Source organism: Schistocerca cancellata, chromosome 9 (genome assembly GCF_023864275.1).
Source record: "Schistocerca cancellata isolate TAMUIC-IGC-003103 chromosome 9, iqSchCanc2.1, whole genome shotgun sequence".
Taxonomy (NCBI): Eukaryota; Metazoa; Arthropoda; class Insecta; order Orthoptera; family Acrididae; genus Schistocerca; species Schistocerca cancellata.
Window position 1 is genome coordinate 467,757,987 of NC_064634.1, and position 72,089 is coordinate 467,830,075.

The following is a 72,089-nucleotide window of genomic DNA, read 5'->3' on the forward strand; positions in this document are numbered from 1 at the left end:
ACTCAGGAAAGGCACGTATACAGACTGTTTGAAGCATTACTCCCCCTGGACGTAAGTCGGCATTGTGCCTACTATATTCAATCCCGATGCAATTTCTGTGTTTCATCGTCAATATGAAGCTCCAAGGGTTACAGTAAACACCCAGTGTTGCGTCGCAATCTAATACTGGAATCTCAGGAAAGGCACGTATACAACTGTATGAAGCATTGCTCCCACTGGTCGTAAGTCGGCATTGTGCCTACTATATTCAATCCCGATGCAATTTCTGTGTTTCATCGTCAATATGAAGCCCCAAGGGTTACAGTAAACTCCCAGTGGTGCGTCGCAGTCTAATTCTGGCCTCTCATGAAAGGCACGTATACAGATTGTTTGAAGCATTGCTCCCCCTGGACGTAAGTCGGCATTGTGCCTTCTATATTCAATCCCGATGCAATTTCTGTGTTTCATCGTCAATATGAAGCTCCAAGGGATACAGTAAACACCCAGTGGTGCGTCGCAATCTAATACTGGCCTCTCAGAAACGGCACATATACAGACTGTTTGAAGCATTCCTCCCCCTGGACGTAAGTCGGCCTTCTGCCTACTATATTCAATCCCGATGCAATTTCTGTGCTTCATAGTGAATATAAAGCTCCAAGGGTTACAGTAAACACCCAGTGGTGCGTCGCAATCTAATACTGGCCTCTCAGTAACGGCACATATACAGACCGTTTGAAGCATTACTCCTCCTGGACGTAAGTCGGCATTGTGCCTACTATATTCAATCCCGATTCAATTTCTGTGTTTCATCGTCAATATGAAGCTCCAAGGGTTACAGTAAACACCCAGTGTTGCGTCGCAATCTAATATTGGCCACTCAGGAAAGGCACGTATACAGACTGTTTGAAGCATTACTCCCCCTGGACGTAAGTCGGCATTGTGCCTACTATATTCAATCCCGATGCAATTTCTGTGTTTCATCGTCAATATGAAGCTCCAAGGGTTACAGTAAACACCCAGTGTTGCGTCGCAATCTAATACTGGAATCTCAGGAAAGGCACGTATACAAGTGTATGAAGCATTGCTCCCACTGGTCGTAAGTCGGCATTGTGCCTACTATATTCAATCCCGATGCAATTTCTGTGCTTCATCGTCAATATGAAGCCCCAAGGGTTACAGCAAACTCCCAGTGGTGCGTCGCAGTCTAATTCTGGCCTCTCATGAAAGGCACGTATACAGACAGTTTGAAGCATTGCTCCCCCTGGACGTAAGTCGGCATTGTGCCTTCTATATTCAATCCCGATTCAATTTCTGTGTTTCATCGTCAATATGAAGCTCCAAGGGTTACAGTAAACACCCAGTGGTGCGTCGCAATCTAATACTGGCCTCTCAGTAACGGCACATATACAGACTGTTTGAAGCATTCCTCCCCCTGGACGTAAGTCGGCCTTCTGCCTACTATATTCAATCCCGATGCAATTTCTGTGTTTCATCGTCAATATGAAGCTCCAGGGGTTACAGTAAACACCCAGTGGTGCGTCGCAATCTAATACTGGAATCTCAGATAAGGCACGTATACAACTGTATGAAGCATTGCTCCCCCTGGACGTAAGTCGGCATTGTGCCTACTATATTCAATTCCGATGCAATTTCTGTGTTTCATCGTCAGTATGAAGCTCCAAGGGTTACAGTAAACACCCAGTGGTGCGTCGCAATCTAATACTGGCCTCTCAGTAACGGCACATATACAGACCGTTTGAAGCATTACTCCTCCTGGACGTAAGTCGGCATTGTGCCTACTATTTTCAATCCCAATGCAATTTCTGTGTTCCATCGTCAATATGAAGCTCCAAGAGTTACAGTAAACACCCAGTTGTGCGTCGCAATCTAATACTGGCCTCTCTGTAACGGCACGTATACAGACTGTTTGAAGCATTACTCCTCCTGGACGTAAGTCGGCATTGTGCCTACTATATTCAATCCCGTTGCAATATCTGTGTTTCATCGTCAATATGAAGCTCCAAGGGTTACAGTAAACAGCCAGTGATGCGTCGCAATCTAATATTGGCCACTCAGGAAAGGCACGTATACAGACTGTTTGAAGCATTACTCCCCCTGGACGTAAGTCGGCATTGTGCCTTCTATATTCAATCCCGATGCAATTTCTGTGTTTCATCGTCAATATGAAGCTCCAAGGGTTACAGTAAACACCCAGTGGTGCGTCGCAATCTAATACTGGCCTCTCAGTAACGGCACATATACAGACTGTTTGAAGCATTCCTCCCCCTGGACATAAGTCGGCCTTCTGCCTACTATATTCAATCCTGATGTAATTTCTGTGTTTCATCGTCAATATGAAGCTCCAAGGGTTACAGTAAACACCCAGTGGTGCGTCGAAATCTAATACTGGAATTTCAGGAAAGGCACGTATACAACTGTATGAAGCATTGCTCCCCCTGGACGTAAGTTTGCATTGTGCCTACTATATTCAATCCCGATGCAATTTCTGTGTTTCATTGTCATTATGAAGCTCCAAGGGTTACAGTAAACTCCCAGTGGTGCGTCGCAATCTAAAACTGGCCTCTCAGTATCGGCACATATACAGACTGTTAGAAGCATTCGTCCCCCTGTACGTAAGTCGTCCTTCTGCCTACTATATTCAATCCCGATGCAATTTCTGTGTTTCATAGTCAATATGAGGCTCCAAGGGTTACAGTAAACTCCCAGTGGTGCGTCGCAGTCTAATACTGGCCTCTCAAGAAAGGCACGTATACAGACTGTTTGAAGCATTCCTCCCCCTGTACGTAAGTCGATCTTCTGCCTACTATAATCAATCCCGATGTAATTTCTGTCTTTCATCGGCAATATGAAGCTCCAAGGGTTACAGTAAACACCCAGTGGTGCGTCGCTATCTAATACTGGCCTCTCAGGAAAGGCACGTATACAGACTGTTTGAAGCATTGCTCCCCCTGAACGAAAGTCGGCATTGGGCCTACTATACTCAATCCCGATGCAATTTCTGTGTTTCATCGTCAATATGAAGCTCCAAGTGTTACAGTAACCACCCAGTGGTGCGTCGCAATCTAATACCGGCCTCTCTGTAACGGCACGTATACAGACTGTTTGAAGCATTGCTCCCCCTGGACGTAAGTCGGCATTGTGCCTACTATATTCAATCCCGACGCAATTTCTGTGTTTCATCGTCAATATGAATTTCCAGGGGTTACAGTAAACTCCCAGTGGTGCGTCGCAGTCTAATACTGGCCTCTCAGGAAAGGCACGTATACAGACTGTTTGAAGCATTGCTCCCCCTGGGCGTAAGTCGGCATTGTGCCTACTATATACAATCCCGATGCAATTTCTGTGTTTCATCGTCAATATGAAGCTCCAAGGGTTACAGTAAACACCCAGAGTTGCGTCGCAATCTAATACAGGCCTCTCAGTAACGGCACATATACAGACTGTTTGAAGCATTACTCCCCCTGGACGTAAGTCGGCATTGTGCCTACTATATTCAATCCCGATGCAATTTCTGTGTTTCGTAGTCAATATGGAACTCCAAGGGTGGCTGTAAACACCCAGAGATGCGTCGCAATTTAATACTGGCCTCTCAGGAAAGGCACGTATACAGACTGTTTGAAGCATTCGTCCCCCTGTACGTAAGTCGGCCTTCTGCCTACTATTTTCAATCCCGATGCAATTTCTGTGTTTCATAGTCAATATGAAGCTCCAAGGGTTACAGTAAACACCTAGTGGTGCGTCGCAATCTAATACCAGCCTCTCAGTAACAACACATATACAGACTGTTTGAAGCATTCCTCCCCCTGGACGTAAGTCGACCTTCTGCCTACTATATTCAATCCCGATGCAATTTCTGTGTTTCATCGTCAATATGAAGCTCCAAGGGTTACAGTAAACTCCCAGTGGTGCGTCGCAATCTAGAACTGGCCTCTCAGTATCGGCACATATACAGACTGTTTGAAGCATAGCTCCCCGTGAACGAAAGTCGGCATTGTGCCTACTATATTCAATCCCGATGCAATTTCTGTGTTTCATCGTCAATATGAAGCTCCAAGTGTTACAGTAAACTCCCAGTGGTGCGTCGCAATCTAATACTGGCCTCTCAGTAACGGCACATATACAGACTGTTTGAAGCATTACTCCCCCTGGACATAAGTCAGCATTATGCCTACTATATTCAATCTCGATGCAATTTCTGTGTTTCATCGTCAATATGAAGCTCCAACGGTTACAGTAAACTCCCAGTGGTGCGTCGCAGTCTAATACTGGCCTCTCAGTAACGGCACATATACAGACTGTTTGAAGCATTATTCCCCTGGACGTAAGTCGGCATTGTGCCTACTATATTCAATCCCGATGCAATTTCTGTGTTTCATAGTCAATATGAAGCTCCAAGGGTGGCAGTAAACACCCAGAGATGCGTCGCAATCTAATACTGGCCTCTCAGTAACGGCACATATAGAGACTGTTTGAAGCATTCCTCCCCCTAAACGTACGTCGGCCTTCTGCCTACTATATTCAATCCCGATGCAATTTCTGTGTTTCAAAGTCAATATGAAGCTCCAAGGGTTACAGTAAACACCTAGTGGTGCGTCGCAATCTAAAACCAGCCTCTCAGTATTAACACATATTCAGACTGTTTGAAGCATTCCTCCCCCTGGACGTAAGTTGACCTTCTGCCTACTATATTCAATCCTGATGCAATTTCTGTGTTTCATCGTCAATATGAAGCTCCAAGGGTTACAGTAAACTCCCAGTGGTGCGTCGCAATCTAATACTGGCCTCTCAGTAACGGCACATATACAGACTGTTTGAAGCATTACTCCCCCTTGACATAAGTCAGCATTATGCCTACTATATTCAATCTCGATGCAATTTCTGTGTTTCATCGTCAATATGAAGCTCCAAGGGTTACAGTAAACTCCCAGTGGTGCGTCGCAATCTAGAACTGGCCTCTCAGTATCGGCACATATACAGACTGTTCGAAGCATAGCTCCCCCTGAACGAATGTCGGAATTGTGCCTACTATATTCAATCCCGATGCAATTTCTGTGTTTCATCGTCAATATGAAACTCCAAGGATTACAGTAAATACCCAGTGGTGCTTCGCAGTCTAATACTGTCCTCTCAGGAAAGGCACGTATACAGACTGTCTGAAGCATTCCTCCCCCCGTACGTTAGTCGATCTTCTGCCTACTATATTCAATTCCGTTGCAATTTCTGTGTTTCATCGTCAATATGAAGCTCCAAGGGTTACAGTAAACAGCCAGTGCTGCGTCGCAATTTAATACTGGCCTCTCAGGAATGGCACGTATACAGACTGTTTGAAGCATTGCTCCCCCAGGACGTAAGTCGGCATTGTACCTACTATATTCAATCCCGATGCAATTTCTGTGTTTCATCGTCAATATGAAGCTCCAAGTGTTACAGTAAACTCCCAGTGGGGCGTCGCAATCTAATACTGGCCTCTCAGTAACGGCACATATTCAGACTGTTTGAAGCATTACTCCCCCTGGACATAAGTCAGCATTGTGCCCACTATATTCAATCTCCATGCAATTTCTGTGTTTCATCGTCAATATGAAGCTCCAAGGGTTACAGTAAACTCCCAGTGGTGCGTCGCAGTCTAATACTGGCCTCTCAGGAAATGCACGTATACAGACTGTTTGAAGCATTGCTCCCCCTGGACGTAAGTCGGCATTGTACCTACTATATTCAATCCCGATGCAATTTCTGTGTTTCATCGCCAATATGAAGCTCCAAGGGTTACAGTAAATTCCCAGTGGTGCGTCGCAGACTAATACTGGCCTCTCAAGAAAGGCACGTATACAGACTGTTTGAAGCATTCCTCCCCCTGTACGTAAGTCGATCTTCTGCCTACTATATTCAATCCCGATGCAATTTCTGTGTTTCATAGTCAATATGAAGCTCCAAGGGTGGCAGTAAACACCCAGAGATGCGTCGCAATCTAATACTGGCCTCTCAGAAAAGGCACGTATACAGACTGTTTGAAGCATTCGTCCCCCTGTCCGTAAGTCGGCCTTCTGCCTACTATATTCAATCCCGATGCAATTTCTGTGCTTCATAGTCAATATGAAGCTCCAAGGGTTACAGTAAACACCTAGTGGTGCGTCGCAATCTAATACCAGCCTCTCAGTAACAACACATATACAGACTGTTAGAAGCATTCCTCCCCCTGGACGTAAGTCGACCTTCTGCCTACTATATTCAATCCTGATGCAATTTCTGTGTTTCATCGTCAATATGAAGCTCCAAGGGTTACAGTAAACTGCCAGTGGTGCGTCGCAATCTAGAACTGGCCTCTCAGTATCGGCACATATACAGACTGTTTGAAGCATAGCTCCCCCTGAACGAAAGTCGGCATTGTGCCTACTATATACAATCCTGATGCAATTTCTGTGTTTCATCGTCAATATGAAACTCCAAGGATTACAGTAAATTCCCAGTGGTGCTTCGCAGTCTAATACTGTCCTCTCAGGAAGGCACGTATACAGACTGTCTGAAGCATTCCTCCCCCCGCACGTTAGTCGATCTTCTGCCTACTATATTCAATCCCGATGCAATTTCTGTGTTTCATCGTCCATATGAAGCTCCAACGGTTACAGTAAACTCCCAGTGGTGCGTCGCAGTCTAATACTGGCCTCTCAGGAAAGGCACGTATACAGACTGTTTGAAGCATTGCTCCCCCTGGACGTAAGTCGGCATTGTGCCTACTATATACAATCCCGATGCAATTTCTGTGTTTCATCGTCAATATGAAGCTCCAAGGGTTACAGTAAACACCCAGTGGTGCGTCGCAATCTAATACAGGCCTCTCAGTAACGGCACATATACAGACTGTTTGAAGCATTACTCCCCCTGGAAGTAAGTCGGCATTGTGCGTACTATATTCAATCCCGATGCGATTTCTGTGTTTCATAGTCAATATGGAGCTCCAAGGGTGGCAGTAAACACACAGAGATGCGTCGCAATCTAATACTGGCCTCTCAGGAAAGGCACGTATACAGACTGTTTGAAGCATTACTCTCCCTGGACGTAAGTCGGCATTGTGCCTACTATATTCAATCCCGATGCAATTTCTGTTTCATCGTCAATATGAAGCTCCAGGGGTTACAGTAAACACCCAGTGGTGCGTCGCAATCTAATACTGGAATCTCACGAAAGGCACGTATACAACTGTATGAAGCATTGCTCCCCCTGGACGTAAGTTTGCATTGTGCATACTATATTCAATCCCGATGCAATTTCTCTGTTTCATAGTCAATATGAAGCTCCAAGGGTGGCAGTAAACACCCAGAGATGCGTCGCAATCTAATACTGGCCTCTCAGGAAAGGCACGTATACAGACTGTTTGAAGCATTGCTCCCACTGGACGTAAGTCGGCATTGTGCCTACTATATTCAATCCCGATGCAATTTCTGTGTTTCATCGTCAGTATGAAGCTCCAAGGGTTACAGTAAACATCCAGTGGTGCGTCGCAATCTATTACTGGCCTATCAGTAACGGCACATATACCGACTGTTTGAAGCATTCATCCCCCTGGACGTAAGTCGGCCTTCTGCCTACTATATTCAATCCCGATGCAATTTCTGTGTTTCATCGTCAATATGAAGCTCCAAGGGTTACAGTAAACTCCCAGTGGTGCGTCGCAATCTAAAATTGGCCTCTCAGTATCGGCACATATACAGACTGTTTGAAGTATTCGTCCCCCTGTACGTAAGTCGGCCTTCTTCCTACTATATTCAATCCCGATGCAATTTCTGTGTTTCATAGTCAATATGAAGCTCCAAGGGTTACAGTAAACTCCCAGTGGTGCGTCGCAATCTAATACTGGCCTCTCAGTAACGGCACATATACAGACTGTTTGAAGCATTACTCCCCCTGGACGTAACTCCGCATTGTGCCTACTATATTCAATCCCGATGCAATTTCTGTGTTTCATCGTCAATATGAAGCTCCAAGGGTTACAGTAAACTCCCAGTGGTGCGTCGCAGTCTAATACTGGCCTCTCAGGAAAGGCACGTGCACAGACTGTTTGAAGCATTGCTCCCCCTGGAAGTAAGTTGGCGTTGTGCCTACTATATTCAATCCCGATACAATTTCTGTGTTTCATAGTCAATATGAAGCTCCAAGGGTTACAGTAAACACCCAGTGGTGCGTCGCAATCTAATACTGGCCTCTCAGGAAAGGCACGTATACAGACTGTTTGAAGCATTGCTCCCCCTGAACGAAAGTCGGCATTGGGCCTACTATATTCAATCCCGATGCAATTTCTATGTTTCATCGTCAATATGAAGCTCCAAGGGTTACAGTAAACACCCAGTGGTGCGTCGCAATCTAATACTGGCCTCTCCGTAACGGCACGTATACAGACTGTTTGAAGCATTGCTCCCCCTGGACGTAAGTCGGCATTGTGCCTACCATTTTCAATCCCGATGCAATTTCTGTGTTTCATCGTCAATATGAAGCTCCAAGGGATACAGTAAACACCCAGTGGTGCGTCGCAGTCTAATACTGGCCTCTCAGGAAGGGCACGTATACAGACTGTTTGAAGCATTACTCCCCCTGGACGTAAGTCGGCATTGTGCCTACTATATTAAATCCCGATGCAATTTCTGTGTTTCATCGTCAATATGATGCTCCAGGGGTTACATTAAACACCCAGTGGTGCGTCGCAATCTAATACTGGCACGTATACAACTGTATGAAGCATTGCTCCGCCTGGACGTAAGTCGGCATTGTGACTACTATATTCAATCCCGATGCAATTTCTGTGTTTCATCGTCATTATGAAGCTCCAAGGGTTACAGTAAACACCCAGTGGTGCGTCGCAATCTAATACTGCCCTCTCTGTAACGGCACGTATACAGACTGTTTGAAGCATTCCTCCCTCTGTACATAAGTCGATCTTCTGCCTACTATATTCAATCCCCATGCAATTTCGGTGTTTCATAGTCAATATGAAGCTCCAAGGGTTACAGTAAACTCCCAGTGGTGCGTCGCAATCTAATACTGGCCTCTCAGTAACGGCACATATACAGACTGTTTGAAGCATTACTCCCCCTGGTCGTAAGTCGGCATTGTGCCTACTATATTCAATCCCGATGCAATTTCTTTGTTTCATCGTCAATATGAATCTCCAAGGGTTACAGTAAACTCCCAGTGGTGCGTCGCAATCTAATACTGGCCTCTCAGGAAAGGCACGTATACAGACTGTTTGAAACATAGCTCCCCCTGAACGAAAGTCGGCATTGTGCTTCCTATATTCAATCCCGATGCAATTTGTGTGTTACATCGTCAATATGAAGCTCCAAGGGTTACAGTAAATTCCCAGTGGTGCGTCGCAGTCTAATACTGGCCTCTCAAGAAAGGCACGTATACAGACTGTTTGAAGCATTCCTCCACCTGTACGTAAGTCGATCTTCTGCCTACTATATTCAATCCCGATGCAATTTCTGTGTATCATCGTCAATATGAAGCTCCAAGGGTTACAGTAAACACCCAGTGGTGCGTCGCAATCAAATACTGGAATCTCAGGAAAGGCACGTATACAACTGTATGAAGCATTGCTCCCCCTGGACGTAAGTTTGCATTGTGCCTACTATATTCAATCCCGATGCAATTTCTGTGTTTCATAGTCAATATGAAGCTCCAAGGGTGGCAGTAAACACCCAGAGATGCGTCGCAATCTAATACTGGCCTCTCAGGAAAGGCACGTATACAGACTGTTTGAAGCATTACTCCCCCTAAACGTAAGTCGGCATTGTGCCTACTATATTCAATCCCGATGCAATTTCTGTGTTTCATCGGCAATATGAAGCTTCAAGGGTTACACTAAACACCCAGTGGTGCGTCGCAATCTAATACTGGCCTCTCAGTAACGGCACATATACAGACTGTTTGAAGCATTCCTCCCCCTGGACGTAAGTCGGCCTTCTGCCTACTATATTCAATCCTGATGTAATTTCTGTGTTTCATCGTCAATATGAAGCTCCAAGGGTTACAGTAAACACCCAGTGGTGCGTCGCAACCAAATACTGGAATCTCAGGAAAGGCACGTATACAACTGTATGAAGCATTGCTCCCCCTGGACGTAAGTTTGCATTGTGCCTAGTATATTCAATCCCGATGCAATTTCTGTGTTTCATCGTCAATATGAAGCTCCAAGGGTTACAGTAAACTCCCAGTGGTGCGTCGCAATCTAAAACTGGCCTCTCAGTATCGGCACATATACAGACTGTTTGAAGCATTCGTCCCCCTGTACGTAAGTCGGCCTTCTGCCTACTATATTCAATCCCGATGCAATTTCTGTGTTTCATCGTCAATATGAAGCTCCAAGGGTTACAGTAAACTCCCAGTGGTGCGTCGCAATCTAGAACTGGCCTCTCAGTATCGGCACATATACAGACTGTTTGAAGCATAGCTCCCCGTGAACGAAAGTCGGCATTGTGCCTACTATATTCAATCCCGATGGAATTTCTGTGTTTCATCGTCAATATGAAGCTCCAAGTGTTACAGTAAACTCCCAGTGGTGCGTCGCAATCTAATTCTGGCCTCTCAGTAACGGCACATATACAGACTCTTTGAAGCATTACTCCCCCTGGACATAAGTCAGCATTATGCCTACTATATTCAATCCCGATGCAATTTCTGTGTTTCATCGTCAATATGAAGCTCCAAGGGTTACAGTAAACTCCCAGTGGTGCGTCGCAATCTAATACTGGCCTCTCAGTAACGGCACATATACAGACTGTTTGAAGCATTACTCCCCCTGGACGTAAGTCCGCATTGTGCCTACTATATTCAATCCCGATGCAATTTCTGTGTCTCATCGTCAATATGAAGCTCCAAGGGTTACAGTAAACTCCCAGTGGTGCGTCACAGTCTAATACTGGCCTCTCAGGAAAGGCACGTATACAGACTGTTTGAAGCATTGCTCTCCCTGGAACTAAGTCGGCATTGTGCCTACTGTATTCAATCCCGATACAATTTCTGTGTTTCATAGTCAATATGGAGCTCCAAGGGTTACAGTAAACACCCAGTGGTGCGTCGCATCTAATACTGGCCTCTCAGGAAAGGCACGTATACAGACTGTTTGAGCATAGCGACCCCTGAACGAAAGTCGACATTGTGCTTCCTACATTCAATCCCGATGCAATTTCTATGTTTCATCGTCAATATGAAGCACCAAGGGTTACAGTATATTCCCAGTGGTGCGTCGCAGTCTAATACAGCCCTCTCAAGAAGGGCACGTATACACACTGTTTGAAGCATTCCTCCCCCTGTACGTAAGTCGATCTTCTGCCTACTATATTCAATCCCGATGCAATTTCTGTGTTTCATCGGCAATAGGAAGCTCCAAGGGTTACAGTAAACACCCAGTGGTGCGTCGCAATCTAATACTGACCTCTCAGGAAAGGCACGTATACAGACTGTTTGAAGCATTGCTCCCCCTTAACGAAAGTCGGCATTGTGCCTACTATATTCAATCCCGATGCAATTTCTGTGTTTCATCGTCAATATGATGCTCCAAGGGTTATAGTAAACACCCAGTGGTGCGTCGCAATCTAATACTGGCCTCTCTGTAACGGCACGTATACAGACTGTTTGAAGCATTGCTCCGCCTGGACGTAAGTCGGCATTGTGCCTCCTATATTCAATCCCGATGCAATTTCTGTGTTTCATCGTCAATATGAAGCTCCAAGGGTTACAGTAAACACCCAGTGGTGCGTGTCAGTCTAATACTGGCCTCTCACGAAAGGCACGTATATGGACTGTTTGAAGCATTACTCCCCCTGGACGTAAGTCGGCATTGTGCCTACTATATTCCATCCCGATGCAATTTCTGTGTTTCATCGTCAATATGAAGCTGCAGGGGTTACAGTAAACACCCAGTGGTGCGTCGCAATCTAATACTGGAATCTCAGATAAGGCACGTATACAACTGTATGAAGCATTGCTCCCCCTGGACGTAAGTCGGCATTGTGCCTACTATATTCAATCCCGATGCAATTTCTGTGTTTCATCGTCAGTATGAAGCTCCAAGGGTTACAGTAAACACCCAGTGGTGCGTCGCATTCTAATACTGGCCTCTCAGTAACGGCACATATACAGACTGTTTGAAGCATTACTCCTCCTGGACGGAAGTCGCATTGTGCCTACTATTATCAATCCCGATGCAATTTCTGTGTTCCATCGTCAATATGAAGCTCCAAGAGTTACAGTAAACACCCAGTGGTGCGTCGCTATCTAATACTGGCCTCTCTGTAACGGCACGTATACAGACTGTTTGAAGCATTACTACTCCTGGACGTAAGTCGGCATTGTGCCTACTATAATCAATCCCGATGCAATATCTGTGTTTCATAGTCAATATGAAGCTCCAAGGGTTACAGTAAACACCCAGTGGTGCGTCGCATTCTAATACTGGCCTCTCAGTAACGGCACATATACAGACTGTTTGAAGCATTACTCCTCCTGGACGGAAGTCGCATTGTGCCTACTATTATCAATCCCGATGCAATTTCTGTGTTCCATCGTCAATATGAAGCTCCAAGAGTTACAGTAAATACCCAGTGATGCGTCGCAATCTAATATTGGCCACTCAGGAAAAGCACGTATACAGACTGTTTGAAGCATTTCTAACCCTGGACGTAAGTCGGCATTGTGCCTACTATATTCAATCCCGATGCAATTTCTGTGTTTCATCGTCAGTATGAAGCTCCAAGGGTTACAGTAAACACCCAGTGTTGCGTCGCAATCTAATACTGGAATCTCAGGAAATGCACGTATACAACTGTATGAGCCATTGCTCCCACTGGTCGTAAGTCGGCATTGTGCCTACTATATTCAATCCCGATGCAATTTCTGTGTTTCATCGTCAATATGAAGCCCCAAGGGTTACAGTAAACTCCCAGTGGTGCGTCGCAGTCTAATTCTGGCCTCTCATGAAAGGCACGTATACAGACTGTTTGAAGCATTGCTCCCCCTGGACGTAAGTCGGCATTGTGCCTTCTATATTCAATCCCGATGCAATTTCTGTGTTTCATCGTCAATATGAAGCTCCAAGGGTTACAGTAAACACCCAGTGGTGCGTCGCAATCTAATACTGGCCTCTCAGTAACGGCACATATACAGACTGTTTGAAGCATTCCTCCCCCTGGACGTAAGTCGGCCTTCTGCCTACTATAATCAATCCCGACGCATTTTCTGTGTTTCATAGTCAATATGAAGCTCCAAGGGTTACAGTAAACACCCAGTGGTGCGTCGCAATCTAATACTGGCCTCTCAGTAACGGCACATATACGGACTGTTTGAAGCATCGTTCCCCTGAACGAAACTCGACATTGTGCCTACTATATTTAATCCCGATGCAATTTCTGTGTTTCATCGTCAATATGAAGCTCCAAGGGTTACAGTAAACTCCCAGTGGTGCGTCGCAATCTAATACTGGCCTCTCAATAACGGCACATATACAGACTGTTTGAAGCATTACTCCCCCTGGACATAAGTCGGCATTGTGACTACTATATTCAATCCCGATGCAATTTCTTTGTTTCATCGTCAATATGAAGCTCCAAGGGTTACAGTAAATTCCCAGTGGTGCGTCGCAGTCTAATACTGGCCTCTCAGGAAAGGCACGTATACAGACTGTTTGAAGCATAGCTCCCCCTGAACGAAAGTCGACATTGTGCTTCCTATATTCAATCCCGATGCAATTTCTATGTTTCATCATCAAAATGAAGCTCCAAGGGTTACAGTAAATTCCCAGTGGTGCGTCGTAGTCTAATACTGGAATCTCAGGAAAGGCACGTATACAACTGTATGAAGCATTGCTCCCCCTCTACGTAAGTTTGCATTGTGCCTACTATATTCAATCCCGATGCAATTTCTGTGTTTCATCGTCAATATGAAGCTTCAAGGGTTACAGTAAACACCCAGTGGTGCGTCGCAATCTAATACTGGAATCTCAGGAAAGGCACGAATACAACTGTATGAAGCATTGCTCCCCCTGGACGTAAGTTTGCATTGTGCCTACTATATTCAATCCCGATGCAATTTCTGTGTTTCATCGTCAAAATGAAGCTCCAAGTGTTACAGTAAACTCCCAGTGGTGCGTCGCAATCTAATACAGGCCTCTCAGTAACGGCACATATACAGACTGTTTGAAGCATTACTCCCCCTGGACGTAAGTCAGCATTGTGCCTACTATATTCAATCTCGATGCAATTTCTGTGTTTCATCGTCAATATGAAGCTCCAAGGGTTACAGTAAACTCCAGTGGTGCGTCGCAATCTAATACTGGCCTCTCAATAACGGCACATATACAGACTGTTTGAAGCATTACTCCCCCTGGACATAAGTCGGCATTGTGACTACTATATTCAATCCCGATGCAATTTCTTTGTTTCATCGTCAATATGAAGCTCCAAGGGTTACAGTAAACTCCCAGTGGTGCGTCGCAGTCTAATACTGGCCTCTCAGGAAAGGCACGTATACAGACTGTTTGAAGCATTGTTCCCCCTGGACGTAAGTCGGCATTGTGTCTACTATATTCAATCCCGATGCAATTTCTGTGTTTCATAGTCAATATGAAGCTCCAAGGGTTACAGTAAACACCCAGTGGTGCGTCGCAATCTAATACTGGCCTCTCTGTAACGGCACGTATACAGACTGTTTGAAGCATTGCTCCGCCTGGACGTAAGTCGACATTGTGCCTCCTATATTCAATCCCGATGCAATTTCTGTGTTTCATCGTCAATATGAAGCTCCAAGGGTTACAGTAAACACCCAGTGGTGCGTCGCAATCTAATACTGGAATCTCAGGAAAGGCATGTATACAGACTGTTTGAAGTATTACTCCACCTGGACGTAAGTCGGCATTGTGCCTACTATATTCAATCCCGATGCAATTCCTGTGTTTCATCGTCAATATGAAGCTCCAAGGGTTACAGTAAACACCCAGTGGTGCGTCGCAGTCGAATACTGGCCTCTCAGGAAAGGCATGTATACAGACTGTTTGAAGTATTACTCCACCTGGACGTAAGTCGGCATTGTGCCTACTATATTCAATCCCGATGCAATTTCTGTGTTTCATCGTCAATATGAAGCTGCAGGGGTTACAGTAAACACCCAGTGGTGCGTCGCAATCTAATACTGGAATCTCAGTAACGGCACATATACAGACTGTTTGAAGCATTACTCCTCCTGGACGTAAGTCGGCATTGTGCCTACCATATTCAATCCCGATGCAATTTCTGTGTTTCATCGTCAATATGAAGCACCAAGGGTTACAGTAAGCACCCAGTGGTGCGTTGCAATCAAATACTGGAATCTCAGGAAAGGCACGTATACAATTGTATGAAACATTGCTCCCACTGGTCGTAAGTCGGCATTGTGCCTATTATATTCAATCCCGATGCAATTTCTGTGTTTCATCGTCAATATGAAGCTCCAAGGGTTACAGTAAACACCAGGTGGTGCGTCGCAATCTAATACTGGAATCTCAGGAAAGGCACGTATACAACTGTATGAAACAATGCTCCCACTGGTCGTAAGTCGGCATTGTGCCTACTATATTCAATCCCGATGCAATTTCTGTGTTTCATCGTCAATATGAAGCTCCAAGGGTTACAGTAAACACCCAGTGGTGCGTCGCAGTCGAATACTGGCCTCTCAGGAAAGGCATGTATACAGACTGTTTGAAGCATTACTCCACCTGGACGTAAGTCGGCATTGTGCCTACTATATTCAATCCCGATGCAATTTCTGTGTTTCATCGTCAATATGAAGCTCCAGGGGTTACAGTAAACACCCAGTGGTGCGTCGCAATCTAATACTGGAATCTCAGGAAAGGCACGTATACAACTGTATGAAGCATTGCTCCCCCGGGACGTAAGTCGGCATTGTGCCTACTATATTCAATCCCGATGCAATTTCTGTGTTTCATCGTCAGTATGAAACTCCAAGGGGTACAGTAAACACCCAGTGGTGCGTCCCAATCTAATACTGGCCTCTCAGTAGCGGCACATATACAGACTGTTTGAAGCATTACTCCTCCTGGACGTAACTCGGCATTGTGCCTACTATATTCAATCCCGATGCAATTTCTGTGTTTCATCGTCAATATGAAGCTCCAGGGGTTACAGTAAACACCCAGTGGTGCGTCGCAATCTAATACTGGAATCTCAGGAAAGGCACGTATACAACTGTATGAAGCATTGCTCCCCCTGGACGTAAGTCGGCATTGTGCCTACTATATTCAATCCCGATGCAATTTCTGTGTTTCATCGTCAATATGAAGCTCCAAGGGTTACAGTAAATTCCCTGTGGTGCGTCGCAGTCTAATACTGGCCTCTCAGGAAAGGCACGTATACAGACTGTTTGAAGCATAGCTCCCCCTGAACGAAAGTCGACATTGTGCTTCCTATATTCAATCCCGATGCAATTTCTATGTTTCATCATCAAAATGAAGCTCCAAGGGTTACAGTAAATTCCCAGTGGTGCGTCGTAGTCTAATACTGGAATCTCAGGAAAGGCACGTATACAACTGTATGAAGCATTGCTCCCCCTCTACGTAAGTTTGCATTGTGCCTACTATATTCAATCCCGATGCAATTTCCGTGTTTCATCGTCAATATGAAGCTCCAAGTGTTACAGTAAACTCCCAGTGGTGCGTCGCAATCTAATACTGGCCTCTCAGTAACGGCACAAATACAGACTGTTTGAAGCATTACTCCCCCTGGACGTAAGTCAGCATTGTGCCTACTATATTCAATCTCGAAGCAATTTCTGTGTTTCATCGTCAATATGAAGCTCCAAGGGTTACAGTAAACTCCCAGTGGTGCGTCGCAATCTAATACTGGCCTCTCAATAACGGCACATATACAGACTGTTTGAAGCATTACTCCCCCTGGACATAAGTCGGCATTGTGACTACTATATTCAATCCCGATGCAATTTCTTTGTTTCATCGTCAATATGAAGCTCCAAGGGTTACAGTAAACTCCCAGTGGTGCGTCGCAGTCTAATACTGGCCTCTCAGGAAAGGCACGTATACAGACTGTTTGAAGCATTGTTCCCCCTGGACGTGAGTCGGCATTGTGTCTACTATATTCAATCCCGATGCAATTTCTGTGTTTCATAGTCAATATGAAGCTCCAAGGGTTACAGTAAACACCCAGTGGTGCGTCGCAATCTAATACTGGCCTCTCAGTAACGGCACATATACAGACTGTTTGAAGCATCGTTCCCCTGAACGAAACTCGACATTGTGCCTACTATATTTAATCCCGATGCAATTTCTGTGTTTCATCGTCAATATGAAGCTCCAAGGGTTACAGTAAACACCCAGTGGTGCGTCGCAATCTAATACTGGAATCTCAGGAAAGGCATGTATACAGACTGTTTGAAGTATTACTCCACCTGGACGTAAGTCGGCATTGTGCCTACTATATTCAATCCCGATGCAATTCCTGTGTTTCATCGTCAATATGAAGCTCCAAGGGTTACAGTAAACACCCAGTGGTGCGTCGCAGTCGAATACTGGCCTCTCAGGAAAGGCATGTATACAGACTGTTTGAAGTATTACTCCACCTGGACGTATGTCGGCATTGTGCCTACTATATTCAATCCCGATGCAATTTCTGTGTTTCATCGTCAATATGAAGCTCCAGGGGTTACAGTAAAAACCCAGTGGTGCGTCGCAATCTAATACTGGAATCTCAGTAACGGCACATATACAGACTGTTTGAAGCATTACTCCTCCTGGACGTAAGTCGGCATTGTGCCTACCATATTCAATCCCGATGCAATTTCTGTGTTTCATCGTCAATATGAAGCACCAAGGGTTACAGTAAACACCCAGTGGTGCGTTGCAATCAAATACTGGAATCTCAGGAAAGGCACGTATACAATTGTATGAAACATTGCTCCCACTGGTCGTAAGTCGGCATTGTGCCTATTATATTCAATCCCGATGCAATTTCTGTGTTTCATCGTCAATATGAAGCTCCAAGGGTTACAGTAAACACCAGGTGGTGCGTCGCAATCTAATACTGGAATCTCAGGAAAGGCACGTATACAACTGTATGAAACATTGCTCCCACTGGTCGTAAGTCGGCATTGTGCCTACTATATTCAATCCCGATGCAATTTCTGTGTTTCATCGTCAATATGAAGCTCCAAGGGTTACAGTAAACACCCAGTGGTGCGTCGCAGTCGAATACTGGCCTCTCAGGAAAGGCATGTATACAGACTGTTTGAAGCATTACTCCACCTGGATGTAAGTCGGCATTGTGCCTACTATATTCAATCCCGATGCAATTTCTGTGTTTCATCGTCAATATGAAGCTCCAGGGGTTACAGTAAACACCCAGTGGTGCGTCGCAATCTGATACTGGAATCTCAGGAAAGGCACGTATACAACTGTATGAAGCATTGCTCCCCCTGGACGTAAGTCGGCATTGTGCCTACTATATTCAATCCCGATGCAATTTCTGTGTTTCATCGTCAGTATGAAACTCCAAGGGTTACAGTAAACACCCAGTGGTGCGTCGCAATCTAATACTGGCCTCTCAGTAGCGGCACATATACAGACTGTTTGAAGCATTACTCCTCCTGGACGTAACTCGGCATTGTGCCTACTATATTCAATCCCGATGCAATTTCTGTGTTTCATCGTCAATATGAAGCTCCAGGGGTTACAGTAAACACCCAGTGGTGCGTCGCAATCTAATACTGGAATCTCAGGAAAGGCACGTATACAACTGTATGAAGCATTGCTCCCCCTGGACGTAAGTCGGCATTGTGCCTACTATATTCAATCCCGATGCAATTTCTGTGTTTCATCGTCAGTATGAAACTCCAAGGGTTACAGTAAACACCCAGTGGTGCGTCGCAATCTAATACTGGCCTCTCAGTAGCGGCACATATACAGACTGTTTGAAGCATTACTCCTCCTGGACGTAACTCGGCATTGTGCCTACTATATTCAATCCCGATGCAATTTCTGTGTTTCAACGTCAATATGAAGCTCCAAGGGTTACAGTAAACACCCAGTGGTGCGTGTCAGTCTAATACTGACCTCTCACGAAAGGCACGTATATGGACTGTTTGAAGCATTACTCCCCCTGGACGTAAGTCGGCATTGTGCCTACTATATTCAATCCCGATGCAATTTCTGTGTTTCATCGTCAATATGAAGCTGCAGCAGTTACAGTAAACACCCAGTGGTGCGTCGCAATCTAATACTGGAATCTCAGATAAGGCACGTATACAACTGTATGAAGCATTGCTCCCCCTGGACGTAAGTCGGCATTGTGCCTACTATATTCAATCCCGATGCAATTTCTGTGTTTCATCGTCAGTATGAAGCTCCAAGGGTTACAGTAAACACCCAGTGGTGCGTCGCAATCTAATACTGGCCTCTCAGTAACGGCACATATACAGACTCTTTGAAGCATTACTCCTCCTGGACGGAAGTCGCATTGTGCCTACTATTATCAATCCCAATGCAATTTCTGTGTTCCATCGTCAATATGAAGCTCCAAGAGTTACAGTAAACACCCAGTGGTGCGTCGCAATCTAATACTGGCCTCTCTGTAACGGCACGTATACAGACTGTTTGAAGCATTACTACTCCTGGACGTAAGTCGGCATTGTGCCTACTATATTCAATCCCGATGCAATATCTGTGTTTCATCGTCAATATGAAGCTCCAAGGGTTACAGTAAATACCCAGTGATGCGTCGCAATCTAATATTGGCCACTCAGGAAAGGCACGTATACAGACTGATTGAAGCATTACTAACCCTGGACGTAAGTCGGCATTGTGCCTACTATATTCAATCCCGATGCAATTTCTGTGTTTCATCGTCAGTATGAAGCTCCAAGGGCTACAGTAAACACCCAGTGTTGCGTCGCAATCTAATACTGGAATCTCAGGAAAGGCACGTATACAACTGTATGAGCCATTGCTCCCACTGGTCGTAAGTCGGCATTGTGCCTACTATATTCAATCCCGATGCAATTTCTGTGTTTCATCGTCAATATGAAGCCCCAACGGTTACAGTAAACTCCCAGTGGTGCGTCGCAGTCTAATTCTGGCCTCTCATGAAAGGCACGTATACAGACTGTTTGAAGCATTGCTCCCCCTGGACGTAAGTCGGCATTGTGCCTTCTATATTCAATCCCGATGCAATTTCTGTGTTTCATCGTCAATATGAAGCTCCAAGGGTTACAGTAAACACCCAGTGGTGCGTCGCAATCTAATACTGTCCTCTCAGTAACGGCACATATACAGACTGTTTGAAGCATTCCTCCCCCTGGACGTAAGTCGGCCTTCTGCCTACTATAATCAATCCCGATGCATTTTCTGTGTTTCATAGTCAATATGAAGCTCCAAGGGTTACAGTAAACACCCAGTGGTGCGTCGCAATCTAATACTGGCCTCTCAGTAACGGCACATATACGGACTGTTTGAAGCATCGTTCCCCTGAACGAAACTCGACATTGTGCCTACTATATTTAATCCCGATGCAATTTCTGTGTTTCATCGTCAATATGAAGCTCCAAGGGTTACAGTAAACTCCCAGTGGTGCGTCGCAATCTAATACTGGCCTCTCAATAACGGCACATATACAGACTGTTTGAAGCATTACTCCCCCTGGACATAAGTCGGCATTGTGACTACTATATTCAATCCCGATGCAATTTCTTTGTTTCATCGTCAATATGAAGCTCCAGGGGTTACAGTAAATTCCCAGTGGTGCGTCGCAGTCTAATACTGGCCTCTCAGGAAAGGCACGTATACAGACTGTTTGAAGCATAGCTCCCCCTGAACGAAAGTCGACATTGTGCTTCCTATATTCAATCCCGATGCAATTTCTATGTTTCATCATCAAAATGAAGCTCCAAGGGTTACAGTAAATTCCCAGTGGTGCGTCGTAGTCTAATACTGGAATCTCAGGAAAGGCACGTATACAACTGTATGAAGCATTGCTCCCCCTCTACGTAAGTTTGCATTGTGCCTACTATATTTAATCCCGATGCAATTTCTGTGTTTCATCGTCAATATGAAGCTCCAAGGGTTACAGTAAACTCCCAGTGGAGCGTCGCAATCTAATACTGGAATCTCAGTAACGGCACATATACAGACTGTTTGAAGCATTACTCCTCCTGGACGTAAGTCGGCATTGTGCCTACCATATTCAATCCCGATGCAATTTCTGTGTTTCATCGTCAATATGAAGCTCCAAGGGTTACAGTAAACACCCAGTGGTGCGTTGCAATCAAATACTGGAATCTCAGGAAAGGCACGTATACAATTGTATGAAACATTGCTCCCACTGGTCGTAAGTCGGCATTGTGCCTATTATATTCAATCCCGATGCAATTTCTGTGTTTCATCGTCAGTATGAAGCTCCAAGGGTTACAGTAAACACCAGGTGGTGCGTCGCAATCTAATACTGGAATCTCAGGAAAGGCACGTATACAACTGTATGAAACATTGCTCCCACTGGTCGTAAGTCGGCATTGTGCCTACTATATTCAATCCCGATGCAATTTCTGTGTTTCATCGTCAATATGAAGCTCCAAGGGTTACAGTAAACACCCAGTGGTGCGTCGCAGTCGAATACTGGCCTCTCAGGAAAGGCATGTATACAGACTGTTTGAAGCATTACTCCACCTGGACGTAAGTCGGCATTGTGCCTACTATATTCAATCCCGATGCAATTTCTGTGTTTCATCGTCAATATGAAGCTCCAGGGGTTACAGTAAACACCCAGTGGTGCGTCGCTATCTAATACTGGAATCTCAGGAAAGGCACGTATACAACTGTATGAAGCATTGCTCCCCCTGGACGTAAGTCGGCATTGTGCCTACTATATTCAATCCCGATGCAATTTCTGTGTTTCATCGTCAGTATGAAACTCCAAGGGTTACAGTAAACACCCAGTGGTGCGTCGCAATCTAATACTGGCCTCTCAGTAGCGGCACATATACAGACTGTTTGAAGCATTACTCCTCCTGGACGTAACTCGGCATTGTGCCTACTATATTCAATCCCGATGCAATTTCTGTGTTTCATCGTCAATATGAAGCTCCAAGGGTTACAGTAAACACCCAGTGGTGCGTTGCAATCTAATACTGGCCCCTCTGTAACGGCACGTATAGAGACTGTTTGAAGCATTGCTCCCCCTGGACGTAAGTCGGCATTGTGCCTACTGTATTCAATCCCGATGCAATTTCTGTGTTTCATCGTCAATATGAAGCTCCAAGGGTTACAGTAAACATCAAGTGGTGCGTCGCAATCTAATACTGGCCTCTCTGTAGCGGCACGTATACAGACTGTTTGAAGCATTGCTCCCCTGGACGGAAGTCGGCATTGTGCCTACTATATTCAATCCCGATGCAATTTCTGTGTTTCATCGTCAATATGAAGCTCCAAGGGTTACAGTAAACACCCAGTGGTGCGTCGCAGTCTAATACTGGCCTCTCAGGAAAGGCACGTATACAGAATGTTTGAAGCATTCCTCCCCCTGTACGTAAGTCGATCTTCTGCCTACTATATACAATCCCGATGCAATTTCTGTGTTTCATCGTCAATATGAAGCTCCGAGGGTTACAGTAAACACCCAGTGGTGCATCGCAATCTAATACTGGCCTCTCAGTAACGGCTCATATACATACTGTTTGAAGCATTACTCCCGCTGGACGTAAGTCGGCATTGTGCCTACTATATTCAATCCCGATGCAATTTCTGTGTTTCATCGTCAATATGAAGCTCCAAGGGTTACAGTAAACACCCAGTGGTGCGTCGCAATCTAATACTGGCCTCTCCGTAACGGCACGTATACAGACTGTTTGAAGCATTGCTCCCCCTGGACGTAAGTCGGCATTGTGCCTACTATATTCAATCCCGAAGCAATTTCTTTGTTTCATCGTCAATATGAAGCTCCAAGGGTTACAGTAAACACCAAGTGGTGCGTCGCAATCTAATACTGGCCTCTCTGTAGCGGCACGTATACAGACTGTTTGAAGCATTGCTCCCCTGGACGGAAGTCGGCATTGTGCCTACTATATTCAATCCCGATGCAATTTCTGTGTTTCATCGTCAATATGAAGCTCCAAGGGTTACAGTAAACACCCAGTGGTGCGTCGCAGTCTAATACTGGCCTCTCAGGAAAGGCACGTATACAGACTGTTTGAAGCATTCCTCCCCCTGTACGTAAGTCGATCTTCTGCCTACTATATACAATCCCGATGCAATTTCTGTGTTTCATCGTCAATATGAAGCTCCGAGGGTTACAGTAAACACCCAGTGGTGCATCGCAATCTAATACTGGCCTCTCTGTAACGGCTCATATACATACTGTTTGAAGCATTACTCCCGCTGGACGTAAGTCGGCATTGTGCCTACTATATTCAATCCCGATGCAATTTCTGTGTTTCATAGTCAATATGAAGCTCCAAGGGTTACAGTAAACTCCCAGTGTTGCGTCGCAATCTAATACTGGCCTCTCAGTAACGGCACATATACAGACTGTTTGAAGCATTGCTCCCCCTGGACGTAAGTCGGCATTGTGCCTACTATATTCAATCCCGATGCAATTTCTTAGTTTCATCGTCAATATGAAGCTCCAAGGGTTACAGTAAACTCCCAGTGGTGCGTCGCAATCTAATACTGGCCTCTCAGGAAAGGCACGTATACAGACTGTTTGACGCATAGCTCCCCCTGAACGAAAGTCGACATTGTGCTTCCTATATTCAATCCCGATGCAATTTCTATGTTTCATCATCAAAATGAAGCTCCAAGGGTTACAGTAAACTCCCAGTGGTGCGTCGCAGTCTAATACTGGCCTCTCAAGAAAGGCACGTATACAGACTGTTTGAAGCATTCCTCCCCCTGTACGTAAGTCGATCTTCTGCCTACTATATTCAATCCCGATGCAATTTCTGTGTTTCATCAGCAATATGAAGCTCCTAGGGTTACAGTAAACACCCAGTGGTGCGTCGCAATCTAATACTGGCCTCTCAGGAAAGGCACGTATACAGACTGTTTGAAGCATTGCTCCCCCTGAACGAAAGTCGGCATCGTGCCTACTATATTCAATCCCGATGCAATTTCTGTGTTTCGTCGTCAATATGAATCTCCAAGGGTTACAGTTAACAGCCAGTGCTGCGTCGCAATCTAATACTAGCCTCTCAGGAAAGGCACGTATACAGACTGTATGAAGCATTGCTCCCCCTGGACGTAAGTCGGCATTGTGCCTACTATATTCAATCCCGATGCAATTTCTGTGTTTCATCGTCAATATGAAGCTCCAAGGGTTACAGTAAACACCCAGTGATGCGTCGCAATCTTATACTGGCCTCTCAGGAAAGGCACGTATACAGACTGTTTGATGCATTACTCCCCCTGGACGTAAGTCGGCATTGTGCCTACTATATTCAATCCCGATGCAATTTCTGTGTTTCATCGTCAATATGAAGCTCCAGGGGTAACAGTAAACACCCAGTGGTGCGTCGCAATCTAATACTGGTATCTCAGGAAAGGCACGTATACAACTGTATGAAGCATTGCTCCCCCTGGACGTAAGTCGGCATTGTGCCTACTATATTCAATCCCGATGCAATTTCTGTGTTTCATCGTCAGTATGAAGCTCCAAGGGTTACAGTAAACATCCAGTGGTGCGTCGCAATCTAATACTGACCTCACAGTAACGGCACGTATATAGACTGTTTGAAGCATTGCTCCCCCTGGACGTAAGTCGGCATTGTGCCTACTATATTCAATCCCGATGCAATTTCTGTGTTTCATCGTCAATATGAAGCTCCAAGGGTTACAGTAAACACCCAGTGGTGCGTCGCAATCTATTACTGGCCCCTCTGTAGCAGAACGTATACAGACTGTTTGAAGCATTGCTCCCCCTGGACGTAAGTCGGCATTGTGCCTACTATATTCAATCCCGATTCAATTTCTGTGTTTCATCGTCAATATGAAGCTCCGAGGGTTACAGTAAACACCCAGTGGTGCATCGCAATCTAATACTGGCCTCTCAGTAACGGCTCATATACATACTCTTTGAAGCATTACTCCCCCTGGACGTAATTCGGCATTGTGCCTACTATATTCAATCCCGATGCAATTTCTGTGTTTCATCGTCAATATGAAGCTCCAAGGGTTACAGTAAACACCCAGTGGTGCGTCGCAATCTAATACTGGCCTCACTGTAACGGCACGTATACAGACTGTTTGAAGCATTGCTCCCCCTGGACGTAAGTCGGCATTGTGCCTACTATATTCAATCCCGATGCAATTTCTGTGTTTCATCGTCAATATGAAGCTCCAAGGGTTACAGTAAACACCCAGTGATGCGTCGCAATCTTATACTGGCCTCTCAGGAAAGGCACGTATACAGACTGTTTGATGCATTACTCCCCCTGGACGTAAGTCGGCATTGTGCCTACTATATTCAATCCCGATGCAATTTCTGTGTTTCATCGTCAATATGAAGCTCCAGGGGTAACAGTAAACACCCAGTGGTGCGTCGCAATCTAATACTGGAATCTCAGGAAAGGCACGTATACAACTGTATGAAGCATTGCTCCCCCTGGACGTAAGTCGGCATTGTGCTTACTATTTTCAATCCCGATGCAATTTCTGTGTTTCATCGTCAGTATGAAGCTCCAAGGGTTACAGTAAACATCCAGTGGTGCGTCGCAATCTAATACTGACCTCACAGTAACGGCACGTATACAGTCTGTTTGAAGCATTGCTCCCCCTGGACGTAAGTCGGCATTGTGCCTACTATATTCAATCCCGATGCAATTTCTGTGTTTCATCGTCAATATGAAGCTCCAAGGGTTACAGTAAACACCCAGTGGTGCGTCGCAGTCTAATACTGGCCTCTCAGGAAAGGCACGTATACAGACTGTTTGAAGAATTCCTCCCCCTGTACGTAAGTCGATCTTCTGCCTACTATATACAATCCCGATGCAATTTCTGTGTTTCATTGTCAATATGAAGCTCCGAGGGTTACAGTAAACACCCAGTGGTGCATAGCAATCTAATACTGGCTTCTCAGTAACGGCTCATATACATACTGTTTGAAGCATTACTCCCGCTGGACGTAAGTCGGCATTGTGCCTACTATATTCAATCCCGATGCAATTTCTGTGTTTCATCGTCAATATGAAGCTCCAAGGGTTACAGTAAACACCCAGTGGTGCGTCGCAATCTAATACTGGCCTCTCTGTAACGGCACGTATACAGACTGTTTGAAGCATTGCTCCCCCTGGACGTAAGTCGGCATTGTGCCTACTATATTCAATCCCGAAGCAATTTCTTTGTTTCATCGTCAATATGAAGCTCCAAGGGTTACAGTAAACACCCAGTGGTGCGTCGCAATCTAATACTGGCCTCTCAGGAAAGGCACGTATACAGACTGTTTGAGCATTACTCCCCCTGGACGTAAGTCGGCATTGTGACTACTATATTCAATCCCGATGCAATTTCTGTGTTTCATCGTCAATATGAAGCTCCAGGGGTTACAGTAAATACCCATTGGTGCGTCGCAATCTAATACTGGCCTCTCAGGAAAGGCACGTATACAGACTGTTTGAAGCATTACTCCCCCTGGACGTAAGTCGGCATTGTGCCTACTATATTCAATCCCGATGCAATTTCTGTGTTTCATCGTCAATATGAAGCTCCAGGGGTTACAGTAAACACCCAGTGGTGCGTCGCAATCCAATACTGGAATCTCAGCAAAGGCACGTATACAACTGTATGAAGCATTGCTCCCCCTGGACGTAAGTTTGCATTGTGCCTACTATATTCAATCCCGATGCAATTTCTCTGTTTCATAGTCATTATGAAGCTCCAAGGGTGGCAGTAAACACCCAGAGATGCGTCGCAATCTAATACTGGCCTCTCAGGAAAGGCACGTATACAGACTGTTTGAAGCATTACTCCCCCTGGACGTAATTCGGCATTGTGCCTACTATATTCAATCCCGATGCAATTTCTGTGTTTCATCGTCAATATGAAGCTCCAAGGGTTACAGTAAACACCCAGTGGTGCGTTGCAATCTAATACTGGCCTCTCTGTAACGGCACGTATACAGACTGTTTGAAGCATTGCTCCCCCTGGACGTAAGTCGGCATTGTGCCTACTGTATTCAATCCCGATGCAATTTCTGTGTTTCATCGTCAATATGAAGCTCCAAGGGTTACAGTAAACACCAAGTGGTGCGTCGCAATCTAATACTGGCCTCTCTGTAGCGGCACGTATACAGACTGTTTGAAGCATTGCTCCCCTGGACGGAAGTCGGCATTGTGCCTACTATATTCAATCCCGATGCAATTTCTGTGTTTCATCGTCAATATGAAGCTCCAAGGGTTACAGTAAACACCCAGTGGTGCGTCGCAGTCTAATACTGGTCTCTCAGGAAAGTCACGTATACAGACTGTTTGAAGCATTCCTCCCCCTGTACGTAAGTCGATCTTCTGCCTACTATATACAATCCCGATGCAATTTCTGTGTTTCATCGTCAATATGAAGCTCCGAGGGTTACAGTAAACACCCAGTGGTGCATCGCAATCTAATACTGGCATCTCAGTAACGGCTCATATACATACTGTTTGAAGCATTACTCCCACTGGACGTAAGTCGGCATTGTGCCTACTATATTCAATCCCGATGCAATTTCTGTGTTTCATCGTCAATATGAAGCTCCAAGGGTTACAGTAAACACCCAGTGGTGCGTCGCAATCTAATACTGGCCTCTCTGTAACAGCACGTATACAGACTGTTTGAAGCATTGCTCCCCCTGGACGTAAGTCGGCATTGTGCCTACTATATTCAATCCCGAAGCAATTTCTTTGTTTCATCGTCAATATGAAGCTCCAAGGGTTACAGTAAACACCCAGTGGTGCGTCGCAATCTAATACTGGCCTCTCAGGAAAGGCACGTATACAGACTGTTTGAGCATTACTCCCCCTGGACGTAAGTCGGCATTGTGCCTACTATATTCAATCCCGATGCAATTTCTGTGTTTCATCGTCAATATGAAGCTCCAGGGGTTACAGTAAATACCCAGTGGTGCGACGCAATCTAATACTGGCCTCTCAGGAAAGGCACGTATACAGACTGTTTGACGCATAGCTCCCCCTGAACGAAAGTCGACATTGTGCTTACTATATTCAATCCCGATGCAATTTCTATGTTTCATCATCAAAATGAAGCTCCAAGGGTTACAGTAAACTCCCAGTGGTGCGTCGCAGTCTAATACTGGCCTCTCAAGAAAGGCACGTATACAGACTGTTTGAAGCATTCCTCCCCCTGTACGTAAGTCGATCTTCTGCCTACTATATTCAATCCCGATGCAATTTCTGTGTTTCATCAGCAATATGAAGCTCCAAGGGTTACAGTAAACACCCAGTGGTGCGTCGCAATCTAATACTGGCCTCTCAGGAAAGGCACGTATACAGACAGTTTGAAGCATTGCTCCCCCTGAACGAAAGTCGGCATTGTGCCTACTATATTCAATCCCGATGCAATTTCTGTGTTTCGTCGTCAATATGAATATCCAAGGGTTACAGTTAACAGCCAGTGCTGCGTCGCAATCTAATACTAGCCTTTCAGGAAAGGCACGTATACAGACTGTTTGAAGCATTGCTCCCCCTGGACGTAAGTCGGCATTGTGCCTACTATATTCAATCCCGATGCAATTTCTGTGTTTCATCGTCAATATGAAGCTCCAAGGGTTACAGTAAACACCCAGTGATGCGTCGCAATCTAAAACTGGCCTCTCAGGAAAGGCACGTATACAGACTGTTTGATGCATTACTCCCCCTGGACGTAAGTCGGCATTGTGCCTACTATATTCAATCCCGATGCAATTTCTGTGTTTCATCGTCAATATGAAGCTCCAGGGGTTACAGTAAACACCCAGTGGTGCGTCGCAATCTAATACTGGAATCTCAGGAAAGGCACGTATACAACTGTATGAAGGATTGCTCCCCCTGGACGTAAGTCGGCATTGTGCCTACTATATTCAATCCCGATGCAATTTCTGTGTTTCATCGTCAGTATGAAGCTCCAAGGGTTACAGTAAACATCCAGTGGTGCGTCGCAATCTAATACTGACCTCACAGTAACGGCACGTATACAGACTGTTTGAAGCATTGCTCCCCCTGGACGTAAGTCGGCATTGTGCCTACTATATTCAATCCCGATGCAATTTCTGTGTTTCCTCGTCAATATGAAGCTCCAAGGGTTACAGTAAACACCCAGTAGTAAGTCGCAATCTAATACTGGAATCTCAGGAAAGGCACGTATACAACTGTATGAAGCATTGCTCCCACTGGTCGTAAGTCGGCATTGTGCCTACTATATTCAATCCCGATGCAATTTCTGTGTTTCATCGTCAATATGAAGCTCCAAGGGTTACAGTAAACACCCAGTGGTGCGTCGCAGTCTAATACTGGCCTCTCAGGAAAGGCACGTATACAGACTGTTTGAAGCATTACTCCCCCTGGACGTAAGTCGGCATTGTGCCTACTATATTCAATCCCGATGCAATTTCTGTGTTTCATCGTCAATATGAAGCTCCAGGGGTTACAGTAAACACCCAGTGGTGCGTCGCAATCTAATACTGGCCTCTCAGTAACGGCACATATACAGACTGTTTGAAGCATTACTCCTCCTGGACGTAAGTCGGCATTGTGCCTACTATATTCAATCCCGATGCAATTTCTGTGTTTCATCGTCAATATGAAGCTCCAAGGGTTACAGTAAACACCCAGTGGTGCGTTGCAATCTAATACTGGCCTCTCTGTAACGGCACATATACAGACTGTTTGAAGCATTGCTCCCCCTGGACGTAAGTCGGCATTGTGCCTACTGTATTCAATCCCGATGCAATTTCTGTGTTTCATCGTCAATATGAAGCTCCAAGGGTTACAGTAAACACCCAGTGGTGCGTCGCAATCTAATACTGGCCTCTCTGTAGCAGAACGTATACAGACTGTTTGAAGCATTGCTCTCCCTGGACGTAAGTCGGCATTGTGCCTACTATATTCAATCCCGATGCAATTTCTGTGTTTCATCGTCAATATGAACCTCCAATGGTTACAGTAAACACCCAGTGGTGCGTTGCATTCTAATACTGGCCTCTCTGTAACTGCACGTATACAGACTGTTTGAAGCATTACCCCCCTGGTCGTAAGTCAGCATTGTGCCTACTATATTCACTCTCATTGCAATTTCTGTGTTTCATCGTCAATATGAAGCTCCAAGGGTTACAGTAAACTCCCAGTGGTGCGTCGCAGTCTAATACTGGCCTCTCAGGAAAGGCACGTGTACAGACTGTTTGAAGCATTGTTCCCCCTGGACGTAAGTCGGCATTGTGTCTACTGTATTCAATCTCGATGCAATTTCTGTGTTTCATCGTCAATATGAGGCTCCAAGGGTTACAGTAAACACCCAGTGGTGCGTCGCAATCTAACACTGGCCTCTCAGGAAAGGCACGTATTCAGACTGTTTGAAGCATAGCTCCCCCTGAACGAAAGTCGGCATTGTGCCTACTATATTCAATCCCGATGCAATATCTGTGTTTCATCGTCAATATGTAGCTCCAAGTGTTACAGTAAATTCCCAGTGGTGCGTCGCAGTCTAATACTGGCCTCTCAGGAAAGGCACGTATACAGACTGTTTGAAGCGTTCCTCCCCCTGTACGTAAGTCGATCTTCTGCCTACTATATACAATCCCGATGCAATTTCTGTGTTTCATCGTCAATATGAAGCTCCAAGGGTTACAGTAAACTCCCAGTGGTGCGTCGCAATCTAATACTGGAATCTAAGGAAAGGCACGTATACAACTGTATGAAGCATTGCTCCCCCTGGACGTAAGTAGGCATTGTGCCTACTATATTCAATCCCGATGCAATTTCTGTGTTTCACCGTCAGTATGAAGCTCCAAGGGTTACAGTAAACACCCAGTGGTGCGTCGCAATCTAATACTGGCCTCTCTGTAACGGCACATATACAGACTGTTTGAAGCATTGCTCCCCCTGGACGTAAGTTGGCATTGTGCCTACTATATTCAATCCCGATGCAATTTCTGTGTTTCATCGTCAATATGAAGCTCCAAGGGTTACAGTAAATACTGGCCTCTCAGGAAAGGCACGTATACAGACTGTTTGAAGCATTACTCCCCCTGGCCGTAAGTCGGCATTGTGCCTACTATATTCAATCCCGTTGCAATTTCTGTGTTTCATCGTCAATTTGAAGCTCCAGGGGTTACAGTAAACACCCAGTGGTGCGTCGCAATATAATACTGGAATCTCAGGAAAGGCACGTATACAACTGTATGAAGCATTGCTCCCCCTGGACGTAAGTTGGCATTGTGCCCACTATATTCAATCCCGATGCAATTTCTGTGCTTCATCGTCAATATGAAGCTCCAAAGTTTACAGTAAACTCCCAGTGGTGCGTCGCAATCTAATACTGGCCTCTCAGGAAAGGCACGTATACAGACTGTTTGAAGCATTGCTCCCCCTGGACGTAAGTCGGCATTGTGCCTACTATATTCAATCCCGATGCAATTTCTGTGTTTCATCGTCAGTATGAAGCTCCAAGGGTTACAGTAAACACCCAGTGGTGCGTCGCAATCTAATACTGGCCTCTCAGTAACGGCACATATACAGACTGTTTGAAGCATTACTCCTCCTGGACGTAAGTCGGCATTGTGCCTACTATATTCAATCCCGACGCAATTTCTGTGTTTCATCGTCAATATGAAGCTCCAAGGGTTACAGTAAACACCCAGTGGTGCGTTGCAATCTAATACTGGCCTCTCTGTAACGGCACGTATACACACTGTTTGAAGCATTACTCCCCCTGGACGTAAGTCAGCATTGTGCCTACTATATTCAATCTCGATGCACATTCTGTGTTTCAACGTCAATATGAAGCTCCAAGGGTTACAGTAAACTCCCAGTGGCGCGTCGCAGTCTAATACTGGCCTCTCAGGAAAGGCACGTATACAGACTGTTTGAAGCATTGTTCCCCCTGGACGTAAGTCGGCATTGTGTCTACTATATTCAATCCCGATGCAATTTCTGTGTTTCATCGTCAATATGAGGCTCCAAGGGTTACAGTAAACACCCAGTGGTGCGTCGCAATCTAACACTGGCCTCTCAGGAAAGGCTCGTATTCAGACTGTTTGAAGCCTAGCTCCCCCTAAACGAAAGTTGGCATTGTGCCTACTATATTCAAACCCCAAGCAATTTCTATGTTTCATCGTCAATATGAAGCTCCAAGTGTTACAGTAAATTCCCAGTTGTGCGTCGCAGTCTAATACTGTCGTCTCAGGAAAGGCACGTATACAGACTGTTTGAAGCATTCCTCCCCCTGTACGTAAGTCGATCATCTGCCTACTATATTATATCCCGATGCAATTTTTGTGTTTCATCGTCAATATGAGCTCCAAGGGTTGCAGTAAACACCCAGTGGTGCGTCGCAATCTAATACTGGCCTCTCTGTAACGGCACGTATACCGACTGTTTGAAGCATTGCTCCCCCTGGACGTAAGTCGGCATTGTGCCTACTATATTCAATCCCGATGCAATTTCTGTGTTTCATCGTCAATATGAAGCTCCACGGGTTACAGTAAATACCCAGTGGTGCGTCGCAATCTAATACTGGAATCTCAGGAAAGGCACGTATACAACTGTATGAAGCATTGCTCCCCCTGGACGTAAGTCGGCATTGTGCCTACTATATTCAATCCCGATGCAATTTCTGTGTTTCATCGTCAGTATGAAGCTCCAAGGGTTACAGTAAACACCCAGTGGTGCGTCGCAATCTAATACTGGCCTCTCTGTAACGGCACATACACAGACTGTTTGAAGCATTGCTCCCCCTGGACGTAAGTCGGCATTGTGCCTACTATATTCAATCCCGATGCAAATTCTGTGTTTCATCGTCAATATGAAGCTCCAAGGGTTACAGTAAACACCCAGTTATGCGACGCAATCTAATACTGGCCTCTCAGGAAAGGCACGTATACAGACTGTTTGAAGCATTACTCCCCCTGGCCGCAAGTCGGCATTGTGCCTACTATATTCAATCCCGATGCAATTTCTGTGTTTCATCGTCAATTTGAAGCTCCAGGGGTTACAGTAAACACCCAGTGGTGCGTCGCAATATAATACTGGATTCTCAGGAAAGGCACGTATACAACTGTATGAAGCATTGCTCCCCCTGGACGTAAGTCGGCATTGTGCCCACTATATTCAATCTCGATGCAATTTCTGTGCTTCATCGTCAATATGAAGCTCCAAAGGTTACAGTAAACTCCCAGTGGTGCGTCGCAATCTAATACTGGCCTCTCAGGAAAGGCACGTATACAGACTGTTTGAAGCATTGCTCCCCCTGGACGTAAGTCGGCATTGTGCCTACTATATTCAATCCCGATGCAATTTCTGAGTTTCATCGTCAGTATGAAGCTCCAAGGGTTACAGTAAACACCCAGTGGTGCGTTGCAATCTAATACTGGCCTCTCAGTAACGGCACATATACAGACTGTTTGAAGCATTACTCCTCCTGGACGTAAGTCGGCATTGTGCCTACTATATTCAATCCCGACGCAATTTCTGTGTTTCATCGTCAATATGAAGCTCCAAGGGTTACAGTAAACACCCAGTGGTGCGTTGCAATCTAATACTGGCCTCTCTGTAACGGCACGTATACACACTGTTTGAAGCATTACTCCCCCTGGACGTAAGTCAGCATTGTGCCTACTATATTCAATCTCGATGCACATTCTGTGTTTCAACGTCAATATGAAGCTCCAAGGGTTACAGTAAACTCCCAGTGGTGCGTCGCAGTCTAATACTGGCCTCTCAGGAAAGGCACGTATACAGACTGTTTGAAGCATTGTTCCCCCTGGACGTAAGTCGGCATTGTGTCTACTATATTCAATCCCGATGCAATTTCTGTGTTTCATCGTCAATATGAGGCTCCAAGGGTTACAGTAAACACCCAGTGGTGCGTCGCAATCTAACACTGGCCTCTCAGGAAAGGCTCGTATTCAGACTGTTTGAAGCCTAGCTCCCCCTAAACGAAAGTTGGCATTGTGCCTACTATATTCAAACCCCATGCAATTTCTATGTTTCATCGTCAATATGAAGCTCCAAGTGTTACAATAAATTCCCAGTGGTGCGTCGCAGTCTAATACTGTCGTCTCAGGAAAGGCACGTATACAGACTGTTTGAAGCATTCCTCCCCCTGTACGTAAGTCGATCATCTGCCTACTATATTATATCCCGATGCAATTTTTGTGTTTCATCGTCAATATGAGCTCCAAGGGTTGCAGTAAACACCCAGTGGTGCGTCGCAATTTAATACTGGCCTCTCTGTAACGGCACGTATACCGACTGTTTGAAGCATTGCTCCCCCTGGACGTAAGTCGGCATTGTGCCCACTATATTCAATCTCGATGCAATTTCTGTGCTTCATCGTCAATATGAAGCTCCAAAGGTTACAGTAAACTCCCAGTGGTGCGTCGCAATCTAATACTGGCCTCTCAGGAAAGGCACGTATACAGACTGTTTGAAGCATTGCTCCCCCTGGACGTAAGTCGGCATTGTGCCTACTATATTCAATCCCGATGCAATTTCTGAGTTTCATCGTCAGTATGAAGCTCCAAGGGTTACAGTAAACACCCAGTGGTGCGTTGCAATCTAATACTGGCCTCTCAGTAACGGCACATATACAGACTGTTTGAAGCATTACTCCTCCTGGACGTAAGTCGGCATTGTGCCTACTATATTCAATCCCGACGCAATTTCTGTGTTTCATCGTCAATATGAAGCTCCAAGGGTTACAGTAAACACCCAGTGGTGCGTTGCAATCTAATACTGGCCTCTCTGTAACGGCACGTATACACACTGTTTGAAGCATTACTCCCCCTGGACGTAAGTCAGCATTGTGCCTACTATATTCAATCTCGATGCACATTCTGTGTTTCAACGTCAATATGAAGCTCCAAGGGTTACAGTAAACTCCCAGTGGTGCGTCGCAGTCTAATACTGGCCTCTCAGGAAAGGCACGTATACAGACTGTTTGAAGCATTGTTCCCCCTGGACGTAAGTCGGCATTGTGTCTACTATATTCAATCCCGATGCAATTTCTGTGTTTCATCGTCAATATGAGGCTCCAAGGGTTACAGTAAACACCCAGTGGTGCGTCGCAATCTAACACTGGCCTCTCAGGAAAGGCTCGTATTCAGACTGTTTGAAGCCTAGCTCCCCCTAAACGAAAGTTGGCATTGTGCCTACTATATTCAAACCCCATGCAATTTCTATGTTTCATCGTCAATATGAAGCTCCAAGTGTTACAGTAAATTCCCAGTGGTGCGTCGCAGTCTAATACTGTCGTCTCAGGAAAGGCACGTATACAGACTGTTTGAAGCATTCCTCCCCCTGTACGTAAGTCGATCATCTGCCTACTATATTATATCCCGATGCAATTTTTGTGTTTCATCGTCAATATGAGCTCCAAGGGTTGCAGTAAACACCCAGTGGTGCGTCGCAATTTAATACTGGCCTCTCTGTAACGGCACGTATACCGACTGTTTGAAGCATTGCTCCCCCTGGACGTAAGTCGGCATTGTGCCTACTATATTCAATCCCGATGCAATTTCTGTGTTTCATCGTCAATATGAAGCTCCAAGGGTTACAGTAAACACCCAGTTATGCGACGCAATCTAATACTGGCCTCTCAGGAAAGGCACGTATACAGACTGTTTGAAGCATTACTCCCCCTGGCCGCAAGTCGGCATCGTGCCTACTATATTCAATCCCGATGCAATTTCTGTGTTTCATCGTCAATTTGAAGCTCCAGGGGTTACAGTAAACACCCAGTGGTGCGTCGCAATATAATACTGGATTCTCAGGAAAGGCACGTATACAACTGTATGAAGCATTGCTCCCCCTGGACGTAAGTCGGCATTGTGCCCACTATATTCAATCCCGATGCAATTTCTGTGCTTCATCGTCAATATGAAGCTCCAAAGGTTACAGTAAACTCCCAGTGGTGCGTCGCAATCTAATACTGGCCTCTCAGGAAAGGCACGTATACAGACTGTTTGAAGCATTGCTCCCCCTGGACGTAAGTCGGCATTGTGCCTACTATATTCAATCCCGATGCAACTTCTGAGTTTCATCATCAGTATGAAGCTCCAAGTGTTACAGTAAACACCCAGTGGTGCGTCGCAATCTAATACTGGCCTCTCAGTAACGGCACATATACAGACTGTTTGAAGCATTACTCCTCCTGTACGTAAGTCGGCATTGTGCCTACTATATTCAATCCCGACGCAATTTCTGTGTTTCATCGTCAATATGAAGCTCCAAGGGTTACAGTAAACACCCAGTGGTGCGTTGCAATCCAATACTGGCCTCTCTGTAACGGCACGTATACAGACTGTTTGAAGCATTACTCCCCCTGGACGTAAGTCGGCATTGTGCCTACTATATTCAATCTCGATGCAATTTCTGTGTTTCAACGTCAATATGAAGCTCCAAGGGTTACAGTAAACTCCCAGTGGTGCGTCGCAGTCTAATACTGGCCTCTCAGGAAAGGCACGTATACAGACTGTTTGAAGCATTGTTCCCCCTGGACGTAAGTCGGCATTGTGTCTACTATATTCAATCCCGATGCAATTTCTGTGTTTCATTGTCAATATGAGGCTCCAAGGGTTACAGTAAACACCCAGTGGTGCGTCGCAATCTAACACTGGCCTCTCAGGAAAGGCTCGTATTCAGAGTGTTTGAAGCATAGCTCCCCCTGAACGAAAGTTGGCATTGTGCCTACTATATTCAAACCCCATGCAATTTCTATGTTTCATCGTCAATATGAAGCTCCAAGTGTTACAGTAAATTCCCAGTGGTGCGTCGCAGTCTAATACTGGCCTCTCAGGAAAGGCACATATACAGACTGTTTAAAGCATTACTCCCCCTGGACGTAAGTCGGCATTGTGCCTACTATATTGAATCCCGATGCAATTTCTGTGTTTCATCGTCAGTATGAAGCTCCAAGGGTTACAGTAAACATCCTGTGGTGCGTCGCAATCTAATACTGACCTCACAGTAACGGCACGTATACAGACTGTTTGAAGCATTGCTCCCCCTGGACGTAAGTCGGCATTGTGCCTACTGTATTCAATCCCGATGCAATTTCTGTGTTTCATCGTCAATATGAAGCTCCAAGGGTTACAGTAAACACCCAGTGGTGCGTCGCAATCTAATACTGGCCTCTCTGTAGCGGCACGTATACAGACTGTTTGAAGCATTGCTCCCCCTGGACGTAAGTGGTCATTGTGCCTACTATGTTCAATCCCGATGCAATTTCTGTGTTTCATCGTCAATTTGAAGCTCCAAGGATTACAGTAAACACCCAGTGGTGCGTCGCAGTCTAGTACTGGCCTCTCTCAGGAAAGGCACGTATACAGACTGTTTGAAGAATTCCTCCCCCTGTACGTAAGTCGATCTTCTGCCTACCATATACAATCCCGATGCAATTTCCGTGTTTCATCGTCAATATGAAGCGCCGAGGGTTACAGTAAACACCCAGTGGTGCATCGCAATCTAATACTGGCCTCTCAGTAACGGCTCATATACATACTGTTTGAAGCATTACTCCCCCTGGACGTAAGTCGGCATTGTGCCTACTATATTCAATCCCGATGCAATTTCTGTGTTTCATCGTCAATATGAAGCTCCAGGGGTTACAGTAAATACCCAGTGGTGCGTCGCAATCTAATACTGGAATCTCAGGAAAGGCACGTATACAACTGTATGAAGCATTGCTCCTCATGGACGTAAGTCGGCATTGTGCCTACTATATTCAATCCCGATGCAATTTCTGTGTTTCATCGTCAATATGAAGCTCCAAGGGTTACAGTAAACGCCCAGTGATGCGTCGCAATCTAATACTGGCCTCTCAGGAAAGGCACGTATACAGACTGTTTGAAGCATTACTCCCCCTGGACGTAAGTCGGCATTGTGCCTACTATATTCAATCCCGATGCAATTTCTTAGTTTCATCGTCAATATGAAGCTCCAAGGGTTACAGTAAACACCCAGTGGTGCGTCGCAGTCTAATACTGGCCTCTCAGGAAAGGCACGTATACAGACTTTTTGAAGCATTGCTCCCCCTGGACGTAAGTCGGCATTGTGCCTACTATATTCAATCCCGATGCAATTTCTGTGTTTCATCGTCAGTATGAAGCTCCAAGGGTTACAGTAAACATCCAGTGGTGCGTCGCAATCTAATACTGACCTCACAGTAACGGCACGTATACAGACTGTTTCAAGCATTGCTCCCCCTGTACTTAAGTCGATCTTCTGCCTACTATATTCAATCCCGATGCAATTTCTGTGTTTCATAGTCAATATGAAGCTCCAAGGGTTACAGTAAACTCCCAGTGTTGCGTCGCAATCTAATACTGGCCTCTCAGTAACGGCACATATACAGACTGTTTGAAGCATTGCTCCCCCTGGACGTAAGTCGGCATTGTGCCTACTATATTCAATCCCGATGCAATTTCTTAGTTTCATCGTCAATATGAACTCCAAGGGTTACAGTAAACTCCCAGTGGTGCGTCGCAATCTAATACTGGCCTCTCAGGAAAGGCACGTATACAGACTGTTTGAAGAATAGCTCCCCCTGAACGAAAGTCGACATTGTGCTTCCTATATTCAATCCCGATGCAATTTCTATGTTTCATCATCAAAATGAAGCTCCAAGGGTTACAGTAAATTCCCAGTGGTGCGTCGCAGTCTAATACTGGCCTCTCAAGAAAGGCACGTATACAGACTGTTTGAAGCATTCCTCCCCCTGTACGTAAGTCGATCTTCTGCTTACTATATTCAATCCCGATGCAATTTCTGTGTTTCATCAGCAATATGAATTTCCAAGGGTTACAGTAAACACCCTGTTGTGCGTCGCAATCTAATACTGGCCTCTCAGGAAAGGCACGTATACAGACTGTTTGAAGCATTGCTCCCCCTGAACGAAAGTCGGCATTGTGCCTACTATATTCAATCCTGATGCAATTTCTGTGTTTCGTCGTCAATATGAATCTCTAAGGGTTACAGTTAACAGCCAGTGCTGCGTCGCAATCTAATACTGACCTCTCAGGAAAGGGACGTATACAGACTGTTTGAAGCATTGCTCCCCCTGGACGTAAGTCGGCATTGTGCCTACTATATTCAATCCCGATGCAATTTCTACATTTATTTCTACATTTATACTCCGCAAGCCACCCAACGGTGTGTGGCGGAGGGCTGTTTCTGTGTTTCATCGTCAATATGAAGCTCCAAGAGTTACGGTAAACACCCAGTGATGCGTCGCAATCTAATACTTGCCTCTCAGGAAAGGCACGTATACAGACTGTTTGATGCATTACTCCCCCTGGACGTAAGTCGGCATTGTGCCTACTATATTCAATGCCGATGCAATTTCTACATTTATTTCTACATTTATACTCCGCAAGCCACCCAAAGGTGTGTGGCGGAGGGCTGTTTCTGTGTTTCATCGTCAATATGAAGCTCCAACAGTTACAGTAAACACCCAGTGGTGCGTCGCAGTTTAATACTGGCCTCTCAGGAAAGGCACGTATACAGACTGTTTTGAAGCATTACTCCCCCTGGACGTAAGTCGGCATTGTGCCTACAATATTAAATCCCGATGCAATTTCTGTGTTTCATCGTCAATATGAAGCTCCAGGGGTTACAGTAAACACCCAGTGGTGCGTCGCAATCTAATACTGGAATCTGAGGAAAGGCACGTATACAACTGTATGAAGCATTGCTCCCCCTGGACGTAAGTCGGCATTGTGCCTACTATATTCAATCCCGATGCAATTTCTGTGTTTCATCGTCAGTATGAAGCTCCAAGGGTTACGGTAAACACCCAGTGGTGCGTCGCAATCTAATACTGGCCTCTCAGTAACGGCACATATACAGACTGTTTGAAGCATGACTCCTCCTGGACGTAAGTCGGCAATGTGCCTACTATATTCAATCCCGCTGCAATTTCTGTGTTTCATCGTCAATATGAAGCTCCAAGGGTTACAGTAAACACCCAGTGGTGCGTTGCAATCTAATACTGGCCTCTCTGTAACGGCACGTATACAGACTGTTTGAAGCATTGCTCCCCCTGGACGTAAGTCGGCATTGTGCCTACTGTATTCAATCCCGATGCAATTGCTGTGTTTCATCGTCAATATGAAGCTCCAAGGGTTACAGTAAACACCCAGTGATGCGTCGCAATCTAATACTGGCCTCTCAGGAAAGGCACGTATACAGACTGTATGAAGCATTACTCCCCCTGGACGTAAGTCGGCATTGTGCCTACTATATTCAATCCCGATGCAATTTCTGTGTTTCATCGTCAGTATGAAGCTCCAAGGGTTACAGTAAACACCCAGTGGTGCGTCGCAATCTAATACTGGCCTCTCAGTAACGGCACATATACAGACTGTTCGAGGCATTACTCCCCCTGGACGTAAGTCGGCATTGTGCCTACTATATTCAATCCCGATGCAATTTCTGTGTTTCATCGTCAATATGAAGCTCCAGGGGTTACAGTAAACACCCAGTTGTGCGTCGCAATCTAATACTGGAATCTCAGGAAAGGCACGTATATAACTGTATGAAGCATTGCTCCCCCTGGACGTAAGTCGGCATTGTGCCTACTATATTCAATCCCGATGCAATTTCTGTAGTTCATCGTCAGTATGAAGCTCCAAGGGTTACAGTAAACATCCAGTGGTGCGTCGCAATCTAATACTGACCTCACAGTAACGGCACGTATACAGACTGTTTGAAGCATTGCTCCCCCTGGACGTAAGTCGGCATTGTGCCTACTATATTCAATCCCGATGCAATTTCTGTGTTTCATCGTCAATATGAAGCTCCAAGTGTTACAGCAAACACCCAGTGGTGCGTCGCAATCTAATACTGGAATCTCAGGAAAGGCACGTATACAACTGTATGAAGCATTGCTCCCACTGGTCGTAAGTCGGCATTGTGCCTACTATATTCAATCCCGATGCAATTTCTGTGTTTCATCGTCAATATGAAGCTCCAAGGGTTACAGTAAACACCCAGTGGTGCGTCGCAGTCTAATACTGGCCTCTCAGGAAAGGCACGTATACAGACTTTTTGAAGCATTGCTCCCCCTGGACGTAAGTCGGCATTGTGCCTACCATATTCAATCCCGATGCAATTTCTGTGTTTCGTCGTCAGTATGAGGCTCCAAGAGGTACAGTATACATCCAGTGGTGCGTCGCAATCTAATACTGACCTCACAGTAACGGCACGTATACAGACTGTTTCAAGCATTGCTCCCCCTGTACTTAAGTCGATCTTCTGCCTACTATATTCAATCCCGATGCAATTTCTGTGTTTCATCGTCAATATGAAGCTCCAAGGGTTACAGTAAACACCCAGTGGTGCGTCGCAGTCTAATACTGGCCTCTCAGGAAAGGCACGTATACAGACTGTTTGAAGCATTGCTCCCCCTGGACGTAAGTCGGCATTGTGCCTACTATATTCAATCCCGATGCAATTTCTGTGTTTCATCGTCAATATGAAGCTCCAAGGGTTACAGTGAACACCCAGTGGTGCGTCGCAGTCTAATACTGGCCTCTCAGGAAAGGCACGTATACAGACTGTTTGAAGCATTACTCCCCCTGGACGTAAGTCGGCAATGTGCCTACTATTTTCAATCCCGATGCAATTTCTGTGTTTCATCGTCAATATGAAGCTCCAAGAGTTACAGTAAACACCCAGTGGTGCGTCGCAATCTAATACTGGCCTCTCTCTAACGGCACGTATACAGACTGTTTGAAGCATTACTCCTCCTGGACGTAAGTCGGCATTGTGCCTACTATATTCAATCCCGATGCAATTTCTTAGTTTCATCGTCAATATGAACTCCAAGGGTTACAGTAAACTCCCAGTGGTGCGTCGCAATCTAATACTGGCCTCTCAGGAAAGGCACGTATACAGACTGTTTGAAGAATAGCTCCCCCTGAACCAAAGTCGACATTGTGCTTCCTATATTCAATCCCGATGCAATTTCTATGTTTCATCATCAAAATGAAGCTCCAAGGGTTACAGTAAATTCCCAGTGGTGCGTCGCAGTCTAATACTGGCCTCTCAAGAAAGGCACGTATACAGACTGTTTGAAGCATTCCTCCTCCTGTACGTAAGTCGATCTTCTGCTTACTATATTCAATCCCGATGCAATTTCTGTGTTTCATCAGCAATATGAAGCTCCAAGGGTTACAGTAAACACCCAGTTGTGCGTCGCAATCTAATACTGGCCTCTCAGGAAAGGCACGTATACAGACTGTTTGAAGCATTGCTCCCCGTGAACGAAAGTCGGCATTGTGCCTACTATATTCAATCCTGATGCAATTTCTGTGTTTCGTCGTCAATATGAATCTCCAAGGGTTACAGTTAACAGCCAGTGCTGCGTCGCAATCTAATACTGACCTCTCAGGAAAGGGACGTATACAGACTGTTTGAAGCATTGCTCCCCCTGGACGTAAGTCGGCATTGTGCCTTCTATATTCAATCCCGATGCAATTTCTACATTTATTTCTACATTTATACTCCGCAAGCCACCCAACGGTGTGTGGCGGAGGGCTGTTTCTGTGTTTCATCGTCAATATGAAGCTCCAAGGGTTACGGTAAACACCCAGTGATGCGTCGCAATCTAATACTGGCCTCTCAGGAAAGGCACGTATACAGACTGTTTGATGCATTACTCCCCCTGGACCTAAGTCGGCATTGTGCCTACTATATTCAATCCCGATGCAATTTCTGTGTTTCATCGTCAATATGAAGCTCCAAGGGTTACAGTAAACACCCAGTGGTGCGTCGCAATCTAACACTGGAATCTCAGGAAAGGCACGTATACAACTGTATGAAGCATTGCTCCCACTGGTCGTAAGTCGGCATTGTGCCTACTATATTCAATCCCGATGCAATATCTGTGTTTCATCGTCAGTATCAAGCTCCAAGGGTTAGAGAAAACACCCAGTGGTGCGTCGCAATCTAATACTGGCCTCTCAGTAATGGCACATATACAGACTGTTTGAAGCATTACTCCTCCTGGACGTAAGTCGGCATTGTGCCTACTATATTCAATCCCGATGCAATTTCTGTGTTTTATCGTCAATATGAAGCTCCAAGGGTTACAGTAAACACCCAGTGGTGCGTTGCAATCTAATACTGGCCTATCTGTAACGGAACATATACAGACTGTTTGAAGCATTGCTCCCCCTGGACGTAAGTCGGCATTGTGCCTACTGTATTCAATCCCGATGCAATTTCTGTGTTTCATCGTCAATATGAAGCTCCAAGGGTTACAGTAAACACCCAGTGGTGCGTTGCAGTCTAATACTGGCCTCTCAGGAAAGGCACGTATACAGACTGTTTGAAGCATTCCTCCCCCTGTACGTAAGTCGATCTTCTGCCTACTATATACAATCCCGATGCAATTTCTGTGTTTCATCGTCAATATGAAGCTCCGAGTGTTACAGTAAACACCCAGTGGTGCATCGCAATCTAATACTGGCCTCTCAGTAACGGCTCATATACATACTGTTTGAAGCATTACTCCCCCTGGACGTAAGTCGGCATTGTGCCTACTATACTCAATCCCGATGCAATTTCTGTGTTTCATCGTCAATATGAAGCTCCAAAGGTTACAGTAAACACCAAGTGGTGCGTCGCATTCTAATACTGGCCTCTCTGTAACGGCACGTATACAGACTGTTTGAAGCATTGCTCCCCCTGGACGTAAGTCGGCATTGTACCTACTATATTCAATCCCGATGCAATTTCTGTGTTTCATCGTCAATATGAAGCTCCAAGGGTTACAGTAAACACCCAGTGGTGCGTCGCAATCTAATCCTGGCCTCTCAGGAAAGGCACGTATACAGACTGTTTGAAGCATTACTCCCCCTGGACGTAAGTCTGCATTGTGACTACTATATTCAATCCCGATGCAATTTCTGTGTTTCATCGTCAATATGAAGCTCCAGGGGTTACAGTAAATACCCAGTGGTGCGTCGCAATCTAATACTGGAATCTCAGGAAAGGCACGTATACAACTGTATGAAGCATTGCTCCTCCTGGACGTAAGTCGGCATTGTGCCTACAATATTCAATCCCGATGCAATTTCTGTGTTTCATCGTCAGTATGAAGCTCCAAGGGTTACAGTAAACACCCAGTGGTGCGTCGCAATCTAATACTGGCCTCTCTGTAACGGCACATATACAGACTGTTTGAAGCATTGCTCCCCCTGGACGTAAGTCGGCATTGTGCCTACTATATTCAATCCCGATGCAATGTCTGTGTTTCATCGTCAATATGAAGCTCCAAGGGTTACAGTAAACACCCAGTGATGCGGCGCAATCTAATACTGGCCTCTCAGGAAAGGCACGTATACAGGCTGTTTGAAGCATTACTCCCCCTGGACGGAATTCGGCATTGTGCCTACTATATTCAATCCCGATGCAATTTCTGTGTTTCATCGTCAATATGAAGCTCCAGGGGTTACAGTAAACACCCAGTGGTGCGTCGCAATATAATACTGGAATCTCAGGAAAGGCACGTATACAACTGTATGAAGCATTGCTCCTCCTGGACGTAAGTCGGCATTGTGCCTACAATATTCAATCCCGATGCAATTTCTGTGTTTCATCGTCAGTATGAAGCTCCAAGGGTTACAGTAAACACCCAGTGGTGCGTCGCAATCTATAACTGGCCTCTCAGGAAAGGCACGTATACAGACTGTTTGAATCATTGCTCCCCCTGGACGTAAGTCGGCATTGTGCCTACTATATTCAATCCCGATGCAATTTCTGTGTTTCATCGTCAATATGAAGCTCCAAGGGTTACAGTAAACACCCAGTGATGCGTCGCAATCTAATACTGGCCTCTCAGGAAAGGCACGTATACAGACTGTTTGATGCATTACTCCCCCTGGACGTAAGTCGGCATTGTGCCTACTATATTCAATCCCGATGCAATTTCTGTGTTTCATCGTCAATATGAAGCTCCAGGGGTTACAGTAAACACCCAGTGGTGCGTCGCAATATAATACTGGAATCTCAGGAAAGGCACGTATACAACTGTATGAAGCATTGCTCCCCCTGGACGTAAGTCAGCATTGTGCCTACTATATTCAATCCCGATGCAATTTCAGTGCTTCATCGTCAATATGAAGCTCCAAAGGTTACAGTAAACTCCCAGTGGTGCGTCGCAATCTAATACTGGCCTCTCAGGAAAGGCACGTATACAGACTGTTTGAAGCATTGCTCCCCCTGGACGTAAGTCGGCATTGTGCCTACTATATTCAATCCCTATGCAATTTCTGTGTTTCATCGTCAGTATGAAGCTCCAAGGGTTACAGTAAACATCCAGTGGTGCGTAGCAATCTAATACTGACCTCACAGTAACGGCACGTATACAGACTGTTTCAAGCATTGCTCCCCCTGTACGTAAGTCAATCTTCTGCCTACTATATTCAATCCCGATGCAATTTCTGTGTTTCATAGTCAATATGAAGCTCCGGGGTTACAGTAAACTCGTAGTGTTGCGTCGCAATCTAATACTGGCCTCTCAGTAACGGCACATATACAGACTGTTTGAAGCATTGCTCCCCCTGGACGTAAGTCGGCATTGTGCCTTCTATATTCAATCCCGATGCAATTTCTTAGTTTCATCGTCAATATGAAGCTCCACGGGTTACAGTAAACTCCCAGTGGTGTGTCGCAATCTACTACTGGCCACTCAGGAAAGGCACGTATACAGACTGTTTGAAGCATAGCTCCCCCTGAACGAAAGCCGACATTGTGCTTCTTATATTCAATCCCGATGCAATTTCTATGTTTCATCATAAAAATGAAGCTCCAAGGGTTACAGTAAATTCCCAGTGGTGCGTCGCAGTCTAATACTGGCCTCTCAGGAAAGGCACGTATACAGACTGTTTGAAGCATTGCTCCCCCTGGACGTAAGTCGGCATTGTGCCTACTATATTCAATCCCGATGCAATTTCTGTGTTTCATCGTCAATATGAGGCTCCAAGGGTTACAGTAAACACCCAGTGGTGCGTCGCAGTCTAACACTGTCCTCTCAGGAAAGGCACGTATTCAGACTGTTTGAAGCATAGCTCCCCCTGAACGAAGGTCGTCATTGTGCCTACTATATTCAATCCCGATGCAATTTCTGTGTTTCATCGTCAATATGAAGCTCCAAGTGTTACAGTAAATTCCCAGTGGTGCGTCGCAGTCTAATACTGACCTATCAGGAAAGGCACGTATACAGACTGTTTGAAGCATTCCTCCCCCTGTACGTAAGTCGATCTTCTGCCTACTATATACAATCCCGATGCAATTTCTGTGTTTCATCGTCAATATGAAGCTCCGAGAGTTACAGTAAACACCCAGTGGTGCATCGCAATCTAATACTGGCCTCTCAGTAACGGCTCATATACATACTGTTTGAAGCACTACTCCCCCTGGACGTAAGTCGGCATTGTGCCTACTATATTCAACCCCGATGCAATTTCTGTGTTTCATCGTCAATATGAATCTCCAAGGGTTACAGTAAACACCCAGTGGTGCGTCGCAATCTAATACTGGCCTCTCTGTAACGGCACGTATACAGACTGTTTGAAGCATTGCTCCCCCTGGACGTAAGTCGGCATTGTGCGTACTATATTCAATCCCGATGCAATTTCTGTGTTTCATCGTCAATATGAAGCTCCAAGGGTTACAGTAAACACGCAGTGGTGCGTCGCAATCTAATACTGGCCTCTCAGGAAAGGCACGTATACAGACTGTTTGAAGCATTACTCCCCCTGGACGTAAGTCGGCATTGTGCTTACTATATTCAATCCCGATGCAATTTCTGTGTTTCATCGTCAATATGAAGTTCCAGGGATTACAGTAAATACCCAGTGGTGCGTCGCAATCTAATACTGGAATCTCAGGAAAGGCACGTATACAACTGTATGAAGCATTGCTCCTCCTGGACGTAAGTCGGCATTGTGCCTACTATATTCAATCCCGATGCAATTTCTGTGTTTCATCGTCAGTATGAAGCTCCAAGGGTTACAGTAAACACCCAGTGGTGCGTCGCAATCTAATAGTGGCCTCTCTGTAACGGCACATATACAGACTGTTTGAAGCATTGCTCTCCCTGGACGTAAGTCGGCATTGTGCCTACTATATTCAATCCCGTTGCAATTTCTGTGTTTCATCGTCAATATGAAGCTCCAAGGGTTACAGTAAACACCCAGTGATGCTTCGCAATCTAATACTGGCCTCTCAGGAAAGGCACGTATACAGACTGTTTGAAGCATTACTCCCCCTGGACGTAAGTCGGCATTGTGCCTACTATATTCAATCCCGATGCAATTTCTGTGTTTCATCGTCAATATGAAGCTCCAGGGGTTACAGTAAACACCCAGTGGTGCGTCGCAATATAATACTGGAATCTCAGGAAAGGCACGTATACAACTGTATGAAGCATTGCTCCCCCTGGACGTAAGTCGGCATTGTGCCTACTATATTCAATCCCGATGCAATTTCTGTGCTCCATCGTCAATATGAAGCTCCAAAGGTTATAGTAAACTCCCAGTGGTGCGTCGCAATCTAATACTGGCCTCTCAGGAAAGGCACGTATACAGTCTGTTTGAAGCATTGCTCCCCCTGGACGTAAGTCGGCATTGTGCCTACTATATTCAATCCCGATGCAATTTCTGTGTTTCATCGTCAATATGAAGCTCCAAGGGTTACAGTAAACATCCAGTGGTGCGTCGCAATCTAATACTGACCTCACAGTAACGGCACGTATACAGACTGTTTGAAGCATTGCTCCCCCTGTACGTAAGTCGATCTTCTGCCTACTATATTCAATCCCGATGCAATTTTTGTGTTTCATCGTCAATATGAAGCTCCAAGGGTTACAGTAAACACCCAGTGGTGCGTCGCAATCTAATACTGGCCTCTCTGTAACGGCACGTATACAGACTGTTTGAAGCATTGCTCCCCCTGGACGTAAGTCGGCATTGTGCCTACTATATTCAATCCCGATGCAATTTCTGTGTTTCATCGTCAGTATGAAGCTCCAAGGGTTACAGTAAACACCCAGTGGTGCGTCGCAATCTAATACTGGGCTCTCAGTAACGGCACATATACAGACTGTTTGAAGCATTGCTCCCCCTGGACGTAAGTCGGCATTGTGCCTACTAAATTCAATCCCGATGCAATTTCTGTGTTTCATCGTCAATATGAAGCTCCACGGGTTACAGTAAACTCCCAGTGGTGCGTCGCAATCTAATACTGGCCTCTCAGGAAAAGCACGTATACAGACTGTTTGAAGCATAGCTCCCCCTGAACGAAAGCCGACATTGTGCTTCTTATATTCAATCCCGATGCAATTTCTATGTTTCATCATAAAAATTAAGCTCCAAGGGTTACAGTAAATTCCCAGTGGTGCGTCGCAGTCTAATTCTGGCCTCTCAAGAAAGGCACGTATACAGACTATTTGAAGCATTCCTCCCCCTGTACGTAAGTCGATCTTCTGCCAACTATATTCAATCCCGATGTAATTTCTGTGTTTCATCAGCAATATGAAGCTCCAAGGGTTACAGTATACACCCAGTGGTGCGTCGCAATCTAATACTGGCCTCTCAGGAAAGGCACGTATACAGACTGTTTGAAGCATTGCTCCCCCTGAACGAAATTCGGCATTGTGCCTACTATATTCAATCCCGATGCAATATCTGTGTTTCATCGTCAATATGAAGCTCCAAGGGTACAGTAAACTCCCAGTGGTGCGTCGCAATCTAATACTGGCCTCTCAGTAACGGCACATATACAGACTGTTTGAAGCATTACTCCCCCTGGACGTAAGTCAGCATTGTGCCTACTATATTCAATCTCGATGCAATTTCTGTGTTTCATCGTCAATATGAAGCTCCAAGGGTTACAGTAAACTCCCAGTGGTGCGTCGCAGTCTAATACTGGCCTCTCAGTAAAGGCACGTATACAGACTGTTTGAAGCATTGCTCCCCCTGGACGTAAGTCGGCATTGTGCCTACTATATTCAATCCCGATGCAATTTCTGTGTTTCATCGTCAATATGAGGCTCCAAGGGTTACAGTAAACACCCAGTGGTGCGTCGCAGTCTAACACTGTCCTCTCAGGAAAGGCACGTATTCAGACTGTTTGAAGCATAGCTCCCCCTGAACGAAGGTCGTCATTGTGCCTACTATATTCAATCCCGATGCAATTTCTGTGTTTCATCGTCAATATGAAGCTCCAAGTGTTACAGTAAATTCCCAGTGGTGCGTCGCAGTCTAATACTGGCCTATCAGGAAAGGCACGTATACAGACTGTTTGAAGCATTCCTCCCCCTGTACGTAAGTCGATCTTCTGCCTACTATATACAGTCCCGATGCAATTTCTGTGTTTCATCGTCAATATGAAGCTCCGAGAGTTACAGTAAACACCCAGTGGTGCATCGCAATCTAATACTGGCCTCTCAGTAACGGTTCATATACATACTGTTTGAAGCACTACTCCCCCTGGACGTAAGTCGGCATTGTGCCTACTATATTCAATCCCGATGCAATTTCTGTGTTTCATCGTCAGTATGAAGCTCCAAGGGTTACAGTAAACATCCAGTGGTGCGTCGCAATCTAATACTGACCTCACAGTAACGGCACGTATACAGACTGTTTCAAGCATTGCTCCCCCTGTACGTAAGTCGATCTTCTGCCTACTATATTCAATCCCGATGCAATTTCTGTGTTTCATAGTCAATATGAAGCTCCAAGGGTTACAGTAAACTCCCAGTGTTGCGTCGGAATCTAATACTGGCCTCTCAGTAAAGGCACATATACAGACTGTTTGAAGCATTGCTCCCCCTGGACATAAGTCGGCATTGTGCCTACTATATTCAATCCCGATGCAATTTCTTAGTTTCATCGTCAATATGAAGCTCCAAGGGTTACAGTAAACTCCCAGTGGTGCGTCGCAATCTAATACTGGCCTCTCAGGAAAGGCACGTATACAGACTGTTTGAAGCATAGCTCCCCCTGAACGAAAGTCGACATTGTGCTTCCTATATTCAATCCCGATGCAATTTTTATGTTTCATCATCAAAATGAAGCTCCAAGGGTTACAGTAAATTCCCAGTGGTGCATCACAGTCTAATACTGGCCTCTCAAGAAAGGCACGTATACAGACTGTTTGAAGCATTCCTCCCCCTGTACGTAAGTCGATCTTCTGCCTACTATATTCAATCCCGATGCAATTTCTGTGTTTCATCAGCAATATGAAGCTCCAAGGGTTACAGTAAACACCCAGTGGTGCGTCTCAATCTAATACTGGCCTCTCAGGAAAGGCACGTATACAGACTGTTTGAAGCATTGCTCCCTCTGAACGAAAGTCGGCATTGTGCCTACTATATTCAATCCCGATGCAATTTCTATGTTTCGTCGTCAATATGAATCTCCAAGGGTTATAGTTAACAGCCAGTGCTGCGTCGCAATCTAATACTGGCCTCTCAGGAAAGGCACGTATACAGACTGTTTGAAGCATTGCTCCCCCTGGACGTAAGTCGGCATTGTACCTACTATATTCAGTCCCGATGCAATATCTGTGTTTCATCGTCAATATGAAGCTCCAAGGGTTACAGTAAACTCCCAGTGGTGCGTCGCAATCTAATACTGGCCTCTCAGTAACGGCACATATACAGACTGTTTGAAGCATTACTCCCCCTGGACGTAAGTCAGCATTGTGCCTACTATATTCAATCTCGATGCAATTTCTGTGTTTCATCGTCAATATGAAGCTCCAAGGGTTACAGTAAACTCCCAGTGGTGCGTCGCAGTCTAATACTGGCCTCTCAGGAAAGGCACGTATACAGACTGTTTGAAGCATTGCTCCCCCTGGACGTAAGTCGGCATTGTGCCTACTATATTCAATCCCGATGCAATTTCTGTGTTTCATCGTCAATATGAGGCTCCAAGGGTTACAGTAAACACCCAGTGGTGCGTCGCAGTCTAACACTGGCCTCTCAGGAAAGGCACGTATTCAGACTGTTTGAAGCATAGCTCCTCCTGAACGAAAGTCGGCATTGTGCCTACTATATTCAATCCCGATGCAATTTCTGTGTTTCATCGTCAATATGAAGCTCCAAGTGTTACAGTAAATTCCCAGTGGTGCGTCGCAGTCTAATACTGGCCTCTCAGGAAAGGCACGTATACAGACTGTTTGAAGCATTCCTCCTCCTGTACGTAAGTCGATCTTCTGCCTACTATATTCAATCCCTATGCAATTTTTGTGTTCCATCGTCAATATGAAGCTCCAAGGGTTACAGTAAACACCCAGTGGTGCGTCGCAATCTAATACTGGCCCCTCTGTAACGGCACGTATACCGAATGTTTGAAGCATTGCTCCCCCTGGACGTAAGTCGGCATTGTGCCTACTATATTCAATCCCGATGCAATTTCTGTGTTTCATCGTCAGTATGAAGCTCCAAGGGTTACAGTAAACACCCAGTGGTGCGTCGCAATCTAATACTGGCCTCTCAGTAACGGCACATATACAGACTGTTTGAAGCATTACTCCTCCTGGACGTAAGTCGGCATTGTGCCTACTATATTCAATCCCGATGCAATTTCTGTGTTTCATCGTCAATATGAAGCTCCAAGGGTTACAGTAAACACCCAGTGGTGCGTCGCAATCTGATACTGGCCTCTCTGTAACGGCACGTATACAGACAGTTTGAAGCATTGCTCCCCCTGGACGTAAGTCGGCATTGTGCCTACTCTATTCAATCCCGATGCAATTTCTGTGTTTCATCGTCAATATGAAGCTCCAAGGCTTACAGTAAACACCCAGTGATGCGTCGCAATCTAATACTGGCCTCTCAGGAAAGGCACGTATACAGACTGTTTGAAGCATTGCTCCCCCTGGACGTAAGTCGGCATTGTACCTACTATATTCAGTCCCGATGCAATATCTGTGTTTCATCGTCAATATGAAGCTCCAAGGGTTACAGTAAACTCCCAGTGGTGCGTCGCAATCTAATACTGGCCTCTCAGTAACGGCACATATACAGACTGTTTGAAGCATTACTCCCCCTGGACGTAAGTCAGCATTGTGCCTACTATATTCAATCTCGATGCAATTTCTGTGTTTCATCGTCAATATGAAGCTCCAAGGGTTACAGTAAACTCCCAGTGGTGCGTCGCAGTCTAATACTGGCCTCTCAGGAAAGGCACGTATACAGACTGTTTGAAGCATTGCTCCCCCTGGACGTAAGTCGGCATTGTGCCTACTATATTCAATCCCGATGCAATTTCTGTGTTTCATCGTCAATATGAGGCTCCAAGGGTTACAGTAAACACCCAGTGGTGCGTCGCAGTCTAACACTGGCCTCTCAGGAAAGGCACGTATTCAGACTGTTTGAAGCATAGCTCCTCCTGAACGAAAGTCGGCATTGTGCCTACTATATTCAATCCCGATGCAATTTCTGTGTTTCATCGTCAATATGAAGCTCCAAGTGTTACAGTAAATTCCCAGTGGTGCGTCGCAGTCTAATACTGGCCTCTCAGGAAAGGCACGTATACAGACTGTTTGAAGCATTCCTCCTCCTGTACGTAAGTCGATCTTCTGCCTACTATATTCAATCCCTATGCAATTTTTGTGTTCCATCGTCAATATGAAGCTCCAAGGGTTACAGTAAACACCCAGTGGTGCGTCGCAATCTAATACTGGCCCCTCTGTAACGGCACGTATACCGAATGTTTGAAGCATTGCTCCCCCTGGACGTAAGTCGGCATTGTGCCTACTATATTCAATCCCGATGCAATTTCTGTGTTTCATCGTCAGTATGAAGCTCCAAGGGTTACAGTAAACACCCAGTGGTGCGTCGCAATCTAATACTGGCCTCTCAGTAACGGCACATATACAGACTGTTTGAAGCATTACTCCTCCTGGACGTAAGTCGGCATTGTGCCTACTATATTCAATCCCGATGCAATTTCTGTGTTTCATCGTCAATATGAAGCTCCAAGGGTTACAGTAAACACCCAGTGGTGCGTCGCAATCTGATACTGGCCTCTCTGTAACGGCACGTATACAGACAGTTTGAAGCATTGCTCCCCCTGGACGTAAGTCGGCATTGTGCCTACTCTATTCAATCCCGATGCAATTTCTGTGTTTCATCGTCAATATGAAGCTCCAAGGCTTACAGTAAACACCCAGTGATGCGTCGCAATCTAATACTGGCCTCTCAGGAAAGGCACGTATACAGACTGTTTGAAGCATTGCTCCCCCTGGACGTAAGTCGGCATTGTGCCTACTATATTCAATCCCGATGCAATTTCTGTGTTTCATCGTCAATATGAAGCTCCAAGGGTTACAGTAAACACCCAGTGGTGCGTCGCAATCTAATACAGGAATCTCAGGAAAGGCACGTATACAACTGTATGAAGCATTGCTCCCACTGGTCGTAAGTCGGCATTGTGCCTACTATATTCAATCCCGATGCAATTTCTGTGTTTCATCGTCAATATGAAGCTCCAAGGGTTACAGTAAACACCCAGTGGTGCGTCGCAGTCTAATACTGGCCTCTCAGGAAAGGCACGTATACAGACTGTTTGAAGCATTACTCCCCCTGGACGTAAGTCGGCATTGTGCCTACTATATTCAATCCCGATGCAATTTCTCTGTTTCATCGTCAATATGAAGCTCCAGGGGTTACAGTAAACACCCAGTGGTGCGTCGCAATCTAATACTGGAATCTCAGGAAAGGCACGTATACAACTATATGAAGCATTGCTCCCCCTGGACGTAAGTCGGCATTGTGCCTACTATATTCAATCCCGATGCAATATCTGTGTTTCATCGTCAGTATGAAGCTCCAAGGGTTACAGTAAACACCCAGTGGTGCGTCGCAATCTAATACTGGCCTCTCAGTAACGGCACATATACAGACTGTTTGAAGCATTACTCCTCCTGGACGTAAGTCGGCATTGTGCCTACTATATTCAATCCCGATGCAATTTCTGTGTTTCATCGTCAATATGAAGCTCCAAGGGTTACAGTAAACACCCAGTGGTGCGTCGCAGTCTAATACTGGCCTCTCAGGGAAGGCACGTATACAGACTTTTTGAAGCATTCCTCCCCCTGTACGTAAGTCGATCTTCTGCCTACTATATACAATCCCGATGCAATTTCTGTGTTTCATCGTCAATATGAAGCTCCAGGGGTTACAGTAAACACCCAGTGGTGCGTCGCAATATAATACTGGAATCTCAGGAAAGGCACGTATACAACCGTATGAAGCATTGCTCCCCCTGGACGTAAGTCGGCATTGTGCCTACTATATTCAATCTCGATGCAATTTCTGTTTTCATCGTCAATATGAAGCTCCAAGGGTTACAGTAAACTCCCAGTGGTGCGTCGCCGTCTAATACTGGCCTCTCAGGAAAGGCACGTATACAGACTGTTTGAAGCATTGCTCCCCCTGGACGTAAGTCGGCATTGTGCCTACTATATTCAATCCCGATGCAATTTCTGTGTTTCATCGTCAATATGAGGCTCCAAGGGTTACAGTAAACACCCAGTGGTGCGTCGCAGTCTAATACTGGCCTCTCAGGAAAGGCACGTATTCAGACTGTTTGAAGCATAGCTCCCCCTGAACGAAAGTCGGCATTGTGCCTATTATATTCAATCCCGATGCAATTTCTGTGTTTCATCGTCAATATGAAGCTCCAGGGGTTACAGTAAACACCCAGTGGTGCGTCGCAATATAATACTGGAATCTCAGGAAAGGCACGTATACAACCGTATGAAGCATTGCTCCCCCTGGACGTAAGTCGGCATTGTGCCTACTATATTCAATCTCGATGCAATTTCTGTTTTCATCGTCAATATGAAGCTCCAAGGGTTACAGTAAACTCCCAGTGGTGCGTCGCAGTCTAACACTGGCCTCTCAGGAAAGGCACGTATTCAGACTGTTTGAAGCATAGCTCCCCCTGAACGAAAGTCGGCATTGTGCCTATTATATTCAATCCCGATGCAATTTCTGTGTTTCATCGTCAATATGAAGCTCCAAGTGTTACAGTAAATTCCCAGTGGTGCGTCGCAGTCTAATACTGGCCTCTCAGGAAAGGCACGTATACAGACTGTTTGAAGCATTCCTCCCCCTGTACGTAAGTCGGCATTGTGCCTACTATATTCAATCCCGATGCAATTTCTGTGTTTCATCGTCAATATGAGGCTCCAAGGGTTACAGTAAACACCCAGTGGTGCGTCGCAGTCTAATACTGGCCTCTCAGGAAAGGCACGTATTCAGACTGTTTGAAGCATAGCTCCCCCTGAACGAAAGTCGGCATTGTGCCTATTATATTCAATCCCGATGCAATTTCTGTGTTTCATCGTCAATATGAAGCTCCAGGGGTTACAGTAAACACCCAGTGGTGCGTCGCAATATAATACTGGAATCTCAGGAAAGGCACGTATACAACCGTATGAAGCATTGCTCCCCCTGGACGTAAGTCGGCATTGTGCCTACTATATTCAATCTCGATGCAATTTCTGTTTTCATCGTCAATATGAAGCTCCAAGGGTTACAGTAAACTCCCAGTGGTGCGTCGCAGTCTAACACTGGCCTCTCAGGAAAGGCACGTATTCAAACTGTTTGAAGCATAGCTCCCCCTGAACGAAAGTCGGCATTGTGCCTATTATATTCAATCCCGATGCAATTTCTGTGTTTCATCGTCAATATGAAGCTGCAAGTGTTACAGTAAATTCCCTGTGGTGCGTCGCAGTCTAATACTGGCCTCTCAGGAAAGGCACGTATACAGACTGTTTGAAGCATTGCTCCCCCTGGACGTAAGTCGGCATTGTGCCTACTATATTCAATCCCGATGCAATTTCTGTGTTTCATCGTCAATATGAGGCTCCAAGGCTTACAGTAAACACCCAGTGATGCGTCGCAGTCTAATACTGGCCTCTCAGGAAAGGCACGTATTCAGACTGTTTGAAGCATAGCTCCCCCTGAACGAAAGTCGGCATTGTGCCTATTATATTCAATCCCGATGCAATTTCTGTGTTTCATCGTCAATATGAAGCTCCAGGGGTTACAGTAAACACCCAGTGGTGCGTCGCAATATAATACTGGAATCTCAGGAAAGGCACGTATACAACCGTATGAAGCATTGCTCCCCCTGGACGTAAGTCGGCATTGTGCCTACTATATTTAATCTCGATGCAATTTCTGTTTTCATCGTCAATATGAAGCTCCAAGGGTTACAGTAAACTCCCAGTGGTGCGTCGCAGTCTAACACTGGCCTCTCAGGAAAGGCACGTATTCAGACTGTTTGAAGCATAGCTCCCCCTGAACGAAAGTCGGCATTGTGCCTATTATATTCAATCCCGATGCAATTTCTGTGTTTCATCGTCAATATGAAGCTCCAAGTGTTACAGAAAATTCCCAGTGGTGCGTCGCAGTCTAATACTGGCCTCTCAGGAAAGGCACGTATACAGACTGTTTGAAGCATTCCTCCCCCTGTACGTAAGTCGATCTTCTGCCTACTATTTTCAATCCCGATGCAATTTTTGTGTTTCATCGTCAATATGAAGCTCCAAGGGTTACAGTAAACACCCAGTGGTGCGTCGCAATCTAATACTGGCCCCTCTGTAACGGCACGTATACCGACTGTTTGAAGCATTGCTCCCCCTGGACGTAAGTCGGCATTGAGCGTACTATATTCAATCCCGATGCAATTTCTGTGTTTCATCGTCAGTATGAAGCTCCAAGGGTTACAGTAAACACCCAGTGGTGCGTCGCAATCTAATACTGGCCTCTCAGTAAGGGCACATATACAGACTGTTTGAAGCATTACTCCTCCTGGACGTAAGTCGGCATTGTGCCTACTATATTCAATCCCGATGCAATTTCTGTGTTTCATCGTCAATATGAAGCTCCAAGGGTTACAGTAATCACCCAGTGGTGCGTCGCAATCTGATACTGGCCTCTCTGTAACGGCACGGTTACAGACAGTTTGAAGCATTGCTCCCCCTGGACGTAAGTCGGCATTGTGCCTACTCTATTCAATCCCGATGCAATTTCTGTGTTTCATCGTCAATATGAAGCTCCAAGGCTTACAGTAAACACCCAGTGATGCGTCGCAATCTAATACCAGCCTCTCAGGAAAGGCACGTATACAGACTGTTTGAAGCATTACTCCCCCTGGACGTAAGTCGGCATTGTGCCTACTATATTCAATCCTGATGCAATTTCTGTGTTTCATCGTCAATATGAAGCTCCAGGGGTTACAGTAAACACCCATTGGTGCGTCGCAATCTAATACTGGAATCTCAGGAAAGGCACGTATACAACTGTATGAAGCATTGCTCCCCCTGGACGTAAGTCGGCATTGTGCCAACTATATTCAATCCCGATGCAATTTCTGTGTTTCATCGTCAGTATGAAGCTCCAAGGGTTACAGTAAACATCCAGTGGTGCGTCGCAATCTAATACTGACCTCACAGTAACGGCACGTATACAGACTGTTTGAAGCATTGCTCCCCCCAGACTTAAGTCGGCATTGTGCCTACTATATTCAATCCCGATGCAATTCCCTGTTTCATCGACAATATGAAGCTCCAAGGGTTACAGTAAACACCCAGTGGTGCGTCGCAATCTAATACTGGAATCTCAGGAAAGGCACGTATACAACTGTATGAAGCATTGCTCCCACTGGTCGTAAGTCGGCATTGTGCCTACTATATTCAATCCCGATGCAATTTCTGTGTTTCATCGTCAATATGAAGCTCCAAGGGTTACAGTAAACACCCAGTGGTGCGTCGCAGTCTAATACTGGCCTCTCAGGAAAGGCACGTATACAGACTGTTTGAAGCATTACTCCCCCTGGCCGTAAGCCGGCATTGTGCCTACTATATTCAATCCCGATGCAATTTCTGTGTTTCATCGTCAATATGAAGCTCCAGGGGTTACAGTAAACACCCAGTGGTGCGTCGCAATCTAATACTGGAATCTCAGGAAAATCACGTATACAACTGTATGAAGCATTGCTCCCCCTGGACGTAAGTCGGCATTGTGCCTACTATATTCAATCCCGATGCAATATCTGTGTTTCATCGTCAGTATGAAGCTCCAAGGGTTACAGTAAACACCCAGTGGTGCGTCGCAATCTAATACTGGCCTCTCAGTAACGGCACATATACAGACTGTTTGAAGCATTACTCCTCCTGGACGTAAGTCGGCATTGTGCCCACTATATTCAATCCCGATGCAATTTCTGTGTTTCATCGTCAGTATGAAGCTCCAAGGGTTACAGTAAACACCCAGTGGTGCGTTGCAATCTAATACTGGCCTCTCTGTAACGGCACGTATACAGACAGTTTGAAGCATTGCTCCCCCTGGACGTAAGTCGGCATTGTGCCTACTGTATTCAATCCCGAAGCAATTTCTGTGTTTCATCGTCAATATGAAGCTACAAGGGTTACAGTAAACACCCAGTGGTGCGTCGCAATCTAATACTGGCCTCTCTGTAGCGGCACGTATACAGACTGTTTGAAGCATTGCTCCCCCTGGACGTAAGTCGGCATTGTGCCTACTATATTCAATCCCGATGCAATTTCTGTGTTTCATCGTCAATATGAAGCTCCAAGGGTTACAGTAAACACCCAGTGGTGCGTCGCAGTGTAATACTGGCCTCTCAGGAATGGCACGTATACAGACTGTTTGAAGCATTCCTCCCCCTGTACGTAAGTCGATCTTCTGCCTACTATATACAGTCCCGATGCAATTTCTGTGTTTCATCGTCAATATGAAGCTCCAGGGGTTACAGGAAACACCCAGTGGTGCGTCGCAATATAATACTGGAGACTCAGGAAAGGCACGTATACAACTGTATGAAGCATTGCTCCCCCTGGACGTAAGTCGGCATTGTGCCTACTATATTCAATCCCGATGCAATTTCTGTGTTTCATCGTCAATATGAGGCTCCAAGGGTTACAGTAAACACCCAGTGGTGCGTCGCAGTCTAACACTGGCCTCTCAGGAAAGGCACGTATTCAGACTGTTTGAAGCATAGCTCCTCCTGAACGAAAGTCGGCATTGTGCCTACTATATTCAATCCCGATGCAATTTCTGTGTTTCATCGTCAATATGAAGCTCCAAGTGTAACAGTAAATTCCCAGTGGTGCGTCGCAGTCTAATACTGGCCACTCAGGAAAGGCACGTATACAGACTGTTTGAAGCATTCCTCCCCCTGGACGTAAGTCGATATTCTGCCTACTATATTATTCCCGATGCTATTTTTGTGTTTTATCGTCAATATGAAGCTCCAAGGGTTACAGTAAACACCCAGTGGTGCGTTGCAATCTAATACTGGCCTCTCTGTAACGGCACGTATACAGACTGTTTGAAGCATTGCTCCCCCTGGACGTAAGTCGGCATTGTGCCTACTGTATTCAATCCCGAAGCAATTTCTGTGTTTCATCGTCAATATGAAGCTATAAGGGTTACAGTAAACACCCAGTGGTGCGTCGCAATCTAATACTGGCCTCTCTGTAGCGGCACGTATACAGACTGTTTGAAGCATTGCTCCCCCTGGACGTAAGTCGGAATTGTGCCTACTATATTCAATCCCGATGCAATTTCTGTGTTTCATCGTCAATATGAAGCTCCAGGGGTTACAGTAAACACCCAGTGGTGCGTCGCAATCCAATACTGGAATCTCAGGAAAGGCACGTATACAACTGTATGAAGCATTGCTTCCCCTGGACGTAAGTCGGCATTGTGCCTACAATATTCTATCCCGATGCAATAACTATGTTTCATCGTCAGTATGAAGCTCCAAGGGTTACAGTAAACACCCAGTGGTGCGTCGCAATCTAATACTGGCCTCTCAGTAACGGCACATATACAGACTGTTTGAAGCATTACTCCTCCTGGACGTAAGTCGGCATTGTGCCTACTATATTCAATCCCGATGCAATTTCTGTGTTTCATCGTCAATATGAAGCTCCAAGGGTTACAGTAAACTCCCAGTGGTGCGTTGCAATCTAATACTGGCCTCTCTGTAACGGCACGTATACAGACTGTTTGAAGCATTGCTCCCCCTGGACGTAAGTCGGCATTGTGCCTACTGTATTCAATCCCGATGCAATTTCTATGTTTCATCGTCAATATGAAGCTCCAAGGGTTACAGTAAACACCCAGTGGTGCGTCGCAATCTAATACTGGCCTCTCTGTAGCGGCACGTATACAGACTGTTTGAAGCATTGCTCCCCCTGGACGTAAGTCGGCATTGTGCCTACTATATTCAATCCCGATGCAATTTCTGTGTTTCATCGTCAATATGAAGCTCCAAGGGTTACAGTAAACACCCAGTGGTGCGTCGCAGTCTAATACTGGCCTCTCAGGAAAGGCACGTATACAGACTGTTTGAAGCATTCCTCCCCCTGTACGTAAGTCGATCTTCTGCCTACTATATACAATCCCGATGCAATTTCTGTGTTTCATCGTCAATATGAAGCTCCAGGGGTTACAGTAAACACCCAGTGGTGCGTCGCAATATAATACTGGAATCTCAGGAAAGGCACGTATACAACTGTATGAAGCATTGCTCCCCCTGGCCGTAAGTCGGCATTGTGCCTACTATATTCAATCTCGATGCAATTTCTGTTTTCATCGTCAATATGAAGCTCCAAGGGTTACAGTAAACTCCCAGTGGTGCGTCGCAGTCTAATACTGGCCTCTCAGGAAAGGCACGTATACAGACTGTTTGAAGCATTGCTCCCCCTGGACGTAAGTCGGCATTGTGCCTACTATATTCAATCCCGATGCAATTTCTGTGTTTCATCGTCAATATGAGGCTCCAAGGGTTACAGTAATCACCCAGTGGTGCGTCGCAGTCTAACACTGGCCTCTCAGGAAAGGCACGTATTCAGACTGTTTGAAGCATAGCTCCCCCTGAACGAAAGTCGGTATTGTGCCTACTATATTCAATCCCGATGCAATTTCTGTGTTTCATCGTCAATATGAAGCTCCAAGTGTTACAGTAAATTCCCAGTGGTGCGTCGCAGTCTAATACTGGCCTCTCAGGAAAGGCACGTATACAGACTGTTTGAAGCATTCCTCCCCCTGGACGTAAGTCGATATTCTGCCTACTATATTATTCCCGATGCAATTTTTGTGTTTCATCGTCAATATGAAGCTCCAAGGGTTACAGTAAACACCCAGTGGTGCGTTGCAATCTAATACTGGCCTCTCTGTAACGGCACGTATACAGACTGTTTGAAGCATTGCTCCCCCTGGACGTAAGTCGGCATTGTGCCTACTGTATTCAATCCCGAAGCAATTTCTGTGTTTCATCGTCAATATGAAGCTATAAGGGTTACAGTAAACACCCAGTGGTGCGTCGCAATCTAATACTGGCCTCTCTGTAGCGGCACGTATACAGACTGTATGAAGCATTGCTCCCCCTGGACGTAAGTCGGCATTGTGCCTACTATATTCAATCCCGATGCAATTTCTGTGTTTCATCGTCAATATGAAGCTCCAGGGGTTACAGTAAACACCCAGTGGTGCATCGCAATCTAATACTGGAATCTCAGGAAAGGCACGTATACAACTGTATGAAGCATTGCTTCCCCTGGACGTAAGTCGGCATTGTGCCTACAATATTCTATCCCGATGCAATAACTGTGTTTCATCGTCAGTATGAAGCTCCAAGGGTTACAGTAAACACCCAGTGGTGCGTCGCAATCTAATACTGGCCTCTCAGTAACGGCACATATACAGACTGTTTGAAGCATTACTCCTCCTGGACGTAAGTCGGCATTGTGCCTACTATATTCAATCCCGATGCAATTTCTGTGTTTCATCGTCAATATGAAGCTCCAAGGGTTACAGTAAACACCCAGTGGTGCGTTGCAATCTAATACTGGCCTCTCTGTAACGGCACGTATACAGACTGTTTGAAGCATTGCTCCCCCTGGACGTAAGTCGGCATTGTGCCTACTGTATTCAATCCCGATGCAATTTCTATGTTTCATCGTCAATATGAAGCTCCAAGGGTTACAGTAAACACCCAGTGGTGCGTCGCAATCTAATACTGGCCTCTCTGTAGCGGCACGTATACAGACTGTTTGAAGCATTGCTCCCCCTGGACGTAAGTCGGCATTGTGCCTACTATATTCAATCCCGATGCAATTTCTGTGTTTCATCGTCAATATGAAGCTCCAAGGGTTACAGTAAACACCCAGTGGTGCGTCGCAGTCTAATACTGGCCTCTCAGGAAAGGCACGTATACAGACTGTTTGAAGCATTCCTCCCCCTGTACGTAAGTCGATCTTCTGCCTACTATATACAATCCCGATGCAATTTCTGTGTTTCATCGTCAATATGAAGCTCCAGGGGTTACAGTAAACACCCAGTGGTGCGTCGCAATATAATACTGGAATCTCAGGAAAGGCACGTATACAACTGTATGAAGCATTGCTCCTTCTGGACGTAAGTCGGCATTGTGCCAACTATATTCAATCCCGATGCAATTTCTGTGTTTCATCGTCAGTATGAAGCTCCAACTGTTACAGTAAACATCCAGTGGTGCGTCGCAATCTAATACTGACTTCACAGTAACGGCACGTATACAGACTGTTTGAAGCATTGCTCCCCCTGGACGTAAGTCGGCATTGTGCCTACTATATTCAATCCCGATGCAATTTCTGTGTTTCATCGTCAATATGAAGCTCCAAGGGTTACAGTAACCACCCAGTGGTGCGTCGCAATCTAATACTGGAATCTCAGGAAAGGCACGTATACAACGGTATGAAGCATTGCTCCCACTGGTCGTAAGTCGGCATAGTGCCTACTATATTCAATCCCGATGCAATTTCTGTGTTTCATCGTCAATATGAAGCTCCAAGGGTTACAGTAAACACCCAGTGGTGCGTCGCAGTCTAATACTGGCCTCTCAGGAAAGGCACGAATACAGACTGTTTGAAGCATTACTCCCCCCGGGCCGTAAGTCGGCATTGTGCCTACTATATTCAATCCCGATGCAATTTCTGTGTTTCATCGTCAATATGAAGCTCCAGGGGTTACAGTAAACACCCAGTGGTGCGTCGCAATCTAATACTGGAATCTCAGGAAAGGCACGTATACAACTGTATGAAGCATTGCTCCCCCTGGACGTAAGTCGGCATTGTGCCTACTATATTCAATCCCGATGCAATATCTGTGTTTCATCGTCAGTATGAAGCTCCAAGGGTTACAGTAAACACCCAGTGGTGCGTCGCAATCTAATACTGGCCTCTCAGTAACGGCACATATACAGACTGTTTGAAGCATTACTCCCCCTGGACGTAAGTCGGCATTGTGCCTACTATATTCAATCCCGAAGCAATTTCTGTGTTTCATCGTCAATATGAAGCTCCAAGGGATACAGTAAACACCCAGTGGTGCGTTGCAATCTAATACTGGCCCCTCTGTAACGGCACGTATACAGACTGTTTGAAGCATTGCTCCGCCTGGACGTAAGTCGGCATTGTGCCTACTGTATTCAATCCCGAAGCAATTTCTGTGTTTCATCGTCAATATGAAGCTCCAAGGGTTACAGTAAACACCCAGTGGTGCGTCGCAATCTAATACTGGCCTCTCTGTAGCGGCACGTATACAGACTGTTTGAAGCATTGCTCCTTCTGGACGTAAGTCGGCATTGTGCCTACTATATTCAATCCCGATGCAATTTCTGTGTTTCATCGTCAATATGAAGCTCCAAGGGTTACAGTAAACACCCAGTGGTGCGTCGCAGTGTAATACTGGCCTCTCAGGAAAGGCACGTATACAGACTGTTTGAAGCATTCCTCCCCCTGTACGTAAGTCGATCTTCTGCCTACTATATACAATCCCGATGCAATTTCTGTGTTTCATCGTCAATATGAAGCTCCAGGGGTTACAGTAAACACCCAGTGGTGCGTCGCAATATAATACTGGAATCTCAGGAAAGGCACGTATACAACTGTATGAAGCATTGCTCCCCCTGGCCGTAAGTCGGCATTGTGCCTACTATATTCAATCTCGATGCAATTTCTGATTTCATCGTCAATATGAAGCTCCAAGGGTTACAGTAAACTCCCAGTGGTGCGTCGCAGTCTAATACTGGCCTCTCAGGAAAGGCACGTATACAGACTGTTTGAAGCATTGCTCCCCCTGGACGTAAGTCGGCATTGTGCCTACTATATTCAATCCCGATGCAATTTCTGTGTTTCATCGTCAATATGAGGCTCCAAGGGTTACAGTAATCACCCAGTGGTGCGTCGCAGTCTAACACTGGCCTCTCAGGAAAGGCACGTATTCAGACTGTTTGAAGCATAGCTCCCCCTGAACGAAAGTCGGTATTGTGCCTACTATATTCAATCCCGATGCAATTTCTGTGTTTCATCGTCAATATGAAGCTCCAAGTGTTACAGTAAATTCCCAGTGGTGCGTCGCAGTCTAATACTGGCCTCTCAGGAAAGGCACGTATACAGACTGTTTGAAGCATTCCTCCCCCTGGACGTAAGTCGATATTCTGCCTACTATATTATTCCCGATGCAATTTTTGTGTTTCATCGTCAATATGAAGCTCCAAGGGTTACAGTAAACACCCAGTGGTGCGTTGCAATCTAATACTGGCCTCTCTGTAACGGCACGTATACAGACTGTTTGAAGCATTGCTCCCCCTGGACGTAAGTCGGCATTGTGCCTACTGTATTCAATCCCGAAGCAATTTCTGTGTTTCATCGTCAGTATGAAGCTCCAAGGGTTACAGTAAACACCCAGTGGTGCATCGCAATCTAATACTGGAATCTCAGGAAAGGCACGTATACAACTGTATGAAGCATTGCTTCCCCTGGACGTAAGTCGGCATTGTGCCTACAATATTCTATCCCGATGCAATAACTGTGTTTCATCGTCAGTATGAAGCTCCAAGGGTTACAGTAAACACCCAGTGGTGCGTCGCAATCTAATACTGGCCTCTCAGTAACGGCACATATACAGACTGTTTGAAGCATTACTCCTCCTGGACGTAAGTCGGCATTGTGCCTACTATATTCAATCCCGATGCAATTTCTGTGTTTCATCGTCAATATGAAGCTCCAAGGGTTACAGTAAACACCCAGTGGTGCGTTGCAATCTAATACTGGCCTCTCTGTAACGGCACGTATACAGACTGTTTGAAGCATTGCTCCCCCTGGACGTAAGTCGGCATTGTGCCTACTGTATTCAATCCCGATGCAATTTCTATGTTTCATCGTCAATATGAAGCTCCAAGGGTTACAGTAAACACCCAGTGGTGCGTCGCAATCTAATACTGGCCTCTCTGTAGCGGCACGTATACAGACTGTTTGAAGCATTGCTCCCCCTGGACGTAAGTCGGCATTGTGCCTACTATATTCAATCCCGATGCAATTTCTGTGTTTCATCGTCAATATGAAACTCCAAGGGTTACAGTAAACACCCAGTGGTGCGTCGCAGTCTAATACTGGCCTCTCAGGAAAGGCACGTATACAGACTGTTTGAAGCATTCCTCCCCCTGTACGTAAGTCGATCTTCTGCCTACTATATACAATCCCGATGCAATTTCTGTGTTTCATCGTCAATATGAAGCTCCAGGGGTTACAGTAAACACCCAGTGGTGCGTCGCAATATAATACTGGAATCTCAGGAAAGGCACGTATACAACTGTATGAAGCATTGCTCCTTCTGGACGTAAGTCGGCATTGTGCCAACTATATTCAATCCCGATGCAATTTCTGTGTTTCATCGTCAGTATGAAGCTCCAACTGTTACAGTAAACATCCAGTGGTGCGTCGCAATCTAATACTGACTTCACAGTAACGGCACGTATACAGACTGTTTGAAGCATTGCTCCCCCTGGACGTAAGTCGGCATTGTGCCTACTATATTCAATCCCGATGCAATTTCTGTGTTTCATCGTCAATATGAAGCTCCAAGGGTTACAGTAAACACCCAGTGGTGCGTCGCAATCTAATACTGGAATCTCAGGAAAGGCACGTATACAACGGTATGAAGCATTGCTCCCACTGGTCGTAAGTCGGCATTGTGCCTACTATATTCAATCCCGATGCAATTTCTGTGTTTCATCGTCAATATGAAGCTCCAGGGGTTACAGTAAACATCCAGTGGTGCGTCGCAATCTAATACTGGAATCTCAGGAAAGGCACGTATACAACTGTATGAAGCATTGCTCCCCCTGGACGTAAGTCGGCATTGTGCCTACTATATTCAATCCCGATGCAATATCTGTGTTTCATCGTCAGTATGAAGCTCCAAGGGTTACAGTAAACACCCAGTGGTGCGTCGCAATCTAATACTGGCCTCTCAGTAACGGCACATATACAGACTGTTTGAAGCATTACTCCCCCTGGACGTAAGTCGGCATTGTGCCTACTATATTCAATCCCGAAGCAATTTCTGTGTTTCATCGTCAATATGAAGCTCCAAGGGATACAGTAAACACCCAGTGGTGCGTTGCAATCTAATACTGGCCTCTCTGTAACGGCACGTATACAGACTGTTTGAAGCATTGCTCCGCCTGGACGTAAGTCGGCATTGTGCCTACTGTATTCAATCCCGAAGCAATTTCTGTGTTTCATCGTCAATATGAAGCTCCAAGGGTTACAGTAAACACCCAGTGGTGCGTCGCAATCTAATACTGGCCTCTCTGTAGCGGCACGTATACAGACTGTTTGAAGCATTGCTCCTTCTGGACGTAAGTCGGCATTGTGCCTACTATATTCAATCCCGATGCAATTTCTGTGTTTCATCGTCAATATGAAGCTCCAAGGGTTACAGTAAACACCCAGTGGTGCGTCGCAGTGTAATACTGGCCTCTCAGGAAAGGCACGTATACAGACTGTTTGAAGCATTCCTCCCCCGTACGTAAGTCGATCTTCTGCCTACTATATACAATCCCGATGCAATTTCTGTGTTTCATCGTCAATATGAAGCTCCAGGGGTTACAGTAAACACCCAGTGGTGCGTCGCAATATAATACTGGAATCTCAGGAAAGGCACGTATACAACTGTATGAAGCATTGCTCCCCCTGGACGTAAGTCGGCATTGTGCCTACTATATTCAATCCCGATGCAATTTCTGTGCTTCATCGTCAATATGAAGCTCCAAAGGTTATAGTAAACTCCCAGTGGTGCGTCGCAATCTAATACTGGCCTCTCAGGAAAGGCACGTATACAGACTGTTTGAAGCATTGCTCCCCCTGGACGTAAGTCGGCATTGTGCGTACGATATTCAATCCCGATGCAATTTCTGTGTTTCATCGTCAGTATGAAGCTCCAAGGGTTACAGTAAACATCCAGTGGTGCGTCGCAATCTAATACTGAACTCACAGTAACGGCACGTATATAGACTGTTTAAAGCATTGCTCCCCCTGTACGTAAGTCGATCTTCTGCCTACTATATTCAATCCCGATGCAATTTCTGTGTTTCATCGTCAATATGAAGCTCCAGGGGTTACAGTAAACACCCAGTGGTGCGTCGCAATCTAATACTGGAATCTCAGGAAAGGCACGTATACAACTGTATGAAGCATTGCTCCCCCTGGACGTAAGTCGGCATTGTGCCTACTATATTCAATCCCGATGCAATTTCTGTGTTTCATCGTCAGTATGAAGCTCCAAGGGTTATAGTAAACATCCAGTGGTGCGTCGCAATCTAATACTGACCTCACAGTAACGGCACGTATACAGACTGTTTGAAGCATTGCTCCCCCTGGACGTAAGTCGGCATTGTGCCTACTATATTCAATCCCGATGCAATATCTGTGTTTCATCGTCAATATGAAGCTCCAAGGGTTACAGTACACACCCAGTGGTGCGTCGCAATCTAATACTGGAATCTCAGGAAAGGCACGTATACAACTGTATGAAGCATTGCTCCCACTGGACGTAAGTAGGCATTGTGCCTACTATATTCAATCCTGATGCAATTTCTGTGTTTCATCGTCAATATGAAGCTCCAAGGGTTACAGTAAACACCCAGTGGTGCGTCGCAATCTAATACTGGAATCTCAGGAAAGGCACGTATAAAACTGTATGAAGCATTGCTCCCACAGGTCGTAAGTCGGCATTGTGCCTACTATATTCAATCCCGATGCAATTTCTGTGTTTCATCGTCAATATGAAGCTCCAAGGGTTACAGTAAACACCCAGTGGTGCGTCGCAGTCTAATACTGGCCTCTCAGGAAAGGCACGTATACAGACTGTTTGAAGCATTACTCCCCCTGGACGTAAGTCGGCATTGTGCCTACTATATTCAATCCCGATGCAATTTCTGTGTTTCATCGTCAATATGAAGCTCCAGGGGTTACAGTAAACACCCAGTGGTGCGTCGCAATCTAATACTGGAATCTCAGGAAAGGCACGTATACAACTGTATGAAGCATTGCTCCCCGTGGACGTAAGTCGGCATTGTGCCTACTATATTCAATCCCGATGCAACTTCTGTGTTTCATCGTCAGTATGAAGCTCCAAGGGTTACAGTAAACACCCAGTGGTGCTTCGCAATCTCATACTGGCCTCTCAGTAACGGCACATATACAGACTGTTTGAAGCATTACTCCTCCTGGACGTAAGTCGGCATTGTGCCCACTATATTCAATCCCGATGCAATTTCTGTGTTTCATCGTCATTATGAAGCTCCAAGGGTTACAGTAAACACCCAGTGGTGCGTTGCAATCTAATACTGGCCTCTCTGTAACGGCACGTATACAGACTGTTTGAAGCATTGCTCTCCCTGGACATAAGTCGGCATTGTGCCTACTATATTCAATCCCGATGCAATTACTGTGTTTCATCGTCAATATGAAGCTCCAAGGGTTACAGTAAACACCCAGTGGTGCGTCGCAATCTAATACTGGCCTCTCTGTAGCGGCACGTATACAGACTGTTTGAAGCATTGCTCCCCCTGGACGTAAGTAGGCATTGTGCCTACTATATTCAATCCCGATGCAATTTCTGTGTTTCATCGTCAATATGAAGCTCCAAGGGTTACAGTAAACACCCAGTGGTGCGTCGCAGTCTAATACTGGCCTCTCAGGAAAGGCACGTATACAGACTGTTTGAAGCATTCCTCCCCCTGTACGTAAGTCGATCTTCTGCCTACCATATTCAATCCCGATGCAATTTCTGTGTTTCATCGTCAATATGAAGCTCCGAGCGTTACAGTAAACACCCAGTGGTGCATCGCAATCTAATACTGGCCTCTCAGTAACGGCTCATATACATATTGTTTGAAGCATTACTCTGCCTGGACGTAAGTCGGCATTGTGCCCATTATATTCAATCCCGATGCAATTTCTGTGTTTCATCGTCAATATGAAGCTCCGAGTGTAAAAGTAAATTCCCAGTGGTGCGTCGCAGTCTAATACTGGCCTCTCAGGAAAGGCACGTATACAGACTGTTTGAAGCATTCCTCCCCCTGGACGTAAGTCGATCTTCTGCCTACTATATTATTCCCGATGCAATTTTTGTGTTTCATCGTCAATATGAAGCTCCAAGGGTTACAGTAAACACCCAGTGGTGCGTTGCAATCGAATACTGGCCTCTCTGTAACGGCACGTATACAGACTGTTTGAAGCATTGCTCCCCCTGGACGTAAGTCGGCATTGTGCCTACTGTATTCAATCCCGAAGCAATTTCTGTGTTTCATCGTCAATATGAAGCTCTAAGGGTTACAGTAAACACCCAGTGGTGCGTCGCAATCTAATACTGGCCTCTCTATAGCGGCACGTATACAGTCTGTTTGAAGCATTGCTCCCCCTGGACGTAAGTCGGCATTGTGCCTACTATATTCAATCCCGATGCAATTTCTGTGTTTCATCGTCAATATGAAGCTCCAGGGGTTACAGTAAACACCCAGTGGTGCGTCGCAATCTAATACTGGAATCTCAGGAAAGGCACGTATACAACTGTATGAAGCATTGCTCTCCCTGGACGTAAGTCGGCATTGTGCCTACAATATTCAATCCCGATGCAATAACTGTGTTTCATCGTCAGTATGAAGCTCCAAGGGTTACAGTAAACACCCAGTGGTGCGTCGCAATCTAATACTGGCCTCTCAGTAACGGCACATATACAGACTGTTTGAAGCATTACTCCTCCTGGACGTAAGTCGGCATTGTGCCTACTATATTCAATCCCGATGCAATTTCTGTGTTTCATCGTCAATATGAAGCTCCAAGGGTTACAGTAAACACCCAGTGGTGCGTTGCAATCTAATACTGGCCTCTCTGTAACGGCACGTATACAGACTGTTTGAAGCATTGCTCCCCCTGGAATGTAAGTCGGCATTGTGCCTCCTGTATTCAATCCCGATGCAATTTCTATGTTTCATCGTCAATATGAAGCTCCAAGGGTTACAGTAAACACCCAGTGGTGCGTCGCAATCTAATACTGGCCTCTCTGTAGCGGCACGTATACAGACTGTTTGAAGCATTGCTCCCCCTGGACGTAAGTCGGCATTGTGCCTACTATATTCAAACCCGATGCAATTTCTGTGTTTCATCGTCAATATGAAGCTCCAAGAATTACAGTAAACCCCCAGTGGTGCGTCGCAGTCTAATACTGGCCTCTCAGGAAAGGCACGTATACAGACTGTTTGAAGCATTCCTCCCCCTGTACGTAAGTCGATCTTCTGCCTACTATATACAATCCCGATGCAATTTCTGTGTTTCATAGTCAATATGAAGCTCCAGGGGTTACAGTAAACACCCAGTGGTGCGTCGCAATATAATACTGGAATCTCAGGAAAGGCACGTATACAACTGTATGAAGCATTGCTCCCCCTGGACGTAAGTCGGCATTGTGCCTACTATATTCAATCTCGATGCAATTTCTGTTTTCATCGTCAATATGAAGCTCCAAGGGTTACAGTAAACTCCCAGTGGTGCGTCCCAGTCTAATACTGGCCTCTCAGGAAAGGCACGTATACAGACTGCTTGAAGCATTGCTCCCCCTGGACGTAAGTCGGCATTGTGCCTACTATATTCAATCCCGATGCAATTTCTGTGTTTCATCGTCAATATGAGGCTCCAAGGGTTACAGTAAACACCCAGTGGTGCGTCGCAGTCTAACACTGGCCTCTCAGGAAAGGCACGTATTCAGACTGTTTGAAACATAGCTCCCCCTGAACGAAAGTCGGCATTTTGCCTACTATATTCAATCCCGATGCAATTTCTGTGTTTCATCGTCAATATGAAGCTCCAAGTGTTACAGTAAATTCCCAGTGGTGCGTCGCAGTCTAATACTGGCCTCTCAGGAAAGGCACGTATACAGACTGTTTGAAGCATTCCTCCCCCTGGACGTAAGTCGATCTTCTGCCTACTATTTTCAATCCCGATGCAATTTTTGTGTTTCATCGTCAATATGAAGCTCCAAGGGTTACAGTAAACACCCAGTGGTGCGTCGCAATCTAATATTGGCCCCTCTGTAACGGCACGTATACCGACTGTTTGAAGCATTGCTCCCCCTGGACGTAAGTCGGCATTGTGCCTACTATATTCAATCTCGATGCAATTTCTGTTTTCATCGTCAATATGAAGCTCCAAGGGTTACAGTAAACTCCCAGTGGTGCGTCGCAGTCTAATACTGGCCTCTCAGGAAAGGCACGTATACAACTGTGTGAAGCATTGCTCCCACTGGTCGTAAGTCGGCATTGTGCCTACTATATTCAATCCCGATGCAATTTCTGTGTTTCATCGTCAATATGAAGCTCCAAGGGTTACAGTAAACACCCAGTGGTGCGTCGCAGTCTAATACTGGCCTCTCAGGAAAGGCACGTATACAGACTATTTGAAGCATTACTCCCCCTGGTCGTAAGTCG